General features: G+C 38.3%; 1 protein-coding gene, 1 long non-coding RNA gene and 1 pseudogene across 6 annotated transcripts; 1 reads left to right on the top strand and 2 right to left on the bottom strand.

The window, feature by feature from the left end:
- Nucleotides 1–9639: 9639 nt before the first annotated feature.
- LOC114505879 lies at nt 9640–9760 on the bottom strand (annotated as a pseudogene).
- An 8496-nt stretch (nt 9761–18256) lies between these two features.
- Nucleotides 18257–26923, bottom strand: LOC118498465. Its single transcript, XR_004900954.1, has 2 exons — nt 26810–26923; nt 18257–19134 (listed from the first exon to the last, which is right to left on the bottom strand). It is a non-coding gene; the product is annotated as an uncharacterized LOC118498465 (long non-coding RNA).
- A 75-nt stretch (nt 26924–26998) lies between these two features.
- CSTF2 (cleavage stimulation factor subunit 2) lies at nt 26999–50768 on the top strand. 5 transcript variants are annotated; one of them, XM_036017192.1, is made up of 16 exons: nt 26999–27154; nt 28216–28294; nt 29051–29220; nt 29898–30034; nt 30483–30602; nt 30712–30849; nt 33123–33246; nt 39156–39218; nt 41514–41573; nt 41747–41848; nt 42212–42353; nt 43114–43289; nt 43574–43896; nt 47490–47600; nt 48343–48470; nt 50541–50768. In XM_036017192.1, exons 1-15 carry the CDS (start codon nt 27097–27099, stop codon nt 48463–48465), a joined length of 1926 nt encoding a protein of 641 aa, XP_035873085.1. In that variant the 5' UTR covers nt 26999–27096; the 3' UTR covers nt 48466–48470; nt 50541–50768. The 5 variants fall into 5 exon arrangements, with proteins under 5 accessions (XP_035873085.1, XP_028378430.1, XP_035873086.1 ...); XM_028522629.2 differs by having other exon boundaries at nt 48343–48468; nt 50538–50764; XM_028522630.2 differs by lacking the exon at nt 41747–41848 and having other exon boundaries at nt 27000–27154; nt 48343–48468; nt 50538–50752.
- Nucleotides 50769–72089: the final 21321 nt, after the last annotated feature.

The following is a 72089-nucleotide window of genomic DNA, read 5'->3' as shown; positions in this document are numbered from 1 at the left end:
ATCTGTTTTCATTAATATGGCCTGATAGAAGTTTGATATTAGGTAGTGTGATTCCTCCAGCTTCATTCCTTCAGGATTGCTGTTGCTATGCAGGACCTATTGTGGTTGCTTATAAATTTTTGAAATTTGTTCTTATTCTGTAAAATGTGTCATTGGAATCTTCATAGGAATGGCACTGAATCTATAGATTGCTTTGGATAGCATGGACATTGTAATAATGTTAATTCTTCCTACCCATGAACATGGTATATGCTTCCACATATTTGTATTATTTTCAATTTCTTTCTTCAATGTCTTATAATTTACTGAGTACAAGTCTTTTACATCTTTGCTTATATTTATTCCTAGGTATTTTATCTTTTTTGAAGCAATTACAAATCAGATTGCTGTCTTAATTTCCCTTGCTGTTAATTCATTATTGGAATATAAAAATACACCTAATTTCTGGATATTAGTTTTGTATCCTGCTACTTTACTGAGTTCATTTCTCAGTTCTAGTAGTTCATTGGTGGAATCTTTGGGGTTCTCTGTATATTGTATCATGTCATCTGCAAATACAGTTTTACTTCTTCCTTTCCAATCTGGATGCCTTTTATTTTTTCTTCTTGCCTGATGCTATGGCTATGAATCCAGTACTGTGTTGAATAAGAGTGGTGAAAGCATACATCCCTGTCTTATTCCTGACCTGAAAGGGAATGCTTGTGGTTTTTGCCAGTTGAGTATGATGCTGGCAGTGGGTTTGTCATAAATGGCCTTTATTATGTTTAGGTATGTTCCCTCTATGCACACTTTGCTGAGAGTTTTTATCATAAATGGGTACTGGATTTTATCAAATGCTTTTTCTGCATCTATTGATTTGATCATGTGGTTTTTACCCTTCATTTTGTTTATGTGGTTAATCACATTGTTGATTTGCAAATGTAGTAACAACCCTATATTTCTAGAATAAATCCCACTTGATCACGGTGTATGATCTTTCTGATATTTCACTATATTTAGTTTGCTAATATTTTGTTGAGGATTTTAGCATCTATGATTACCACAAATATTGGCCTGTAATTTTCTTTTTTGTAGCATCTTTATCTGGTTTTGGAATTAAGATAATGCTAGCCTCATAAAATGAGCTTGGGAGGCTACCCTCCTCTTGAATTTTTTGAAATAGATTGAGGAGAGTTGTTAGTTTTTCTCAGAATGTTTGGTAAAATTCACCTGTGAAGCCATCCAGTCCAGGGCTTTTGTTTGTTGGAGGAGTTTTTCAATTATTGCTTCAGTTTCACCAGGGATAATCTGCCTATTCAGATTCTCTGATCTTTCCTGATTTAGTTTTGGAAAAGTGTAAGTTTCTAGGAGGGGGGAAGGGAGGGGGAAAGGGAGTGTGAAAGGGAGAGAAATAGTGGTTTCCTTTTCTGTGCCCTACACTGGGGACCCAGTCCACAACCTAGGCAGGTGCCCTGGCTGGGAATCAAAACAGCAACCCTTTGGGTCACAGGCCAGTGCTCAGTCCACTGAGCCACACCAGCCAGGGTGGTTCCATATAAATTTTTGAAATGTCTTAAGCTTACCAGAAATCCTGCCAGCAAAGGCAGATTTCTAGGAGCACTGAGATTTTAGCTGACCCTTCCCTAGGCCTGGTGCTGGTAAAAGCCAGCCATGGTGCACCACAAGTCAGAGAAAGACCAATACCATATGATTTCACTCATATGTGGAATCTAGTAAACAAACTGAACTAACAAGGAAAATAAAGACCCACAGATAGAAAGTAGGATGACAGCTATGAGGGGAGGTATGTCAGGTGGAAGAGGGAGGGAGCAAAAAGGAATAAGGACTCATGGACATGGACAACAATGTTTTGATTGCAGGTATAAGAGTGTTAAATAGTAACTGAAAAAAATTGAATAAGTAATTTTTTAATAAAAGAATGAAATCTGACCATTTGGTTAGAATAAGGACTCATGGACATGGACAACAATGTGTTGATTGCAGGTATAAGGGCATTAAATAATAACTGAAAATATTGAATACATATTTTTTAAATAAAAGAATGAAATCTGACCATTTGGACAACATGGATGGATTTTGATGGCATTATGGTAAGTGAAATAATTCAAAGACAAATACTGTATGATCTCACTTATATTTAGGTTCTTAAAAAAACAAACCAGATACAGAGAACAGAGAAAGGGAAGGAAGTGCCAGAGGTGGGGTAAGGAGTGGAAGAAATACATAATGGAGTCAAAAGGTACAAACTTCCAGTTATAAATAAGTCACGGGTATAACTTATATCATGGTGACTATAGTTAATTATATTGTTGTATATTTGAAAGTTGCTAAAAGAGTAAATCTTAAAAGTTCTCATCACAAGAAAAATATTTTAACTATGTATAGGGATAGATGTTAATTAGACTTATTATAGTGATCATTTCATTTTTTATGTGTATATATATATATATATTTCAAATCATTTTGTTGTATACTTGAAAGTACTATTACATGTCAATTATATCTTAGATAGATAGAGTACAATATTTGAACAAAAATATGCAAATCTTGCTGTTTGAAATAAACACAGATGGATCTTAAGGGGATTATGCTAGGAGAAACAAGTCATACAGAGAAATACAAATACTATGTGACCTCGCTTATATGTGAAATCTAAAACAAAAAATAAACTGAACTCATACAGAGAACAAACAGATTGGTGGTTGCCAGATGTCAAAGTGGAGGGTGGCAAAATGGGTGAAGGTGGTAAAAAATACAAACAACCAGTTATAAGGTAAATAAGTCCTGGGGATGTAATGTACAGTAAGGTGACTATAAATAATAATAGTGTATTATACAGTTAAAGGTAACTAAAAGAACAATCTTAAAAGTTCATATCACAAGAAAAAAATTATAACGATGTGTGATGGTAAATGTTAATTATACTTATTGTGGTGATCATTTTGCAGTATTGTACAAATATCAAATCATTATGTGGTATACCTGAAACTAATGTTATATGTCACTTATATCTCAATTTTAAAAAAATTGTAAAACATATATCAAGTAAGGGACTCTTATCCAAAATATACAAAGAAGTCTTGAACAATAAGAAAACAAACACCCCAACTGAAAAATGGTCCAAAGACTTTACCAGAAAGTTCACTAAAGATATACAGATGGCAGTAACCATATAAAAAGAAAATCCACATCATATGACATCAGGAAATTGCAAATTAAAACAACAAGGAGGTATCACTAACACACCTGTTAGTATAACCAGAATGCAGAATACAGACAACACCAATTGCTGACAACAATGTGGAGTGAAAGGAACTCTCTCATTCATTGCTAGTTGGAATACAAAGTGGTACAGCCACTTTGAAAGATAGTTTGCTGGTTTATTACAAAACAACTTATCATTACCATACAATCTAGCAGTCACACTCCTTGATATATACCTAAAGGGGAGGAAAACTTATGTCCACACAAAAACCTTCACAGAAATATTTATGGCAGCTTTATTCATAATTGCCATAACTCTGGAAGCAACCATGTTGTGCTTCAGTAGGTGAATGGACAAAGAAAGTGTAGTACATCTAGACAATGGAATAGTACTCAGTGCTACAAAGAAATTATCTATCATGTCATGAAATGATATGGAAGAATCTTAAATGCTTATTACTAAGTGAAAGCAGCCAATCTCAAAAAGCTATGAACTGTACAATTGTAATTAAATGACATTCTGGAAAAGGCAAAACTATGGCAACAGTAAAAAGATCAGTGGTATCTGGGGTTGTGGAGTAGGAGGGTAATGAGCACAAAGGGTGTTTAGGGCAGTGCTCTGTATGATACTACAATGATGGATATGTAATATTATACAACTTGTCCAAGCCCATAAAATATACATCAAGAGTGAACCTTAAGATAAACTATAAACTTTGGGTGATCATAATGTATCAACATAGGTTCATCAATTGTAACAAAAGTATCATTCTGGTGGAGAATGTTGAAAATAGGGGAGGCTGTGTAAGTGTGGAGAGAGGCAGGGAGTATATAAGAAACCTCTGTATCTTTCTCTCAAATTTACTATGAAACTACAACTACCCTAAATAATAGTCTTACCATAAAAGGAAGACAACTCACAGAATGGAAGAAAATATTTGCAAAACATATACCTGATAATGGTCTACTATCTAGAGTATTATAAAGAGCTCTTACAATTCAATGACAAAATGACAAATAGTCCAATTAAAAATAGACAAATGACTTGAACATACATTTTCCAAAGAAGTTATACAAATGACCAGTAAGTACATGAAAAGATGTTCAACAGCCTTATTAGAGAAATGTAAAATAAAACCATAAGGAGATAGCACTTTATACCCAATATGCTAGCCATAATCAAGAAAACAGAAACTAACAAGTGTTGATAAAGATGTGGAGAAACTGGAACCTTTGTACATTGATGGTAGGGCTGGAAAATGGTGCAGCTACTATGTACAGTTTGGCACGTTCTCAAAAAGTTAAACACAGAATTACTATATTACCCAGCAATTCTACTCCTAGGTATAGACCCAAAATAACTGAAAACAGGTATTCTAATATGACCTAAAACAACTCATAACTGCATGCCTCTGTGATTATACTAAATATTATTGCAAATAAATAACATTGTATTTAGTATTTATTATTCTTGTGTTGTTACTGTATTTTAGTATAAATATTATATTATTTATACTAATACAATAATATTTAGAATTTTATTTTGTTTTTAGAATTGTTCATTTCAAATGTGTGAATTGTACTGTGTATGAGTAATATCTAAATATAGGTGCTATATTATATACATACACACACATATATGAGGTGTGTCTAGAAGGCATCCAGTCATGTAATACGAAAAGTAGAGACATTTATTGAAGAAGATACAAGATACAAGAAACATTGTACATAGGACAATGACACCTTAGTCCCCTTCAAAGTAGGCACCTTGGGACCTGACACAGTTTTGCCAATTGCCTTCAGCTGCCCCATCGTATTTTCCTGAATCTCATCAATGGTCCAAAATATTTTTCATTTCAAAGGTGGTTTTAGTTTTGGGAAGAGCCAGAAGTTAGGGGGCACCAAATCTGGGCCATAGAGGGGCTGAGTCATCTGGTGATTAGATGTTTCACAAAAAAACTGCATGAGATGTAATGCATGAGCAAGTACATTGTCATGATGAAGCTGCCAATCACCAGTTGCCCATAGCTGTGTCCTTCTGAATCATCCAAATAGTTTTCATGGAGGAATGTTTAAGCTTAACACAAAATTTGATGCAGATTCATTGCTCTACTCACTCAGTCATTTTGTTTTTTGTTTTTTTTTTATTTTTTATTTTTTATTTTTTTATTTCAATCATTGTTCAAGTACAGTTTTCTCCCCCCTACTCCCGTTCCAGCCCATCCACCCAACCCTCCCCCCTTCCCCCCATTACCCCCCACCCCTAGTTTTTGTCCATGTGTCCTCCAAATTTGTTCCTGTAATCCCTACCCATTCCCCCCTGAAATTCCCTCTTCTCTCCCCTCTGGCCACTGTCAGACTATCCCCTATTTCAGTGTCTTTGGTTATATTTTGCTAGTTTTTTGTTTTATTTTGTTTTGTTGTTTAGATTCCTGTTAAAGGTGATATCATGTGGTATTTGTCTTTCACTGCCTGGCTTGTTTCACTTAGCATAATGCTTTCCAGCTCCATCCATGCTGTTGCAAAGGGTATGAGCTCCTTCTTTCTTTCTGCTGCATAGAATTCCATTGTGTAAATGTACCATAGTTTTTTGATCCATTCATTTACTGATGGGCATCTAGGTTGCTTCCAGCACCTAGCTATTGTAAATTGTGCTGCTATGAACATTGGGGTGCAAAGGTTCTTTTGTATTGGTGTTTTAGTGTTCTTAGGATAGAGTTCCAGCAATGGAATTGCTGGGTCAAAAGGCAGATCCATTTTTAGTTTTCTGAGGAAGTTCCAAACTGCTTTCCATAATGGTTGTACCAGTCTGCAGTCCCACCAACAGTGCACTAGGGACCCCCTTTCTCCACATCCTCTCCAACACTTGTTGTTTGTTGCTTTATGATGGCCATTCTGACTCACTCAGTCATTTTGAATGTGACAACCACATAGTACACATACTTACTCAATGGCATCCACTACCCCCACTGACTAGTACAGTGAAGTCGTCATTGTTTACACATGCACATTCCAGTCCACTTTCCTTTGCTGCCAGGTTACCTTGATGTCACACAAACCATTCTCATTATATTAACAATGGCTGGACTTTTTCCAGACAGACCTTATATATGAAATGAAGTACTATGAAGTACTAATATGCTACAACATAAATGAACCCTGAAAACCATGCTAAGTAAAAACAGCCAGTCACAAAAGACCCCATATTTACAAGGTCTGGCAACCTGGTAGGGTAATAATATGGGTGTAATAATTTATAGTTTTATTTGAACATTTCACCTAAAATGTCATATGGTGTACTTGAGTGTGATATTGTTATGCTATAGAATTGCATGCTTATCATTTTGTAACAAAATATTTTGCAATAAAAAAGGGGAATTATTTGTGCTGGACCCTGTATTATGATTCCATTTGTAATATATGGAATGTCCAGGATAGGCAAATATATAAGGGACAAAATATACATTAGTGGTCGCCCAGTGCTTGAGGGAATGGAGGATTAGAGTGGTTATAGCTAAATGTTATGGGTTTCTATTAAAGAAACTATTCTAAAAGTGACTTGGTGGATATTCCACAATTCTCTGTGTATACTAAAAACCATTGAATTATACACTTTAAATGTGAATTGACTCATAATAATGTGGTTTTCTCAAAAAACAATTAAAACTGTTCACTATGAGACAAAGGCAATAACTATAGAAGCTCACTCACACATGGAACCTATGTGCACCAGGATTCACCTGCTCTAGTCAACTAGAAGACAGGACAACACTTCAGATCGAGAACTATGTGATCCACATGGAAAGCAAAGGAACTTACTGACTGCATATGCATGATCTGTGTACTCCATGGTTTTCCACGCACTAGCTGATGATGAAGGGCAATGCATGTTTTTACTGACTGAGCCCACCTTTTTACCACTCTGAATTTCCCTCTAAGAAACCCTTGTAGCTTTCTATTTTCAGTGGTCATTGATAATTTCCTGAGGATAATGAAAATGCTCCTTCTTCTCTCTTTCCCTGTTTCCAAGGTGCTGAAGATTCTTCCTCAGAAAAGATTCTAGTGTCCTGAACATTTGTAACATTTGGCAGGAAATGAATCAGACCACTTCAGAGTAAAGGACCAGCCCTAGAATTACACAGTCACAGATGTGCCACAGTTTCACCTATAAGTATAAAGACATAGAAAGTACGCAAGATGGTGTAGGAGTGAATTGAAGACACACAAACCTCCTCCCAGGACCAGCTTGGAATTACAACTAAATTGTAGAGAAATCACCCAGATCAAACAATTGAACAATAGCTAGAGAGAAACCTTAAAACCTCAGGCAGACAGAAGAATCAGCTTCAGTACAACCTGTCTGGTAAGGAGTGTGGTGGAGACTCGAGAAGGCTGGCCGGGCGCCCACAGGCATCAGCGAGAGAGGGATAATTAAGTGGCTGATTGGATCCCCCTGAGAAGAATGGGGTCTAAACCCTAAGCAGGGATCCTCAGCCTAAAGCACCAGAACCCAAAGAGTACACATATAACAACCAGCAGCAAAAAGTGGCAGGGTTACACTCTGCCAGAAATGGACGGCTGGAGACACAAAGAGCCACTTACAGGGCCAATGTGCAAATTTTCTTGGCTCTTCTTGAATGTACCCTGGGGTCCGGCAAAAGTGGGTGCAGAGTGGCCTGGAGATGCCTGAGGAGAGACTGGGGACAGAAGCTTTAGGGATAGAACTAAGAGAGTAGGCTCTGTGATTCCAGTGCTGAGTCACACCCCATACAGTAGCAGCCATGCTGCTCAGGCAGACCACTCTCCTCTAAGTGGCAGCAGCCAGAGGGGAAACAATAGTCCTGACCCAGGAGGGACTCTGTCCTGGCTCTTTGGTACTTAAGCCTGACTGCTGAGTGCTGAGTGACTAGATTAACAACCAAAGGAGACAGCCACAGGAGACAACAGATCCCTGGCAGTCTCAGAGCAGGCTGCCTAAGGTCAGATGGGGTCAAGATCTGACATCGCCAGATCCAGAAAAGATCCAGAAAGAAAAAACAGTGGTAAATACTAGAGGCTGCTAAGACAAAATCCACTGCATTTTTCTCCATGATTTCTGGTATTTTCTTTCCTGAATTGCTTTTTAACATTCATTTCTTGTCCATCAAGTTTGTACATATTAAGTTACTACATTTTATACTACAGTTTATTTCAATTCACATATTTTGTCCCTCCCTTCTCTTACCCCATTTTTCACCTCAAATTTTGAATTCTTCCCTGTCTCAGCCTGTTTCTTTTTTCTTTTCTTCTCTCATCCTGCCCTTTTATTTTTCTCTATTCTCCTTCTCCTCTGTTTCTTTTTGTCTCAAATTTTAACTTTTAACGGTCTTATCCTGCTTTTTCTTCCTCACTCTTAGTATTCCCTCTCCCACTATCATATCAAAATCATTTCCCATTCCTCTAGACATCACTTGAGCTTTTCTTTCTTTCATTTTTCCCTCTTATTCCCACCCCACCTATATTAATTTTAACTCAATTGTTGTTAATAGTACTGTGGCAGATTGTTCTCTCCAACTTGGCTCCTCTATTCTTATTATTTATTTACTTTTTTCCTTCATTTTTCTTTCTCAATCTCACTTTATTTTATCTTCTGTTTAAAACTAATACCATATGCTTCTCTTCTCATACATCATTCTAGGTTCTTCATTCTTTTTTATTTATGATGTAAATTTTACTTTCTCTCTTCACATTGCTCCAATTCCCAATTCTTATTAGTGTTCCTCCCCCTACCCTCTCAAAATCCTTTTTCTTTCAGTAGATCATTTCATATTGCCTTCTTTCTTATAATACTCTTAATCTCTTTACACACTTACTAATACTAGTTCACTTGCTGTTGATAGTGGGATTGCAGGGGGAAGTTATTTTTCCAGGTGTGGGTTTATTTCCTGGGTTTTGTGGTTTTGTTCTGGCAGCACCTGCACAACAACATACAAGATGTGGTGGATGGAGTGATCCTCAGTCAACCAGCTGGAGGGAAGTCCTGACCAAAGAAGGACCCAACAACAATCAAAACTCAATTACATCCAGAGAGCCAACATAAATAGCAGAAAGGGCATCCCAAAAGAAACAAGTTCAGGAGATCAAGGAGACTGCACTACTGAATATCACAGATCTCCTACCATGGAGGTTCACAAAACAAACTCAGAGAATTAACACATATCAATTAATCCCTGACTGGTATGGCTCAGTAGATTGAGAACCTGCCTGTGGACTGGGTGGTCATGAGATCGATTGCCAGACAGGGCATATGTTTGGGTTGAAGGCCATATCTCCAGTGAGGGACACATAGGAGGCAACCACACATTGATGTTTTTCTCCTTCTTTTTCTCCCTCCCTTCTCCTCCCTCTAAAAATAAACAAATAAATAAAATATTAAAAAAGAACTTTTTTTTTCATATTGTCCTCTCTTGCCTTTAAAGTGGCCCTCCTAAACCAAGAGGGAGATTGTGGTATGTCCTGCTGGACTCCCCTGCTACAACTAAGTACATGGGAGCAGAGAGAGCATAGGCCAGGACAAGAAAAACAGAATAATTTAAGTTACAGAAGCAGACAAGAAGAGACTCACAAATACCTGGAAGACAAAGAAACAATGGGCAATCAAAAACAAAGGAAGAATTCTCAGAAAGAGTGCCAAATGGCATAGAGCAGGGGTGACAAAATCATTTTCACTGGGGGCCACATTAGCCCCACAGTTGCCTTCAAAGGGCCGAATGTAATTTCAACAGGAACCTAAATAACAAAACAAAGAAACAAGCAAAATATAACCAAAGACACTGAAATAGAGGACAGACTGACAGTGACCAGAGGGAAGAGAAGAGGGAATTTCAGGAGACAATGGGAAGGGTTTACAGGAACAAATTTAAAGGACACATGGAAAAAACTAGGGGGAGGGTGGTAATGGGAGGGAAGAGGGGAGGGTTGGGTGGGTGGGCTGGATTGGGAGTAAAAGGGAGAAAACTATACTTGAACAATGATTAAAATAAAATTTTAAAAAAGAAAATAAAAAAGAAATACATAGAGCAATGTTAAAAACAAAAACAAAAACAAAAAAACTCCTTAACAGTTAAGGAGTAGTTACATTTATATAGTCCTAAAATTATGTCAGCACTTTGAAGGCAACTGCAAGGCTGATGTGGCCCCCAGTGAAAATGAGTTTGACATCCCTGGCATATAGGCAAGTAAACTATCAGATATTGAGATCAAAACAATGGTTATAAGGGAGCTTAATGAGCTCAGTGAGAATTACCAAAAACTACATGGAAGCTACAAGAAATTTACAGCAAACTATATCATCATGAAAAAGGACATAGAAACATACAAGAAGAGCCAAGAGGAAATGAAAAATACAACTTCTGAACTGAAGAACACAGTAGAAGGAATCAAAAGTAGATTAAATGATGCACAGGATCAAATCACTGGGCTGAAGGAAAAGGTAGAAAAACCTCAAGAAAAGGAAAAAAGACTCAAAACAAACAAAGAGGGTTTAAGGGAACTGCAGGACAACATGACATGGAAAAATATCTGTATAACAGGGATACCAGAAGGAGAAGAGGAGGACTAAGGGGCAGAAAAACTGTTTGAAAAAGTAATGATGGAAAACATTCCGATTTTGACGAGAGAAAAAGCCATACGATTTCAGAAAGTTCCGTGGGTCCCAATCAAGAGGAACCCAATGAGGCCTACTCCAAGAGACTTCATAATTAACATGGCAAAATTCAAAGACAAAGACAGAATCTTAAGGGCAGCAAGGGAGAAACAGGAAGCAACATACAATGGAGCTCCAATAAGGCCAGCAGCTGAGTTCTGAAGGGAAACACTATAAGCAAGGAGAGAATGGCAGAAAATATTCCAAGTAATAAAAAGCAAAGTCCTTCAAGACTACTCTACCCAGCAAGGCTGTCATTTAAAATGGAAGGCAAAATAAGGAGTTTTCCAGACAATGGAAGGCCAGAATACACCTCCACCAAACCAGCCTTGCAAGATACGCTGAAGGGACTGATGTAAGAAGATGAAAGAAAAGAGACAGAAAGGAACACAGGTACAAAGGGGGAAAATGGCAATGAATTAGTACCTTTCAATAATAATGTTAAATGTGAATGCATTAAATGTTCCAATGAAAAGACATAGGGTAGCTGAATGGATAAGAAAACATGACCTGCACATATGCTACCTACAAGGGACCAACACCAAAACAAAAAACCTACACAGACTGAAAGTAAAGGGTTAGAAAAACACATTCCAAGCAAACAGACAAAAAAAAAAAACAGCCACTGTAGCAATACTTATATCAGAGAAAATAGACTTCAAAACAAAGGGCTTAAAAAGAGACACAAAAGGCCACTTCAAATTACTCAAGGAAAGAGTCCTTGAAAAAGACATAAATATTATAAACATATATGCACCCAACATAGGAGCACCCAAATATATAAGGAAAATCTTAGAGGGCTTCAGGAACAATATAGACAGCAACACACTTATAGTAGGATTTTTACACCCCACTGTCAACAATGGATAGGACTTTCAAAGAAAATATCAACAAGGGTATTATGGAAAAGAAAGACGTATAAGACAAAATGGACTTAACTGATAAATGTACAGAACCATTCATCTCAAACAAGCAAAATACACATTCTTTTCAAATGCACATGGAATATTTTCAAAGATAGACCACATGACAGGACACTAAACAAGCCTCAACAATTTCAAGAAAACTGAAATCTTATGAAGCATTTCCTCAGACCACAAGGGCCTGAAACTAGAAACCATCCCCTCAAAGAAAACACTAAAAATCACTCAAAGTCATGCAGATTAAATAGCATGCTATTAAACAATGAATGGGTTAATAATGATTTCAAGGAAGACATTAAAATGTTTCTGGAAACAACTGAAAAAGAATTCACAACAACCCAAAACATATGGGACACAGCGAAGGCAATCCTGAGAGGGAAGTGCATAGTGATACAGGCCTACCTAAAAAGGATAGAAACATTTCAAATAAACAACCTAACCCTACATCTATAAGAACTGGAGGAACAACAAAAAAACGAAGCCCAGAGCAAGTAGAAGGGAGGAAATAACCAAGATCATAGCCGAATTAAATAGCACAGAGACTAAAAGAAATATGCTAAGGATAAAAAAATTCAGGAGCTGGTTCTTTGAAAAGATAAACAAAATTGATAAGCCTTTAAGCAGGCTCATCAAGAAAAAAAGAGAGAGGATCCAAATAAACACAATCAGAAATGAAAGAGGAGAGATTACCTCAGATACCACAGAAATACAAAGGATTGCAAGAAATTTCTATGAAGAACTCCATGCCAAGAAATTTGAAAATCTTCCAAAACTGAATGAAGAACAAGCAGAAAGCCTGAACAGACCAGTAACAGCTGACGAAATCAAAGAAGTAATAAAAAAGCTCCCAGCATACAAAGCCCTGGGCTGGACTGTTTTACAGGAGAATTTTACAAAGCATTTAAAGAAGAGTTAACCCCTATCCTTCATAGACTATTCCAGAAAATCCAAGAAGACCAAAACCAGGCAAAGACACAACAAAGAAAACTACAGGCCAATTTTACTGATGAACATAAATGCTAAAATCCTCAACAAAATGATGGCAGACTGCATCCAGCAATACACCAAAAAGATCATACACCATGATCAAGTAGGATACATGATGGGGATTCAAGGATGGTGCAATATTCACAAATCAATTAATGTAACACATCACATAAAAAAAAAGATAAAAACACATGATTATATCAAGAGGTGCAGTAAAAGCATTTGATAAGGTAGAGCACTCATTTATGATAAAAATACTCAGCTTCCCTGGCTGGCTTGGCTCAGTGGATTGAGTGCAGGCTGGGAACCAAAGTGTCCCAGGTTCGATTCCCAGCCAGGGTACATTCCTGGGTTGCAGGCCATAACCCCCAGCAACTACACATTAATGTCTCTCTCCCTCCCCCCCCCCCCTCTCTCTCTCTCTCTCTCTCTCTCCACCCCTCTTTCTTCCCTAAAAATAAATAAAATCTTTAAAAAAATTATTTAAAAAAATACTCAGCTAAGTGGGGATAGAGGGAGCATAGCTCAACATACTAAAGGCTATATGAGAAACCTAGAGCCAACATCATATTCAATGGTTCAAAACTAAAAGTTTTCCCACTAAGACCAGGAACAAATCAAGGATGCCTGCTTTCACCACTTCTATTCAATATAGCATTGTAAGTCCTAGCCACTGTGATCAGATAAGAATAAGAAATAAAAAAACATCCAAATTGGAAAGGAGGATGTAAAATCATCATTGTTTACAGATAGCATGATAGTGTACATAGAAAACCCCACAGACTTCAGGAAAAAACTACTCGACCTAATAAGTGAATTTGGCAATGCAGTGGGATACAAAGTCAATATTCCAAAATCCAGGGCATTTTTGTACACCAGGAATGAAATGTCAGAAACAGAAATCAGAAAAAAATCCCATTTGCTATAGCAAGAAGAAAAATAAAGTACCTAGGAATAAACCTAACCAAGGATGTAGAAGACGTGTACTCAGAAAACTGCAGGACACTGAAAAAAGCCATTAAGGAAGACATAAATAAGTGGAAGCATATACCGTGTTCATGGACTGCAAGAATTACCATCATTAAAATTTCCAAAGGATTTTATAGATTCCACACAATCCCTATTAAAATACCAATGATGGCCCTCACTGGAACGGGTCAGAGGATTGAGTGGTGGACTGTGAACCAAAAGGTTGCTGGTTCAATTCCCAGTCAGGGTACATGCTCCTCCATTGTGGGCCATGTCCCCATTTGGAGGCTTTCAAGAGGCAAGCATCCTCTTGAACATCAATGTTTTTCTCCTCTCTTTGTCCCTACCTCCTTCTCTCTCTAAAAATAAGTGGAATCTTTTAAAAATTATTTTTTAAAAATTTCAATGACTTATTTTACAGATATAGAACAAAAAATTGAAAAATTTATATGGAAGCATAAAAGACCCTAAACAGCCTCAGCAATTTTGAGAAAAAAGAACAAAGTAGGAGGAATAACAATACCTGATATCAAACTATATTACAAGTCTACTGCAATCAAAACAGCCTGGTACTGGCATAAGAATAGACACATCAATGTAACAGAACAGACAGCCTAGAAATAAACCCAAGTCTCCATGGTCAATGAATATTTAACTAAGGGTGCAGAAGCATAAAATGGAGTAAAAATTGCCTCTTCAAAAAATGGCGTTGGGACATCGGGACAGCTACATGCAACGAAATGAAACTCGACCACCAACTTCCACCACATACAAAAGTAAACTCAAGATGGATAAAAGATTTAAATATAAGTCATTATACCATAAAAGTCCTAGAGGAGAACATAGGCAGGAAAATTTCAGATATCGCACATGGCCCTATGTTCACCAATATGCCCCATAGAGCAAGGAACATAGAGAAAAGAATAAACAAATGGGACTTCATCAAAATAAAATGTTTCTGCATGCCTAAGGAAAACATCAGCAAAACTAAAAGGGAATCAACTGCATGGGAAAACATATTTGCCAATGATACCTCGTACAAAGGTTTGATCTCCGAAATTAAGTACTCACATGACTCCATACCAGAAAGACAAACAGTCCAATTAATAAATGGGACCTGGCTGGAGTGGCTCAGTGGACTGAGTGCCTGCCTGTGAACCAAAGGGTCTCTAGTTCATTCCCAGTCAGGGCACATGCCTGGGTTGTGAACTAGGTTCCCTGGTGTGGGGCACCTGGGCACAGAAGATACAACCACACATTGATGTTCCTTCCCCTCCCTTCCTCCCTCCATTCCCCTCTCTCTAAAAAACAAATAAATAAAATCTTTTTTAAAAATGGGCAAAGGGCCCCAGCTGGTGTGGCTCAGTGGATTGAGTGCTGACCTACAAATCAAAGGGTCGCTGGTTTGATTTCCCGGTCTTGGGCACATACCTGGGTTACAGACCAGATTCTCAGTAGGGGGGGTGCAAGAGGCAACCACACATTGATGTTTCTCTCCCTCTCTTTATCCCTCTCTTCCCTTCTGTCTAAATAAATTAAAACATTTTTTTAAAAATGGATAAAGTTCCTGAACATACATTTCTCGAAAGAGGACATATGGAGGGCCCAGAGACATATGAAAGGATGCTCAGTATCTCTATCCATCAGAAAGATGCAAAATAAAACCACAATGAGTTACCACTTCATACTGCTCAGAATGGACATCATAAACAATCAACAAACAACAAGTGCTGACCAGGTTGTGGAGAAAAGGGAATCCTAGTACACTGTTGGTGGGAATGCAGACTGGTGCAGCCACTGTGGAAAAGAGTATGAAGTTTCCTTAAAAAACTAAAAATGGAATTGCCTTTTGACCCAGCAATTCCACTGCTAGGATTATACCATAAGAATCCTGAAACACCAACTCAAAAGAAACCATGCAGCCCAATGTTCATTGCAGCACAATTTACAATAGCCAAGTGCTGGAAGCAACCTAAGTGCCCACCAGTTAATGAGTGAATAAAAATGTATGGTACATTTACACAATGGAATACTAAGCAGCATAAAGAAAGATGGAACTCCTACCTTTCATGACAGCATGGAAGGAACTGGAGAGCATTATGTTAAGTGAAGTAAGCCAGGACGTGAAAGAAAAATACCATATGATCTCACCTATAGTGGAACCTAATCAACAAAACAAACAAGTGAGCTAAATGGGAATAAGACATAGAGACCAGAAACAGAAATAACGAACAAAGTGAGAGTGACCAGAGTGTCCCAGGCAACAGGGATAATATGGGAAAGAAGAGGAAGGATGAAGTTAAGGAACATGTATAAAGGACCAATGTACAAAGGCAAGGGGTTGGGGAGGATTGAATGTGGGAGGCGGGCATGGTTAGGGTAAAGGAGAGTAAGGCGGGTAGAAATGGGGACAAGTCTAATTGAACAAGAAAAAAAGTGTAAATAAAATGAAATGATGAACAATAGTATGAAATGGGACACAGCCATAGTACAGCAGAAGGTTAAATTATTATGCAAATTTCCCAATTCTCCTTTCCCATTGTGTATTTTCAAAGAAGAAACAAATTCTTCCCCACTTTGTTTTGTAGGAAATGAGAATGATTCATCTTTCATCAGTTTTTAGTCCAACTTAACATTTCTCCCATTATATTTTTTCTCTAATTTCTTTTAGAACAGACAACATATTTAAACTACATCAAAATTCTAAAGCCCCGCAGTTTTATTTTGGCCAGTTTATTATCATTTTGTAGTGGTTCCAGACTTTGGCTATAGGAGACCATTCTGCATGGTGTGGGCCCAGCTCCCACTCAGAAAGGCCAGTGGAAAGTGAGGTCCAATGCACAGAATCCACATCCACAGATTGGTTGTCTGTCCCATGGGGAATCAGGCCTGCCTTGTACCTAGGCCACTTTGAGACATGCTTTTGCTAAAACTCCCTCACCCCGAATTGAGGCAGCAAGTGCTTACTGTAACTTCCTAAAGTCTGAGCTAAACCTCTCCAGTATGGAGTGTAACCAGTTCAACCACTTTTCCCCTTAGTCTGCAACATCCTTCTCTTTGAAGTAATTAGCAACATACTTTCCTTTGTTTTCTGTAAAAGGTAACCACCTAAAGAGAACCTGTGTATAATAAATGCAGACCGTCCTCAATGTACTGTGCCCAGAAAAGCAATAAAAGCTTGTCAAGGCAAGAGTAGTGGTACTCTCCTCTTGAGAGTGGCCGATGCGCTCTGAGGCACTCTCCCCTTGAGAGAGTGGTAATGCCATCCCTTTTCTTCCACAGGACTCAGTAATCTGTGTGAATTTGTCTCGTGGCTCATCCACAATGCAGTGGACACTGCTTGCCGGTGTCCACATCTCTTGGCTGCTTACCTAGTCCCCTCTCCAACCCAGTTACATGCAAGTAACTTTGTACATAGTATCATGTGAATTCTGAGTAATATCATTCAATGTGAGAGTAGTACTTTGTATATTGAGGTGATAAAGGCCAGCAATACCATTGGCCATGTTTTGTTTTTAGAGAAACAGATATTTTATGAAAGTCACTGCAGGGTAATATGTGTGGAAAGTTAGTCTGAATTGTCAAAAATCATATTTCCCCTGCACTCACCTTCCTGTTATCCTCAAAGTATATTTGGCACTCACCTGCTATTCCATTTGCATCTAGATTTTTGTCTCAGAGCAGCTACAGCATGAGGATTCCTGTCACAGGTATGGATAAAGGCTGTGCCAGCAGAACTAGAAATGACAATGTTAAATAGTCAATTCCTACAGAAATATTAGACACTGTTTGAGATAATGGGCCCCAAGTGGCCAACCATAAATAAAGGTTCCAAGCTTTGAGACTCAGAAATACCAATCTCTTTGAGAGACATCTAGCATTCGATGAGTTGGGAGTTAATTCCTATCATCATAGTCAATGGATTAAGGCAAGTACAGGGAAAATGATCACCTCAGATGTAAGAAGTCCCCTTATTCAGCCAGTCAAGGGAATACCCTTATTTCAGTTTTGCATGAGGAACCTTAATGTAGCTAATTGAGGATCTCTAGTTTAATAAAAATCATGAAGAGAATTTCATGAAGACTTCCTACAAGTTTAATGCTTTAATTACTTTTAGAGAAGGAAAGGGAGAGAAAGAAAGGGAGAGAAACATCAATGTGTGGTTGCCTCTAGCATGCCCCCTACTGGGGACCTGGCCCACAACCCAGGCATGTGCCCTGAGAATCGAACCAGCAACCTTTTGGTTTACAGGCCCGCACTCAACCCACTGAGGTACACCAGGCAAGGCTTCTTACAAGTTTTAATAGGGATGTTAGCAGCTTATTTTGGTTGCAGTTTCCAATTTTTAAAAGTGTTTAGGTAATCATGTCCACTTTCCCCAAATCCTAATTATTGTAGATACATTAGCATTGAACCAATGTTTTCTCATGTCTAAATTTTTGTGTATGCATTGTTTTCAGATGTATTAATCAAACACAAAATAAAAACCTTCACAAGCCAAAAAAGTCTCTTTTTTTAAAATTTGTAGATTACTACACTCTAGTGCTATTAGAAAGTCTTTATCTTCCTCCTCATTATCAATGAGCAGATACTTAGTACTGTCTTGACTGGGGTACTTATATACATGTATTCTTTAGGGAGAATACAATATCAATACAAATATTTAGAAGATCATAACCAAATATTGAACACTTTGAGTAACACCACACACATGTCAAGGGCCAGTTCATTCTAGGGGATAACTGAATGATAGTGTTCAAGAGACAGTAGACAGAGAGGTGTTAGCACTCCTTAAATTACTACAAGTGGAATTTCAAAAGTTATTTAAATGATAAACTAGTGGAGGAAATGGTAAGAAAAAATATGTCAGGCATGGGTGTCATGGGAGAAGCTTCACAGATATAAAAAAATGTGGTGATCTAATAAGGGGAGCTGAAATTCAGGAGGGACATTTTAGACTTCATCCACAGTGAAACAGGAGGGGTCTTTGGGAGGAGAACCACATGATCAAAAAGAAGATAATTTCTTCTCAATGGAATCACTTTTAAGAGCTCCCCTGACAAGGCACCACTAAATTTACTGGCAGGGCAATAAAGAACTTTTGTTCAATTAACAAACAAAAAGAGATTTGGTGTTCAGTGTACTTTAATATGACTATATAATATTCAAACAACACAATTTTCTCCAGGAAGTGGAGCTTCATCTTCTGAACAGGAGTCTGGGAACAGGCAGCTACTTCAAGCCAATGGTCCCAAGAACTGTCACCTTAGAGCCCTCTAGAGTTTGTCCAGCACAGGGCAGTGATAACAGTTGCTTCTCACTGATGACCTCAAAGGAAAACATGCACTGAGTCAAATGAAAATTATTCTTTGGGAAAGAAATGAAACAAGAAGGAAGGAACAATATAAGCATCAGACAAAAAAAGCAAGGGCTCACAGTTCCCGACATTATACTACCTCATTCAAACAAGCATATAACTGAAACTAATAGCTAACATATGACTGCTTACTATGTGGCAGGTGCTGTGCAAAGGATGTGTTCTATATCATTTAATCACTGTTCCAACAACCTCATAAAGTTATCATACCCATATTATAAATAAGAAATTTGAAGTGCACAAACATACAGCTAGACAGTTACAGAGCTGTCATCGGAACCTTAGGTAACTGACTCAGTTTCCACTCTTAAATTGCCACCAAATGTATAATAAGCTATCATTCAGAAGACAATCAGATTATGGTCCTTCCAGCTTTCTGTTTCTTTTCCCATCAACCACTTCCTACACACACGTACCCCTCCAAATGGGTTTTCATTGGCTCTACTACAATCTACTAAATCTTTCATATTCTGGAAAACATTTTGATTTACTAAAAGGAATCAGGGTTCCTTGGAGAAATGACTGATTCTGCAATGAATGTAGCAGGGAACATGCAAAATGAACATCCAGTAGTACCAGAAAGTGCTCAAAAAAAAAAAATAAAACAATGGGGGCATGCCAAAGGGCATAGGAACCAAACTGAAATACCTTCCAAAGGGTGAAGCTCAAACAATTTAAGAAACCAAATATCTCTTCCTTACAGAAGAATGCTAAATAATTTATACATATTCTTACCCTCCAGAAAGTGGAGCTGTATCTTCGCAAACCCTTCTTGAATATGGGCTGGACTTAGTGACTTCCTTCACTAAAGGAAGGTAAGGTTTTTTAAGTTTTTACAATCTTAAAAAAATAAGATTGTAGATAGGAGGGAATATGACTTTACAGAAGAGAAATCTGGCAAAACTACCATGGCCACCAGATCAAGACCTTGAAATGATATGATGAGAATGACATTTTCACTGTGTGGTCTTCTTCCCAAACACCCATAACCCCAGTCTAATCATGAAGAAATCATCAGACAAACCCCAATGGAGGCACAGTCTACAAAATATATCAGTAGTTCTCTTTAATACTGTGTAGGACATCAAAACAAAGAAATTCTAAGAAACTGTCATGGTCAACTGGAACCTAAGGAGACATAACAACAATATGATGTGGTAATCCTGGACTGGATCCTAGAACAGAAAAAGACACTAGGGCAAAACTAGGGACATCTGAATAAAATATGGACTTTAGTTAATAATAATATATCAGTATTGGTTCATCAATTATGATAAAAGAATCATACTAATCTAACATGTTGATAAAAGGGATAACTGTGGGCAAGGCAGGGGTAGGTAGATATGGGAACTCTCTGTACTATCTTTGGAACTTTTTAGTAAATCTAAAATTATTCTATAATACAAAGTTTATTTTAAATAATCACAGAACTTGGAAAAAGAAACAGAATTAAATCCAAGCTTTGATTCCTATTAACTGTATAATCCTGTACAAGTCACTTTCTAAGCTTTGGTCTCCCTGTTTATAAAATAGAATAGTACTATTTTATGACATCTGCAACTTGGCAGACTAGGAAGCTTCAGGCTCTCCTTTCCCCACCCACATTTACATTTTAAGAAGCAACTACACACTGGCTAACTTTACAGGAGCTCTGGAAAACAGTCTACAGCAATCAAGCAAATGCTTAATGAAGAAAAAGCCACATAAATAATATCAGGAAATACCATAGCATTTTACATACCTGTACTCCATCCCTCCTTCCCCCATTGTGCCCATAGCACCATATAAGGGGAGGAGTGGCCCAGCTGCCAATTTCATCCCTCTAACTGGGGAAAGGAAGGTGGACCTTTTTTGTAATGTTCTAATCTTCCTGGGGGCTCCCTGAGGTAATGGTCTCTGATTCACGTAACTTGCAGTTCAGACAAACAGAAGTGTCATAGCATATCTTGGATCTCAGGATAGGAAATGCTGCAGGAAATGGGGGACATTGCTCAAAAAAGCTGTAGAAGTACTACAGCTTCTCAACACCTGGGGCAAGAGCATAGAGTTAGAAAACACAACAGCACATCAAAAGCCCCCAGAAAAAAAAGCAAAGATGAGACTTGTTGGGAAATTAAGACACTTAAAAAACAGATGTGTATTTAAGGGAATTGAAAAAAAGCATACAACAGGCCCAGACAAAATGTATGCCTAGAAAAGTTCTAAGAAAACTTGAAGCCTCCACATGAGGCTTATCAGAAGGCACACAGCTCTCCTTGCCAATTAGCAAAGGTAATGTCTTCCTCAGCACAGAGCCTACCTGCAAAACTGTTTTTTCAAATGCCCAGTTTTCAAAAAAAAAAAAATCATAAAGCATACAAGGAAACAAGAAAATATGCCACATTCAAAGGAAGAAAATAAAGTGGCACAATCTCTCCCTGAAGAAAACACAGGCATCAGAATTATGAGACAAAGATTAAACAACTGTCTTAAATATGCTCAGAGCCAAAGGGAAACACAAAGAACTAAAAGAATGAGGAAAATAATATATTTTAAAAATAACAATAACACCAAAGAGAAAACAATTATAAAAAGGAACCAAACAGAAATTCTGGAGTTGAAAATATAATAACTGAATTGAAATATTCACTAGCGGGGTTCAACAGTAGACAGAAACAGGAAGAAAGCATCGGTGATGTTGAAGACCTCCATCTGAAGTGATGGAGTCTAAGAAGCAAAACACAAAACACAATAGAATGAAGAAAAAAAGTGGACAAAGATTAAGAAAGTTATGGGATATCATCAAGCAATATATGCATTATGAGAGTCCCAGAAGGTTATGAGAGAAAGGAGAAAGGGGCAAAGAGATTATTTGAAGAAATAATCACTAAATGCTTTAAGTAAGATAAACCCAAAGAGGCCTACACCAAGATACATTATCATCAGACTCTCAACAACCAAAGTGAGACTCTTGAAAGAAGCAAGAACAAAACAACTCTTCACATACAAGGGGTGCTCAATAAGATTATCAACAAATTTCTCAGTGGAAGCCTCAAAGATGAGAAGGAATGAGATAATATATTTAAAATGCTGAAAGAAAAAATGTAAACCATGCATTCTCTATCTAGCAAAACAGTCCTTCAAAAATGAAGGTGGGATTAAAGACATTTTCTGATAAACAATATTTGACATCACAAAGGAGAGTTTAGCCACAGCAATTAGGTAAGAAAAATAAATAAAAGGCATTCAAATTGGAAAGGAAGGGTTAAAATTACCTCTGTATGCAGATTATATGATCTCATATTAGAATACCCTAATATTCCCTCCAAAACTCATTAGATAAAAAAATGAATTCAGCAAAATTACAGACTACAAAAATGCAACAAATCAGTTGCATTTCTGTACATGAACAATGAACAATCTATTAAGGAAATTAAGAAAACAATTCTACTTACAATAGCATCTAAAAGTATAAGCAAAGGCAACAAAGCAAAAGTAAACAAGTAGGACTACATCAAACTAAAAAACTTCTGCACAGCAAAAGAAACAATCCAGAAAATGAAAAGGCAATCTACCAAATCAGAGAAAATATTTACAAATCGCATATCTGATACAGGTTTAATATCTAAAACATATAAAGAACTCATACAACTCAATAATTAAAAAAAAACAAACAATATGATTAAAATATGAACACAGGATCTGAATACACATTTTTCCAAAGAAGACATACAGACGGCCAACAGATACACAAAAAGATGTTCAACATTACTAATCATACGAGAAATGCAAATCAAAACCAGAATGAGATACCACCTCACAACTATTAAATGGCTCTCTTATCTATTATAAAAAAGACAAGAAATAACAAACATTGGGAATGATGAGGAGAAAAGGGAACACTTCTTCACTGTTGGTGGGAATGTAAACTGGTGCAGTCTCTATGGAAAACAGATGGAGATTTCTCAAAAAACTAAAAATAGAAACTACCATATGGTCCAGCAATCCCACTTCTGGGTATTTATCCAAAGGAAACAAAAACACTGTCTTGAAAAGGTAATATGTACCCCTATGTTCACTGCAGCATCATTTACAATAGCCAAGAATATAGAAACAACCTTAGTGCCCATGGGTGAGTGAATGAATAAATAAAATGTGGTATACCTATACAATGGAAAATTATTCAGCCATAAAATAAAAAAAGAATGAAATCTTGCCACTTATAACAACATAGATGGACCCTGAGACATTATACTAACTAAAATAAGTCAGATAAAGACTAATACCTTATTATCTCACTTATATGTGGAGTCTGAAAAAACAAAACAACGAATTCATAGATACAGAGAACAAATTGGTGGTTGCCAGAGCCAGGGTTTGGGGAGTGAATAAAATGAGTGAAGGTGATCAAAGGTACAAACTCCCAGTTATAAAATAAGTAAGTCTTGGGAATGTAAAGCATAGCATGGTGACTATAGTTAATAATACTGTATAGTATATTTGAAAAACTGCTAAGGGAGTTGATCTTAAAAGTTCTCATCACAAGAAAAAAGCTGTAATTATGTGTGGTGATGGATGTTATACTAGACTCATTGTGGTGCTCATTTGCAATATATACAAATACCCAATCATTACTTTGCACACCTGAAACTAGTATATGTCAATTACTTATCTGTCTATCTGACAAAGAATAAAATATTCAGAAATAAACTTAACTGAGGAGGTGAAAGGTTTCACATTGAAAACTACAAGTTTGCTGAAAGAAACTAAAGAATACACAAATAAATGGAAAGATATCCTGTGTTCATGAGTTGGAAGATTCAATATTGTTATATCAACACCACCCAAAGTGATCTAAAAATTCAAAACAATCCCTATTAAAATCCTAATGACATTTTTGCAGAAGTATAAAAGTCCATCCCAAAATTCATATGAAATATCAAGTGATTGTGAATACCTACACAATCTTGAAAAACAACAAAGCTGGTGATCTCACATTTTCTGATTTCAAACCTATTACAAAGCTATGATAAACAAAACAGTGTGGTATAGATCATATAGGTCAGTGGAACAGAATAGAAAGCCCAGAAATAAACCCTCACACTTATAGTCAAATGATTTTTTACAAGCATGCCAAAATTACTCAGGGCTAGAAAGGACAGTCTTTTCACCAAATGGTGCTGGGAAAACTGGATATCCACATGCAAAGGGAAGAAGTTGGACCCTTTTCTTAAAGCATATACAAAAATGAGCTTATACTCAATCAAAGACCTACATGTAAGAGCTAAACCTATAAAGCTCTTAGAAGAAAATATAGGAGAAAAGTTTCATGCCACAGGATTTGGCTGGATATAACACCAGATGTACATGCAACAAATTAAAAAAAATAAGTAAGTTGGACTCTAACAAAATTAAAAACTTTTATTCATCAAAGAACACTATCAACAGAGTAAAAAGGCAAGTCTCAGTATAGAAAACATATATCCAAGTTATTGATAAGGGATTGGTACCCAGAATCTATTAAAAAAAAAAAAACAACTCAACAACAAAAAACAAACAACCTGACTTAAACATGGGAAAATGACTTAAACAGACATTTCTCCAAAGAAGATATACAAATAGGCAGTAAGACATAAAAAGATGTTCAACCTCACTAATCATTAGGTAAGATAACAGAAATATGTATTTTGGTCTCTGTCCCCAGTTCCTGGCACTAAGCTCTAAAACCCTTGTAATTTCCTTAGTGATAAGATCAGTAGGAGCAATTCTTGTTCTACTATTTGATCTTTGACTCCATCCCTGATACAGGGCTTCTAAAACTCTTGTTAAGTTCTTAAGTGATAAGAACATTAGGGGCATCTTTTGCTCCAATGAGGCAACTCAGGGTGGGCTTCTGGATGGGGGCTAATCACAAAAATGACCAAGCCATGATTAGAAGCTTGGAATTTTCAGCCCAAACACCCTAGTCCTCCAGAGAGAGAGAGGAGCTAGAAATGGAGTTAATAATTAATTATGCCTACATGATAAAACCTCCATAAATGTCCCAAAAGAGTTCAGAGAACTTTCAGGTGGGTGAACACATCTATCAGGAGGGTCTGCAACTCCACAAGGATAGAAGCACCTGCAGTCACCATGCTCCTAGACCTTGCCCTATGTATCTCTGCATTTGGCTGTTCATCTGTATCCTTTATCACATATTGTACTTTAGTGAACTGGTAAATGTAAGTAACTATTTTCCTCGATTCTGTGAGCCACTCTAGCAAATTAATTGAACCCAAGGAGGGGGTCATTGGAAACCGATTCATAGCTAGTTGGTCAGAAGCACAGGCGACAACCTAGATTTGAAATTGGCATCTGAAGAGGAATGGGGCTGTCTTGTAGGACTGAGCCCTTAACCTATGGGTTCTGACAGTATCAAAATTGAGTTAAGTTATAGGATACCTATTTGGTGTTGCAGAGAAATGCTTGTTGTGGGGGGAAACACCCACATTTGGTTACCAGAATTATCAGACATGAAGGGTTCTACATGAAAGTAAAGGAGACACATAGGAGAGGAAAGCGTTAAGTTCTTCCAATATAGTAGGGAACTTAGAGTCAAATCCCAATGAAATACCACTTCACACCCACTTAGGGTAGCTGTTATTTTTTAAAAAAAAACACAGCAAATAATAACTGTTGGTAAGGGTGAAATGAAAAACCTGCCCTGGCTGGCGTAGCTCAGTGGATTGAGCGCGGGCTGGGAACCAAAGTGTCCCAAGTTCGATTCTCAGCCAGGGTACATTCCTGGGTTGCAGGCCATAACCCCCAGCAACTACACATTGATGTCTGTCTGTCTGTCTGTCTGTCTCTCTCTCTCTCTCTCTCCCTCTCTCCCCCCTTCCCTCCCTAGAAATAAATAAATAAAATCTTACAAAAAAAAACAACAAAAAAAAACCTATTAAAAAAAAAGAAATGAAAAACCTTAGCATCGCTGATAGGGATGAAAAATGATGCTGTAGCTGTGGCAAATGGTATGGTGGTTTCTCAAAAAAGTAAACAGAACTACCATATAATCTAGCAATTCTACTTCTCGGGATTTACCCAAAAGAATTGAAATCAGGGACTCAGATATTCTTACAGCCATGTTCATAGCAGCGTTATTCACAACAGCCAAAATGCACTAACCCAAGTGTCTGTCCATCAATGGATGAATAAACAAAATGTGGTATTCAGCCTTAAAAAGGAAGGAAATTCGGACACATGCCATAACATGGATGAACCTTGAAGACATTGTGCTAAGTGAAATAAGCCAGTCACAAAAGGAAAAATAGCTAATGTCCTGTTCTAATGCCCTGTGCTGTCCAGCGCCATCACCACCGCCAAGCACATGGAGCCCAGGGGTATACAAGAGCAGACATAGGTCTGTTCTCCTTCTACCTTCCCATCTCCTCAGCTATGTGTTAACGCTCTGACGTTGAGTGCTCCTCATTCGTTCATTCTTCTAGGCTCCCGCGCCTCTCTTTCCCCACCTCCGTACACTCTCAGCTTCCACGAAATAATAATTTGCACGCCGCTGGGCGGGGCCAACCACTTCCCTCCCCTAACAGGACGTAATTAAAATCAAAGTGACAATTGTTAGCAAATGACTTCCCTGTTACCATGGTAAAGCTACTGCTGCCATCTTTGATGTGGTCAAGGATTACTTACATTAGTCTAAGAAAAAAAAAAAAAACGATTAATAAAAGATGCTATTCGCCCGGGGAAGCCTGAATCCACCTCACAAGGAAGTTATTGCCGGAGCCCGGCCAGTAAAGGGTACTACTCTCGTAAACGTAAGGCACGCTTCCTGTGATACAATGACGTCAGGGGAGGGGCCCTGCGTCCGCCCTGCCCGGGCGTTTCCGGTTCAGGAGCAGTACGACACCGTGTGGGTCCCTGGTCTCTCGCACAGTACGGAAGTGTGCCTCGGCAAACCGGAAGCCGCAAAAAGAACGATGGCGGGTTTGAATGTTAGAGATCCTGCGGTAGATCGTTCACTACGTTCGGTGTTCGGTAAGAGGAATTTATTGTTGCCAACCACCGGGGAAGGACGGACAGAGTCCGTGAGCGGCGCGGAAAGTCTCCTGCACCTCTTGAATAGCCTTGGGAGCCTTTGCTCCGTCAGGCGTGCAGCTCTACCTGTCTCACTTGTGGGGCGCCCAAACTGGTGAGCTCGTGGGCAAAGTGATGTTCCCCTTCTCCCAGGGGTTGGCATCCTTTCCACGACGTGGCCGAGGAAGTGAAACTAGCGTTCAGTTTCTGTGCATTTCTCTCTTCATTCATTTTCTAGCTTCAATTATTTTCTAGAAGCGAGGTCGCTTGGCAGGTGTCCCATACTACTTTTCACCCCCTATTTCAGAATACAGTTTATGCGGTGAGGATATAGATACTTGTGTCCACTTCCCGCCCTCTTACCAGAACTTTCATTCTGTGCTTAGAAGCCCGTTACATTTTACCGAATAGTTCATTGATAGTGGTAGCAGCTACCTGGCGTTTCAAGGTGGATTGTAAGTAAATGAATGAACGGTTAAGACATCGCGAAAGACATTTTAAAAGGATCAGACCTCTTCTAAGTAATCTTTTCAGCCGAAATAAGTTATTTCTTTTTAAGTATGTGTTATTATTTTAAAGCACCGTTTTAAAGGGGTATGACAAAACAATTTTTAAACATCGTCCACTACGTGCATGGTCATTCTCCTTTGAGACTGTGTGTATGTAAATGTGGACATATGTGCTGGTTACAATGTTGATATTTTTAGTGTCGTTAAGACTTGCAGACATTTAGGTACTAACAATGCCTAAGTGTTTTCACCAAAGTTAAGGAAAATGTAACTCTAGTTAGATCAGTCTGAGAACTGATATTTACAATGGTACACTTTTTGTATTTAGACTCTGGTTTGTTTTTCTTGAAGTTAAAGTCAGCATCTAAGAGTATCATGTAACTGGGATTGGAGGAGCACTGTATTTCAATCCTGTTATTACATTTTCCTTGATAACTTTGAAACTGTTTACTTTCTTACTAAAGATCTAGGTTACAAACTCAGAATTTTAATGTTACTTATTTTCTTCTTTAGTGGGGAACATTCCATATGAGGCTACTGAAGAGCAATTAAAGGACATCTTTTCTGAGGTTGGACCTGTTGTTAGTTTCAGGTGCGATTCTCTTTTGCTACTTGGTGGGAGTTTCTTTAAAAATCACCAAAAAATTTGGCGTTGGTAATAATGGCAAGATTTTTACTGGTGACTTTTCATGTGCATTCTTCTTCTTTTTTTTTTTTTTGTAACAACTTTATTGAGATATAATTCACATACCATACAGTTTACATTAATTTTTACTAAAAGATTAATTTTTTTGATGCAGGCAGCATTCAAAGTTCATGCCATTTTTAAGTATGCCTAGGGTTTTACTCTCCTGGGCCTTTTGTGTGTTCTATGCACATGTGTCCAACTTCAGGGTCAGCAGGTATGTGTGTAACTGGTTTGAGTTTTCTCCAGAATGTGCTGCACATGCACACAGTCAAGCAAAAAAATGTGCGTTCTCCAACAATGACTACAACCTCAAGCCAGTGGAGCTATGAGCATTCTCTGCTCAACCACCCCTTGTTGTTGTCACTTCTACCAATAACACTGTAGAGTATGGGCTCTTCCCACTACACGGAATTGAGCAGGATCCTTCACTAGTCAGAGAAGCTGTTGATCCTTATTAGCATCCCACTCATATCAGCTGAGGCAGGGGAAGAACTGTAATTAAAAAGTAAAGTTTTTTGAATATTTAAAAAATGTTTCAGTGAGGCAGTCAGAGTGATAAAATTATTTGCCTTACAGTTCACCAAATTAGAATGTGGCAGTGCTTGCAAGAACCCTGTGTGTATGTAACATTTGTGCCTGATACTTTATTCTGCTCTTCAGGTTGGTATATGATAGGGAGACAGGAAAGCCAAAGGGTTATGGCTTCTGTGAATACCAAGACCAAGAGACAGCACTTAGTGCCATGAGAAACCTGAATGGGCGTGAATTCAGTGGGAGAGCACTTCGAGTGGACAATGCTGCTAGTGAAAAGAACAAAGAAGAGCTGAAGAGTGAGTATAAACCCCAGTTGTATGCAGCATAAGGTAGTAAAGATTTAACAATGAAGATTTTCCATTTATGGTATGTTTTAGCATCTGCTTAAATGGTTACCCACACAACTTCTTTACTTGACCCATCTGAGGTGCCTACATCAGGGAAGTGTGTATCTCTGAGAAACAAGGTAAAGATGACTTTAGAAATCCTTCAGTTGCTGAGGAGTTAATTCCAGTTGAAGATGAATTCAGGCTTACCAAGTGATTAGTAGCACTAATTATGTTATTGGTGTTTGCCATTCCTATAACTATGTTGCCAGATCTGTAACTGGTGGGGATACTAAGGCATTCTTAAGGTTTTTTTGAGGTTATAGATTCAGGAATCCATTTAGAAAGTAGCATCTTTTTCTATTTAAACCTTTTGCTTCAGAAAGTGCTTGTCAAAGGAAATTGATATGTCCAATCCCTAATTTAGGTCCACCTGTGTTATTGTGGCCAAGCTTTATTCTAAAAGCAGAAAATACACTCTGTCACTTCTTCCACAGAAATAAGAGACTTGCAAATCACCTATTTCTGAGCTCCAGAGAATTTAAGTTATCAACAGGTCCTTATAGCAGCTCTGGAAAATAGACACTTAAAATGATTTAGCTCTTTATTTTGCCTCTTTAACATTTTTGTACTTTCTTCCCAATCAGGCCTTGGCACTGGTGCCCCTGTTATTGAGTCACCTTATGGAGAGACCATCAGTCCTGAGGATGCCCCTGAGTCCATTAGCAAAGCAGTTGCTAGCCTTCCACCAGAGCAGATGTTTGAGCTGATGAAACAGATGAAGGTGGGAGGAAGCATTAAGTTATGAATAAATCCAATCACATCAAATTTTCAAGAGTTAATTGATCAAGTTAATGGAAATGATTCCCTGTGCTCAAGTAGAAGGTGTACCTGTTGAACACCATATCTTTCTCTTTCGCTATTCCATGTGTCCATGGTATATTTTACATTTTGTGCAGAGTTTCCATTAGTACACAAACATACCAACACAACCTGGCTGGGTTTTTGTAGCCTGTAGATATCAGATATAGATATTAAAATGTGGATTTTTTCCCTAAATGATGGTATTATGGTATTTGAAATGCCTCTTCCTTCTCTTGCCTGCCAAGATTTTGTGTGCTGTGCAAAAACCACGACATTATTACATTTTTCAGATGGGGATGCCTCTAAATCACTATTGATTTTTAAGTAATAAGTATTGAACTTGACAATTTTTCTGTTTATTTCCTCAGCTGTGTGTCCAGAATAGTCCCCAGGAAGCACGGAACATGTTGCTCCAAAATCCTCAACTGGCGTATGCTTTGTTACAAGCTCAGGTAGTGATGAGAATTGTGGATCCAGAAATTGCTCTGGTGAGTGCCTCTGGTTCTTTTATGCTGGGGTAAACCTTGAGTGAGGGTAGGAACTACCTGATTGCTTTGTTAATAAGACAGCTCATAGATTTGTCTTTTTACCTTTTAGAAAATTCTGCATCGCCAGACAAATATCCCAACACTGATTGCAGGCAACCCTCAGCCAGTCCACAGTGCTGGGCCTGCCTCAGGATCCAATGTGTCAATGAACCAGCAGAATCCTCAGGCCCCTGGGGCCCAGTCTTTGGTAGGGTTTTACCCCTTAACATTTGCTGTCTTAGAATGTCATTTTCATTTTAGGAGGGTATATTGAAAGAAGAATGGTCAGGAGCCAGTTGGTAATTTCAGTTTCTAGGCATAGAAGCAGTTTCTAGTTTGCAGAGTATATGGCATCTGAATGAATATAGATTCAGTGCCTAGTTTGTGGGGAAAAAAAGAGGCCCTTCCTGGTAGCCCTTTTTGATAAGCTAATTTTGTGTGTCTGTGCATATGTAGCACTGGGGTTAGCACTTTGTTATTTTATACACATTGTTTCATTTCATACAGCGATTTTTTTATCTCCATTCTTTCCAATGAAAAAAGTAAAAACCTAGCTTTCTAAGTGTGACACAAAACTGAAACCATAAAAACTCAATACATGTAAAAACTAAAAAATTTCTATATGGAGAAAAAGAAATAAACACCAAAGACAGATGACACTTGGGAAAAAACTTGTATTTGCCATACACTTGAACAACAGGCTTATTAAGAGCCCTTACTCATGTTTAAGAATGTTTGTTGCCACCTTATAATAGTGAAAAATTAGAAACATCCTAAATATACATCAGCAGAATGGAATTTTAAATAAACTGCATATGTCACCATGACTGACTTTTAAAAACATAGTTCCATATAGCAATTAAGTTGAACTAGGATTCATGGTATTAACACAGATAACTTAAAAACATATCATACAGAAGTGAAAATAAGTGAATGTGGAAGCATTCCCAAAATATGGAATGTATGTGTCTGCATATACCCCAAAAACATGTTGAGTGAATTGGAAAGAATATCTTTAGTATATAATGATTTACATAAAATTTCAAAACATCTGTAAGAATTCTTAAGTGGTTGTCTAAGAAGGGGATACAGGGTGCAATTGGAGAAGACCACGTGGGAGATTTCAGTTGTGTATATTATTTATTTCCTAAGCTGCATGGTTAATTTTATTTTCTATACATTTTATATATCTGGAATTGTTCGTAAGTAGCTGAAAAGACCTGTAAATTAGTAGGAAAATTACCAATAGCACAGTAGAAAAGTTTGCAGTGGACATAAACAGTTCTCAAAAGTGGAAATACAAATATACATTAAATAAATGAAAAATTGTTCAACCTCAAAAAGATAAATATAAACAAAGTACAAAAAGCTACCATTTTTTACCTATCAGATTGGCAGAGGCAAACAACTTGGATGGATCATATAAATGTTTAGGGTGGGAGTTGGCAAACATCTTCTGTAAATGGCCCAGTAGTAAGTATTTTTTGGCTTGGCAGGCTGTGGAATTGGTCCTGACTACTCAATTCTGTCTTTGGAGGTATAAAATCAACCACAGACAATATATAAATAAATGTGTGTGGTTGTGTTCCAGTAAAACTTTATGAAATGAGGCAGTAAGCCAGATTTTCCCCATGGGCCATAGTTTGCTAACCCCTGCTCTAACTCAATAAATATTTTTTCAGAAATAGAATGAAATGAATTAAGGCCCAGAGAGGTTAACCGATCCAAAAACAGCATAATTGTAAGTGGAACATCCAGGATCTAAACCTGGTTTTATGTGACCTCTTAGCCTGTTTTCTCTTAACCACCTCACTGTACAACTTTCTGTTTTAGAATTTCTTTGTGTTTTCTGAAAGTATATGTGGTTTTTTTATAACAGCTATTATTCTTTCTTTATTGAGCTTTTTCTATTCCAAAGAACTACTTAATTCTCTGGGGAATACACAGGTGAAAACATAACAGTTGGTTTCCCTCCAGGAGCCTTCATGTAGCATTAAATTAACATTCCCCCTAATCCAAAATTATATCTCAGGACCAGGATGAGAAAAGATTGGGCAAATTTTTTTTTTAAATCTTAAAAAAGGAAGACTGCCTTCAGTTTCTTTATAAAAATGTCTCAGTCTCCTCTTTTTCTCCTTGGGTTCAAGGCACTTATTTTTTTTTTTACTCTTATTTCCAGGCCCCAGTCATGAAGTCAACAATAGGTGCTACATGTAGCCTCTGCATACAAATAAGAACTTCTCCATCTCAGCTTTCAGAATGTGGTCCACCTTAACTGTGTTACAAGCAGGCTCTTCATGTGTATTGCATCTTCTCTTCAAATTTTGTTATAAACCTAAATCTGCCTCTGACATGCTATAGAAAAAGGATATTTGGTAGCATATTTGGGGGTATCAATTTGAAGTGTTCTTTAAGGTCATAAACTTTGTATGTTGCATGTTCACAGAAATATCTACATACTCTGGTTTTTCTCTTGCTCAGGGTGGCATGCATGTCAATGGTGCACCTCCTTTGATGCAAGCTTCTATGCAGGCTGGAGTTCCGGCACCAGGGCAAATACCAACAGCTGTAACAGGACCTGGCCCTGGTTCCTTAGCTCCTGGAGGTATGTTTCATTTAGAGCCTTCACCATCTTGGTATTTTGCTAAAGTTTTTTTATTGCAAATGGGATAGATCTTGATATAAAATTAATATACAACTAGGAAATATATATCCTAGGAGGAGGAAATAGTTGATTTCCTATATACAAATCCTATATGTGTGATTATGACAACAGGGAAAAGGACAATAAAGTGGAAAGGTACAGTAACACTTCCAAATTAGTGAAGGGAAAATTAGAATGAATGGAAACTAGACCAAGGCAACAAAGACAGAGAAAAGAAAATGATATTGTGAAGTAAGTAAAATAAAAGTAGAGTAAGGGGGAAGGAATAAAATCTTGTATAGTCATTATTCTACTAAGTGTGAAAGACTGAATTCTTCCATTAAAAGCCAGAGACAAATTAGGGTAAAAGCACATGGAAAAAAAAAAAACAGATACAGAATACATGGACACATTTCTTCATATTTAACAGCTATAACATTACATTTCATTAAGCCAGACCAGAAAACAGGAAGAAAACAGAATTTTGAAAATTGCATGTGTTCATTGAAAGTATACATAGGAATTAATAGAGCATTGCTATTACACTGTTAGCTTTTTGTCATTGAACAGTTGTAACTGAAATTATGCATGAAGTGGTGATTCCCCATATGAAACACCTGTATGAATACACAATGTATATCAGTATTAAAAGTTTTTATACAGCAAACTTGCTTCTTGTTCATTTATCTAATCTGGGTTAGATTGACTGCAACGCTACTCATGGGGGAATTCGAATCTAAATTGTTCTGTTTTGTACAGAGACAAGTTAACAAGTAATGGAAGAAGGGATTTTTACAGAAATTTCAGCAACTCACAGTTTTCATTTATCCTATAGTGTTGTAGTTAAATTATCTTTCAGTGAAAGAAATAGATTCTGTATTTTATACATTTATGAAATATAGGTGCATAATTTACCTTAAAATAGTTGTAATGTTGTTCCACTGTACATGACAAGTATGCAAGCCATGACATATACAGCTGATTACATGAGTTGAAAAATATCCAAATACCCTGTTCAGTGAGTCTAGTGCACCGACCATGCACTTGGATGTCACAGCAATGTCAAATAGCTATAAAGGTTTCTAAGTGACTGCTCTCCATTTCTGGACTTACATTGTCATGAACTGTTAATGGCAGTTCACAGAGTGAACAAGAGTTCACTGAGTGTGGGTCGGCATTGTCTGGGGACCACACTTTGAGTAGCATTGTATTAGTGCACAAAAAATAAATAAGGACATTAAGGAATAAAATAATGGAATCAGTAAGCTTGATTTAGTATATAGAAGGCACCTTACATCTTTTGACTGGAGGAGTCACCCCCATGCCCCCAAGTGACCATGGCACAGTAAAACAAACAAATAAACAAAAACTTGACCATGTACTTAGCCATAAAATAAAAACAAATTTTAAAACATTAAGGTTGTATAGGCTGCATTCTCTGATTATGAGCCAATAAAATTAGAAATAAATAAAAGGTACCTAGTAAAACCTTTACTGGAAAAATACCCTAGGTAATTTTTGAATTAAAAGTAGAAATTTTAAAATTATCTAAAAGACAACAAAAAGTATTAACACTTCATATAAAAAAGTACGGGAAATAGTGAAAGCAGTAAAGGAAAATGAATATCATTAAGTGCCTATAGTATTTTTTTAAGATTTTTTAAAATATATTTTATTGATTATGCTATTACAATTGTCCCATTTCCCCCCTTCACTCCCCTCCACCCTGTACACCCTCTCCCACCCATGTTCCCCCCTTTAGTCATGTCCATGTGTCATACTTATAAGTTCTTTAGCTTCTATATTTCCCATACTATTCTTACCCTCCCCCTATCTATTTTCAACCTACCATCTATGCTACTTATTCTCTGTACCTTTTCCCCCTCTCTCCTCCTCCCATTCCCCTGTTGCTAACCCTCCATGTGATCTCCATTTCTATGGATCTGTTCCTGTTCTAGTTGTTTGCTTAGTTTCTTTTGGTTTTGCTTTAGGTGTGGTTGTTAATAATTGTGAGTTTGCTGTCCTTTTACTATACATGTTTTTTCTTTATCTTCTTTTCTTAGATAAGTCCCTCTAACATTTCATAAAATAAGGGCTTGGTGATGATGAGCTCCTTGAACTTGACCTTATCTGAGAAGCACTTTATCTGCCCTTCCATTCTAAATGAAAGCTTAGCTGGATAGAGTAATCTGGGATATAGGTCCTTGTCTTTCATGACTTGGAATATTTCTTTCCAGCCCCTTCTTGCCTGTAAGGTCTCTTTTGAGAAATCAGCTGACAGTCTGATGGGAACTCCTTTGTAGGTTACTGTCCCCTTATCTTCTGCTGCTCCTAGCATTCTCTTCTTCATTTTTACCTTGGATAATGTAATTATGATGTGCCTTGGTGTGTTTCTTCTTGGGTCCAACTTCTTTGGGGCTCTCTGAGCTTCCTGGATCTCCTAGCAGTCTATTTCCTTTGCCAGACTGGGGAAGTTCTCTATTATTTGTTCAAATATGTGCTTGATCTGTTGCTTTTCCTCTTCCCCTCCTGGTACCCATGTATTTCGGATGTTGGAATGTTTAAAGATGTCCTGGAGGTTCCTAAGCTTCTCCTCATTTTTTTGAATTCTTATTTCTTCATTCTTTCCTGTTTGTTTTTTTCTTCCTTTTGGTCCACTCTATTGTTTTGAGTCCCAGTTTCCTTCCTATCCCTATTGGTTCTCCATACATCTCCCTTCATCTCTTTTATGGTAACCTGCAGTTTTTCATGTAATTTGCGCCCAAAATCAACCAATTCTGTGAGCTTCCTGATCACCAGTGTTTTGAACTGTGCATCTGATAGATTGGCAATCTCTTGGTCGCTCAAAAGGATGAGCCCTGGGGCATTGATCTGTTTTTCTGTTTGAGACATGTTGCTCCTGTTACGGTGAGGGGCGGAGCCTTAGGTGTTCACCAGTGCTGGGCACCCCAGTCGCTAGATAGTGACGTTGTGTGTGGGGGCGGGGCAGGAGGGAACAATGGCAGTAGCTCCATTCTCCTGGGATCTCAGTCCCTTCCCTGAGATCCTGGGTTGTGCGCTCTGCCCTGGTTCACAATTGCAGCCTCACTGGGTCCACCAGTTGCCGCTTGTGTACTCAGGGTCCACCGCTGCGATCTTGTGTGCCCTGGATGCCTCACGCGCTCCTGGTTGCCTATGCACCCAGTTCTCCCTATTCTCTGCGCTCGAGACCAAGGCCCGGCTGCTGCTCGTCTCCGCCCCTCCTACCAGTCTGGATGAACGGGTCTACTTCAACTTCTTGGCTGTCCAACTTCCATTCAGATAAATTATCTGTCAGTTCTGGGTGTTATTCTACCTGTAAATTGTTGTTGTTCTTATCTTGGTTGTATGTGGAGGTATGGTGCGTCCACCTATGCCTCCATCTTGCCGGAAGTAGATTTTTTTATTATTATTTATTTTTAGAGAGGGAAGGGAGGAAGAAAGAGAGAGAGAGAGAAACATCAATGTGAGGTTGCTGGGGGTCATGGCCTGCAACCCAGGCATGTACCCTGACTGGGAATTGAACCTGCGGTACTTTGGTTCTCAGCCCCCGCTCAATCCACTGAGCTACGCCAGCCAGGGCTAAGTGCCTATAATATTAAAGAATAAAGGAACTCTAAATTCTAGTTTTAAAGAATTGCAAAAATAATTTTAAAAAACCAGATCAAGAAGAGGGAATTATAAGTATATAAAAGTTGTTGTTAAGTGTAAATAAATTTTTAAGTGATATTTTTTGTGAGCTTGTAGCATTCATACTTCTGAAATTATTACAACTTCAAACTTCACTAAGAGTTTTGAGATACCCTGGACAAAGCTGTTTGACAGTTGATGAGAAGCAAGAATAACCTACTAGGAAAGTAGGCAAAGAAAGTGAGTAGGCACTTTCCAAATGGCAACAAGAACAAATTCATTTATAGTCAAGATTGTAAGTTAAATAGCAAAATTTTGTTTTACTTAAACCCATCCAACTAGCAAAAGTTTCAAAGAGAGATGACACTATTGATGGGAAATGTGGTATCATTAACAACATTGCTGGTGGAAATGTGAAGTTTTTCAGCCATTTGAGAAAGTATCCTCACAGTAAAGATTCATAAACATTTTGACCTACCAATTTCATTTCTGGGAAGCTAGTGCATACAATAAAAGTGCCATTATGTGATAGTTTATAATATGAGAAATCATGCCCATAATTCCTTCTGCCACCACATTCTTCAGATCCTAAATCTTTATATTGTTTTGGTGAGCAGTGTGAACAAATCAAAATGTTATGGCTAGAAGAGAGCTTTGAAATCAATTAGACCTGCAGTTATCAAACATTAGTGTGCATTAGAATCACCAACAGAGCTTATTAAAAAACAAATTGCTGGTCCCCACTCCCAGATTCTCTTAATTCAGCAGGTCTGAGGTAGGGCCCTGCAAATTTGCAGTTATAACAAGTCCTTTATGATGCTGAATCCACTGGTCTGAGGTCCATATTCTAAGCAGTGGTTTAGGCCAGTTCCTTCGTATTACATATCAGAATGCCTGGAAATAAGGTAATTTTATCAAATTACTTGTTTGAAATCACATTTAGTAGCAGGACTTAGGCCAGCACAGGTTCAGGTTTTTTACCCAGGGCTCTTTGATACCTGGCATGTTAAATGGAATAAGAGAATGTGAAGTGTACTTGGTCATGTAGGTAAGTATTAATGACTGCAAACAGTTGAGCTTGTCTCTTTTCCCCACTCGTAGCATATACTGTTCCTTTGAGGAAAAGAGAAGTATTTCTATGTGCAAAGGACAAGACAGGGACTTAGGGTACATGACTATTCTTCATATAGCAGTCATCACACCCTAACTGGTTAGAATAGACCAGTAGTTCTCCATTTTATTAGACCCAGTGCTCCTTTTTCATAACAGATACTTTGCAGTGACTCTTTACTATCCTGAAATGAAATACACACATGATGATATAACCTACTTAACATGATTTCAAAAAAGATAATCAGCACAACTCCCTAGCTATACTATAAAGGATAAATTAAAAGAAATTAATTTATAACAAAAAGTAATTTTTAATATGCAAGTATTCAGGCAAAACTATACTAGAAAACAAAAGGTAGCAGTCAGATGCTTGCACATATACCATGAATGTAAAGGTTACAAATGTAGACAGATACAGGTATTTTTTTTTTTGCAAGACAGATACCACAAGGACTGTTGACGTTGGTGATGTAATTTTCTGAAATGGTGAAAACTCATGGTAAAGTTCATAACAGAACAGAATATAGTACCCATAATTTACTCAGTCACTGCAAAAGACCATTTTGTTTACAAATGAAACAGACCTAGGTTTTAAGTTTGTATGACTATAAACAGATTTTCATTTGTGTGAATGTTCAATGAGACATTTGAAAGTTTTGCAAAACAAGGTAATTCTTGATTTTGTGGAACTATCTCATACATTGCAGTATCCCTGTTAGCTTCTCATTAAATGCCAGCGATGCCCCCACAAATCTTTATTATAACTAAAACAGTATACCCATACATTTACAAAATACCCCAGAAACAGTACAGTCTCCTATGAGAGGAGTTACATAGTTGAATGCCATTGTTCTGCATTACAGAACTGCCTGCCAAGGTACTGGTAACCAGTGAGATTAAATATTCTTATTTAATTCACTTTTATGTTACTGAAGCTTAAAATATAATAACAAATTTCCTTCTTCTATGTAGCTGCATTGTTTGGTGGTAGTTATCTTTGTAGGTTTCTGCTTGTGGGTCAGAAAGAGGAAATTTGTTAACTCAGCCACTGTGTTAATTTTTTCCCACTGTTCTAATGTGTATTGTCTTTCTTGCCCTTTATATTCTAGGAGGAATGCAGGCGCAGGTTGGAATGCCAGGAAGTGGACCAGTGTCCATGGAGAGAGCACAAGGTAGATAAATAGTAATACCTGATTAATGTGAACTGGACTTGGAAATGTTCTCTATCTGTACTGTCTAAGATGGCAGTATGGAAGTCACTAACCACATATAGATATTTGCATGTTGAAATAATTAATTAAATTTAAATTAGGTAAAATCTAAAATCCAATTCCACATTACAACTGCTCAATGGCCACAGTAGGCTCATGGATACCCTGCTGGATATTACAGATATAGAACATTTCTGTCATTGTAGGAAATTCAGCTGGACACCTCTGGTCTACACTTTCCATCTAGTGATTCAGAGCCTAGCTCTACAAGAATTGATGATGAAGCAAATGAATCCTTTGGTGCCATTTAGTTTATTTTACCTTTTCCTGATAGTCGAATGATTCTGCTGACATGTTTTCTCTCTCTGTGTAAACATTTGTTGATTTAATAAGAAATTTTAATAATGAGTTTGTAATATGTGGCTGGATATGTAGAATACTAAATTGAAATCCCAGAGGAAACAGGGAGGGACCAAAGGCTTATGAAGCTTACTTGATAAGTGTATATTGTGCTGTGGCAGTAACACTGGATACCATAACAGTAGACACTCCAAAATCTCCATGTTATTTCTCTATGTTACCTGAATTTAAAGAAAAGGAAGTACAGTGGTGCAGTTGAAAACAACATTAGGAAGAGAGACAGTGAGAAAACAGAAAGAACTAACCAGTAAAACTGAATGCATATTGTAGCACAGGTCATTTAATTTTTATAAACAACCTATGAGTTAGGGGCAGCACCTCAGTTTCCAGGTAAAGGTGTGGAAGCTGAAAGTACTGAGTTATTTACTGAAGGGGGTGTGGTAAGTAAATGCCAATATCTGAGTAACTTGGACTGGACTTAGTACACTAATCTTCTCTTCCAGCTAGTAAGTGACAGAGCTAAGATTCTGAAGTCTCTAATTCTAGAATCTAGCCTCTTGTTCAGTCCACACCACCTCTATTAACTTCCAAATATATTTTCTTTGGATAGTCATAGAGAAGCTTGTTACTTCTTAGCATATGGCTTATAAGTGAAACCTATTTTTAAGCAAAATATTAAGATATAGGACTGTATACTTACTCCTTGTCTGTGTACACTGGGGTTGGTTACTGAAGTGACAGAACTAATAATCTTGTCAGACAGTTGGTAGTAGGACAAGCCGTTAACTAAATACCTCATCTGAGCATCCCATGTTTTTGTGTAGTTGTGCCCAACCCCCACTGGCTGATCAATACATTGTGTATGTATCCCAAAGTATGTAGTCATGAGAAGGAATTGGAGTTTCAGTCATACTTTTACCTTTACCCCAAGCCATTATTCAAGCTAGAGCTTTTTAATGTGTACTTCCATAAGGCATCTTCCTTCCTGCTATAGTTATCTTCATATTTTTCTGGTCAAAAGTTAACAAAGAGAAATGGCTCAAGTTTTGAAGATATATCAGGGCTGCTTTCATGAAGAGACAGAGTGAGATAAGTTTCCTTTTATAGTTTTCCTTCAATACCAGCAGAGAAAGCAAGAATCTTTGCATTTGTACCTAGTTTGTCTTTCTTTTCTTCGAATCTGTTTCTTTTGCACATTTGTAATGGTGAAAGGAGACAGTGAGATGTTTAAGAAGATACTTCCTCTTGCCTTCTGCAGCCTTTGTTTAGTGTTAGTGCCCTTGTCATCTCATTAGTCCTCGTTTGCTCTTATCATAATGTCTGTTTATTATCAAAGACTTGCAGTGGCATAGTATTTCTTGAAGAGTGATATTCTCTTTCCTTGTCTAAAGTTCATTCACTGCCCTTTCTCCATTTGGTACTTCTGCTATAGGAGTCTCCAGAATAAATCTTGCCTTCTACATTCAGTATAATGTCTTTCGTTTTTACTTATGAAATATATTTATGTTCTTTACCTAAGTTAGAGATTCAGAACCACCCAAAGAAAAAGAACCACTTTTTATATTTTGTTTCTTTTTTTAAATGGAATCATAAAGTGATTTAGGAGACTCGTAGTAGCAGAGGTGAAAATTGAAAGTGGCTGGTTATTCCTGCCCAAATAAAATCAGTGGCCCAGAGGTGTCAGCTTCAGAAGCAAGCTGATCAAAGCAGAACAGTTTCAGATTCCAAAGACACTAAAATAGTTTAGGAAGATTTTGTAGCCTGGAGCAAACTAATGAAATCTGTTTAACTTAACGTGTGTAAATCTCCAGTGTCTGTATGTGTATGTTTCTGCATGGGTATGCAAGCTCTTTTAAGTGTCTGCTCTTTCTCCTTTTGAACTGAATGCTCACCTAGGAACCCTACAGCACTCGCCCGTGGGACCTGCCGGGCCTGCATCAATTGAGCGAGTTCAAGGTACCCATTGTATCTGTGGGTTTCCTTTTGCTTGTGGTGTTCAGGGTGGGACGTTGAGAGGACAAGGGCTGCTTGGCAGTCATCCTCATGTTCAGAACCCAAAAGGGTAGTGTTATGGGTTTTTAATTTACTCCTGTTGGGGCCACAAGCCTAAGATTGACCTCTTCACACAGGGCAGAGAACATGGATGATATGGGCATCTGTCCGAGGCTGTACTCCCTCCCTACTGGTGTCAGGAGGCTTGGATGGAATAGCAGTCTGCAAGGAGACAGCAGGTTCTTGCAGAGCCATGGCAGTGTTCACATATGCCAAGACCCTACCTCTCTTTTGTGACTCTGGTCCTTGACCTAAGATTGATTATAAGGAAAACCAGGAGCATAAGTGTCTTCAGGTTGCAGTGCTAGTCCTTGGCAGGTTGCTCCCCAGTTTGCTCTTTATATAATTCCATCCATACCTCTGACATGGTACAGATTCTGCCTACACCCTGCTTCTGTTCTTGAGCTGCAAGAGGAGTCTGCTGTGGTGAGGTTTCACCCACTCTAAGGTGTCTGAATTATGTTGTCAGTGGTATATAGAGTCATTTCTTGTTTCCTTGTGTGTCCTTCACAGCAGTAACTCCCCGTTTGTTTCCCTGTCAGTGCCGATGCAAGACCCCAGAGCAGCTATGCAACGCGGGCCCTTGCCTGCCAACATCCCAACTCCTCGAGGTCTGTTAGGAGATGCTCCAAATGATCCACGTGGGGGCACTTTACTTTCTGTAACTGGAGAGGTAGAGCCTAGGTAAGCAATGACACAGCAGTAAAATTGTAGACAAATCAGAATTTTCCCTTACTTTGAGAACAAAGTCTTTCCATACAGTTATACCTGTTGGTTGCTGTCCAAGACAAAGTACTTCCCCTTGGGCAGAGGTGTGTAGTTGGGTATGTCATTTGGAACTAACCATGACTACTCCCATCTTCAGAAATTAGAAATTCTAGTGCACATACCTGAATAGGAAAAATTTATACTGCTTCTTGGTAGTAGTAACTTTAATAATGGCAATAATAATAATAAAAATAATAATTGATATTGGGATTATGCCCCTGGCTCTGCTCTGAGTACTATTAGATCATCTCATTAAATCCACACAAACCTATGAGATTGATACCAATATCAGTCCCATTTTACAAATGAAGAAACTGAGTCAGAGAAGCTAAATAAATGTGCCTGAGATTACACAACTAACAAGTGGTGGAGCTTAGATTTTAACTCATATGGTAACAATGTTCTTCAGCACTATACTGCCTACTCACTATGCATAATGGATATGCATTAACTTCTCCTTAATTATGAGTGCCCTGACCAAATATGAATTTCTGGAGTATGTTGATTTGTATCTGCATAGCTTTTCTTCAGCATGTTTGGTGTTACTCTCTTAGCACTCATATACTGATATTTGCAACAGTTCTTGTCTGATTTTTACTCAGTTATCTTCTGGTTGACAATTTTGTCTTAGTTTTTTGGCTCTGTTTTAAAATATAACATTTTTTTTCATCTGTAGAGGTTACCTGGGACCACCTCATCAGGGTCCACCCATGCACCATGTCCCTGGCCATGACAGCCGTGGCCCGCCCCCACATGAGATGAGGGGAGGGCCATTAGCTGAGCCCAGACCTCTAATGGCAGAGCCCAGAGGACCCATGCTAGATCAGAGGGGTCCACCCTTGGATGGCAGAGGTAAGGGCAGACCATGGCACAGCACTGCCTGGCAGTTGTAGGTTGGTGATAAACCCAGCTGTCTTAGGCTCTAATCTGGAATAAAGAATGTTGGAGTGGTAGGGTTGGCAAGCATTTTTAAGATTTAGCTGCAAATCTGAGAAATTGAGGAGGAGAAAGCAGTCTCCTATAGTTGGAGGTAAATGTGACTAAAGGAATTGGTTTCTGTCTCTCTTGGATTGTTCATTCTTCTTGTAATAAAGGGGAGTAACTACACAGTGGTTTTCTCGCACCTTGCTTCATAGGTGGAAGGGATCCCCGAGGCATAGATACACGAGGGATGGAGGCACGAGCCATGGAGGCAAGAGGATTAGATGCCAGAGGATTGGAGGCCCGTGCGATGGAAGCACGTGCGATGGAGGCCCGTGCGATGGAGGCCCGTGCGATGGAGGCCCGTGCGATGGAGGCCCGTGCGATGGAGGCCCGTGTGATGGAAGTCAGAGGGATGGAGGCTAGAAGCATGGATACGAGGGGCCCAGTCCCTGGCCCTAGAGGACCTATACCTAGTGGAATCCAGGGTCCCAATCCAATTAACTTGGGGGCAGTTGGCCCCCAGGGATCCAGACAGGTATGTATGGCATTCACTTCTGGCTTCTATGTGAAATCTTGATCTATTCAGGAACTACTTCTTGAGCCTGATTATTACTACTTTCTGATTTGGGCTATTTGTCAGCTTATTGGAAAGGGAAGATTAGAATCTCCCTTCCTTTAGTTTCTCTGTCCCTTAGGGTGGTGATTTTTTGATTACCAAGATAATAGTCCAAAAGGGCAACCTTGTGCAACAATTTCAGAAGCTTTTCCATTCAGAGCAGAGACCCTGAAAATCTAGAGATAAAGAGTATATCTGTAGAATCTAGGCATGGGTCACTTGTAAAACCTCCCAAATGATTCTAACGTACAACCATAAAAGCCACTGCATTAGAGCATGTAAAGAGCATGTAAAGATAATCTTAGGTGTACAGAAACCTGTTTTAATTGCCTTCATTGCATAGCCTAAATAGTGGAGTGTGAAAGGCAGTTTTACTAATGCTCACCTTAAGCCCATGTAACTGAATTCTGATCTTTGCTTTCTTTATATTTATGTCTCTCCAGCAGTGAGACTATATGGTTGTCTGTGATTGTCTATGTCGTCATCTCCTCCCTCTTCATCCCCAATTGGTTATGGGGAGGTGTGTATCTTCCCTGAGTTTTTATATGTCAGAACCTTCATCTCCCTCCCAGGAGTGTCCAACCTTTTGGCATCTCTGTGCCACACTGAAAGAAAAAGAGTTGTCTTAGGCCACACATTAAATACACAAATACTAGTGGAAATTTTAAAATCTCATAATACTTTAAGTAAATTTACAATTTTGTGTTTGGCTGCATTTATAGCCATCCTGGGCTACGAGTTGGACACCCCTGCATCTGGTCCTTCCACTTTCCTTTTTCATATATATGTTTTCCTCCTTCCTCTGCATAGTTCTGTCTCTCTTTCCTCTTTCATATGCTTCTGTGCCTTCCTCCTTTTGTGTGGGGGGGGGAGGGGGAAGAGAGAGGAGAGAATGTCAGAGCTGAAGTAGAACATGTCAATCATCCACTTCTCTCATTTTGTAGGTTTGGAAACTGAGACCCAAGAATTCAGGTGACTTGTCTCAATTAACACAAGTAAAAAGTGACAGAGCAAGGAATAGCACCCACTCTTTTTTCCAGTGTACCACTCTTTCCTATTACCTGCACACTGCATATGGGTATATGTGTGCCTACATCCCCCTCTTTAAAATGAAACATCATTATCTTGTTTCTCATATATGTAGAAGAAAACTCTTTATTGTTTTTCAAGTTGTGCTTTTAAAAAATGTATTCATGGACCCCTGTGTTTATTGTGTGTGCACTCTCTAGTCAGTAGCCTCATAATAAAAATGGTCTCTAGGTGTTCACTCAGTCATTGAACAAATGTTTATGTAGCAGCTACTATGTACCAAACAGAGCTATAGGTAGTAGGGATATAGCAGTGTGAACCAAAAAAGTCCCTGTCCCTATGGGCTTACATTCTAGTTGGGGAGAAAAAAAAAACAAATAACTACTTGATGTGCTTATATAATTCTGTCGATAATTCTGTGGAGAAAGACATTTAAAATAGTGGTTGGAAGACTATTTCTGGATGTCTTGCTCCTTTGTCTCTGCTAGTTTTTGAAGTAATTACCCTGTAATATTAGGCTTATATAGTTCTCATTAGTCGGTTCTATAAAGCTAATTAGGTCTGAGGTAGAGAAAGAAATTTACATTCAAACCATTTAAAAATGGTTTAAGTCAATATGTACACTTATAAATAAATATGTAAAATATATTCATCCATATATAATAGATACACAATAAGAACCTCACTTCTGCCCCTGTACCTGTCTCCCCTGTAACCCCATCTCCTACAGATAATTGCTTTTATTAGATTGTTTTATGTTTCTTTCTAACAAATAAGAATATATACTCATACTTTTTCAAATGTGAATATACATATATTTTTACATTTCACTCCCTTCACTATTCTGTGCCTTGTTTTTCACTTAACAGTATATTCTTAATTGATAATTTCAAATCAGATTTTAAAATTAACTCCAGTACACATAAGTTGGAAACTCATCAGTAAAAGGATTATTGTTACTAGGGTGATTGTGTAACTTACCGAACAGGGACACATTTGAGAATGAGTGAGAGGTCTGTTAGTATTGACTGTTTTAGGCAAACCTAGATGTGTTATCATACATATCATTATTTATCTGCCTAGAATAGGCACTCTAGAAATTTTAAATGGCAGTTAGTGAATGGTTACATCATATTATGTTACTTCAAGTTAGTATTGACCGAAGGTTCAGGAAGGTTATTCTCAGAGATGTTTCAGATCTGTAACAGATCAGGTCTGTCTCTGGATTGAGTATCGATAAAGAACAGAAAGTAATAGTTTAGCAGGCTGTATGAAGCCATACTAATACTTCATCTCTTTAGTGTCTTTAGGAAATGAGTCCATGCATGTAAGTGAATGTTTTGGATAATAAAACTATTCTATCAAATTTATTAAACTACTTAGATGAGAAATAACTTGTGAAGTGCATTATGCTTTCTTCCCTTCTTAAACAGGATACAAAAAATGATTTTAATCATTTTGATTATACAAAGTCATCATTAAATGTATCCATTATTATATATGCTATAATAGAGGAGTTATTTCCTGTTTGGTTCCTAGTTTCTGTCACTGTCAGGCTGTCACCTGGCTCCTCACATTGCTGTCATGGTATCTGCTCCTAACAGTCTATCCACATTTCTTTTATGCTTTGCTTCTTCTAATCTGGGGAAGCAGGTAACAAGTTTGTTAATGATGTGTGTTTAGTAAGAGTACCTAAGGTCTGGTTGAATGCCTGAATGTGAATATAACTACAGCATAGGGACATTTTCACAGATTCTAGGGGCTCTGAGGCCTTTCCTTGGGTTATGGTAGTCTTCTCAAAGATTGAACTCACCAAAGATCTGAAATACTAGTAAGTATGATATAACTGTACTTTGTTCTTTTAATTCGGGTCAGTCATATTTCTTGGTCTATATTTAGCATCTGCTGCATATTCTCTCTGGAAAGTTACCAAAAGGAAATGTTGGGCTAATAGCAATCTTTTCCCCAGAGGCCTTCCCATCTCCTTTCTGCCTCTGCCATTAGGAGTATCTCTGCCTTACTTGTGGGATAGGACCCTTTGGGATGAACAACTTATATCTGATTGAACTAGAGATAGGCGGTATCCCTGTGAATGTAGCTTCCCAGTGGGCCAGCGTACATTATCTCTATAACCTGTCAGCTTTCATTTCTGTTTCCACTGACCACTAGTTTCCAGGATGCTCTGTGTTCTCTGTGCTTATGTGGCTGAATTTTGCTTGATTTAATGGTATCCAGTTGTGCTGTGTGATATTTGTTGATGATGCTGGAGCTGTTATAAGCAAACGTGTCTAACTTGCTAGTTGATCTCTGCCTAAACCCTGCCTTCTGCCATTGCTAGCAATAGGAAATGATCTTCAGAATCATTAATTTGCTTTTCTTACTCATACCCATAATCAGATCATATTTTTAACATTGCTGTTGCTGAATTCTGGCTACCTGTATGAGAAGTTCCAAAAATCTCTCATTTCTCTTTGTGCACACAGGTTCCAGTCATGCAGGGAGCAGGCATGCAGGGAGCAAATATCCAGGGTGGGGGCCAGCCTGGTGGCTTTAGTCCTGGCCAGAACCAAGTCACTCCACAGGACCATGAGAAGGTAAGCAACACAGAAGGTAAGCAATGCTGCCTGACTGCCTCCATGTGCACAAATCCTTTGGAATCCTCTTTTTAGTAGTTACTATGTGCCAGTGCTAGGTTTTCAGAGTCCCTTTGGCAGTGATGTGTACTCTTAGAACTCTGTGATCTTGTTAACCTGAAAATTTGTGAGCCATTCCTGAAATCCTTAAATGAATGTATGTAAACGGCAGCTAATCTTACATTTTTAGGTTTATCTGCCAATACCAGTTATTTTGTGCAGGCCAAATTGACCTGAAAATCTAAATCCTTTTTTTCATCCCCTTCCAAGCTTATCCCTAAAAACAGTAGCAGATTCCCCACAAGTGTCTTTCTGTTTCTGTATTTGACCATTATGAGGAGCTCATGTCTGATGTAAAGGCCTAAAACTTGTGAAAAGGAGAGACATTCAAAAGGATTGAAAACCAATAACTTCCCAGAGCTCACAGATATCAGTTTACTCTGCAAGACCTTTGGGTTCATAAAGGTGTCTGTTTTGAATCTTCTAATCTTAGATGATGTTGTACTTTTGCTTTTCATTATGCCTTTTCTCACCAGCTGGTTTTGGTTTCTTGTTTGCTTTGGGTTGATTTTCCGGGAGGCTGTTGTCAACGTGTGAAATATCCTTCCTTTTGGACACAACTGGTATTGTTTTTGTTTTTGTTTTTAGCTGCCATCATTAATGCTCACTCATTAACACTCACTATTCTTTTTTCTCTTTGCAGGCTGCTTTGATCATGCAGGTTCTTCAGCTGACTGCAGATCAGATTGCCATGCTGCCTCCTGAACAGAGGCAGAGTATCCTGATCTTAAAGGAGCAAATACAGAAATCCACTGGAGCACCTTGAAAGGTGAGTGAACTTATCTGGCCTGAATCAGACATGCTCCTTGTGCATTTGGGGTATATACTTCCAACCTTAACTAACAAGACTCTCCTGCTCTCAAGACTCCCTGAGGCCTGCACTCCTCTTGGCTAGACTCTTCAACCTTCAGTAGGTCAGCCCCTATTAGAATAACAGAAGGCTACAGAGCATTTGTTCAGCTCTTGAATTAGTTGCAATGTTTTTAAACCTTTTTACCCCAATAGCAAAAGTAATATATAATCAAATATAACAAAATTAATCAGATACAGAAATGTAAAAATTTTGGGGTAATAAAGCTCTGCTTCCTCAATTCCAATCCCCAGACATAACCTCTAAATATAGTTTGATGTATATCCTTCCACAGTCAATTATGTTATTTTATAGCAGGCTGTCCTATCAAAATGGCAAGAATACAGAGCATTTCAATAAAATGTATAAATGTTTTAGTTTCCAGTATTTATTTTATATTGAATATTTTGAGGTTAAACTGTACTACAGCACATAATTAAGCTAGTGAATGTCTACCATCACCATCAGTCCCTATACATTTGAGAGGTTGCTGTATGCTGCTGCCCTTATTTTTCTTGCTCATCATTAAATAAAAAGAATCTTAACCATGTGACCTAACTTGATTACATGTATTGGTGTTTCCTTTAAAAAAATTTCCCCCTACAGCTTATATTTCATAAACAATTCTGTTTTGTAAAAACAGTTTAAAATTTACATTATCCTAATATCACCTCAAATATCACATTTTGAAGTTCTACTTTTTATCCCATTCATATTATAATTTCCATCCGTATATCATCATATAATAGTGAACTCATTTACAGTAATTAAATGAGTACAGTATTTACTAAATACATTGTATTTTAATCCACATTTATAATATCATTAAAACATCCAGACTGGAAATAAACATCATATCTGTCATAGATGAATGCTTAGCTAGACTTTCGGTATGACTAGTACTTTAATTTTTCAGTTCACATACCATGGGCATTCTATTTTCTTTCAGTAAAAGTATAGAGTACCTATTATATTCAGAGGAACAGATAAAAGACACTTCCTCGTTTTTACTTTTTCTAATTAATTTATGCCAGAGAAGGCATTACCTACAATGTGAGGAAATGGTTTTGGGGTAGTGGAGGTAGAAATGTTTCTAAAACTTCTTTCATTATGTATTGTTGCTTATGAGATAACTCATTTCAAAGCCTTGCACATAAATCACATGGCAAGCGTTTTTGTTTATTTTACCTTTTATTTTGAAATAATTGTAAATTCACAGGAAGTTGGAAAAATAGTACCCCATGTACCCTTCTTACACCTTCCCCCAGTGATAACATCTTGAGAAGCTGTCATACAATACCACTTTGGCCTGTAATACAAAACCAAGAAGTCGACATTGACGCGTTACTGCTGACTAGACTACAGACCTCACTCAGTTTTTACCACTTTTTTAAGCCTACATTAGTTTGTGTGTATGTATGCGTGGTGTGCATGTAGTTCTGTGCAATTCAAATAGGCGAGGTTTTAATGTTTAATTGCTGTTATCTGCATACGGTAGCCAAAATATTGGCTCTCCCTCCATCATATACCTCGCTTGCTGTCATCCATCTCTGCTATCACTGGCAGGTTTATATACCATTACCATTAGGATACCGGTTGTCAACCAGAGGCAGCTTTGCCCACTACAGGACATTTGGAAATGTCTGGAGACATTTTTGGTTTTCACAGCTTTAGGGGGATGGTGCGCCGCTGGCATTCAGTGGTAGAGATCAAAGACGCCTCTAAATATTCTATAATGTACAAGATACACTCCCCCATAAAAAAGAGTTATCTGGCCTCAAATGTCAGTAGTGCTGAGGTTGAGAAACCCTGCTGTAAAGGATGATTCCTTTTGAGAGGCAGGAGGCAGACACATTAGGAATCTGCCCCTGGTGTTTTACTCTTCTGCATGGCCTCCCTCCCCTACCTTTTAAATGTTTTTTCCTGGTGTTTGGGGAAGAGAACATTGTCTCAACTTCTAATGGCTTTCTCCCAACTTTTCCTTACAGGTTTTCAAAACTACCTGGCAACAAATCCATAAATTAATTCTATAACTTTGTTGAAATGTTACAAAAAATGACTTCTACATCCTAACCCTTGAATGATTCAAATCGGTGCCAGGTGGAGGACTCCCGTCATATTCTCTCAGAACAAAACCAGACCATTCTGCTGTCTTAGTTTGTATATTTTCTGTGACTTGAAATAAACTTTAAACACAATTTTACTATACTGCAAATTGATATGCATGACCTTTCTGTTTTGAAAAAGTGGAATACCATGGGTGAAACCTTACCTGTATTTTCTTCCCTTACTGCAATTGTACTTTAATGTTATGTTGCCATACCTGTTTTTCCTTTCAGTTAACCATTTATTCTTCTTCATGATATTTGAGAATTTGTCAGAAACACTGTTTTCTGAAACTTAGTTTTTACTGAGTTTGCTTCCACTGGGAATAATAAGATTTACCATTTGAGAACTTGTTAGAAGTTCTGAGTTTATTAGAAGACAATAGCACATGCTTAGAGCTATAAAATGGTTCAAAGACCAACAATGCAAAGAGTCAGGCAGAGCAGTATAGTTAGTTTAGAAAAATCCAATATCAAAATGTATTTTTTGTTAATAGCAGGTCTATTCACATACATAGTTCAGAGTTAAAGATGTATTAGCCACTGGTTCTAGTCAACAACACAAGAGACTATTGACATTTACTTCTCTGTTCTAAAACTCTTTTTCTTTTAATAAAAATAATTTTATTTTTTGGTTCTTTTAAAAAAAAGTTTACTGATTATACTATTACAGTAGTCCCACTTACCCCCTCCTCCCTGCACCCCCCTCCCAACTGCATCCCCCCCCATGCTTACTTCCTGTCCATGGGTCATACATATAAGTTCTTTGGCTTCTACATTTCCTATACTATTCTTAACCACTTCCCCCTGTCTTTTTTGTAGCTACCATTTATGCTTCTTATTCCCTGTACCTTTTCCCCATCTCCCCACTCTCACTCCCCACTGATACTCCTCTCTTGATCTCCATTTCTGTGATTCTGTTCCTGTTCTAGTTGCTTGCTTAGTTTGTTTTAGTTTTAGGGTTTTTTTTTTTTTTGGTTCAGTTGTTGATGGTTGTGAGTTTGTTGTCATTTTACTGTTCATAGTTTTTATCATCTTTTTCTTAGATAAGTCCCTTTAACATTTCATATAATACAGGCTTGGTGATGATGAACTCCTTTAACTTGACCTTATCTGGGAAGCACTTTATCTGCCCCTCCATTCTAAATGATAGCTTTGCTGGATAGATCAATCTTGGATGAAGTTCCTTGCCTTTCATGACTTTGAATACTTCTTTCCAGCCCCTTCTTGCCTTCAGGATTTCTTTTGAGAAATCAGCTGATAGCCTTATGGGAACTCCTTTGCAGGTAACTGTCTCCTTTTGTCTTCCTGCTTCGAAGATTCTCTCTCTGTTTAATCTTGGGTAATGTAATTGTGATGTGCCTTGGTGTATTCTTCCTTGGGTCCAACTCTTTGGGACTCTGAGCTTCCTGGGCTTCCTGGAAGTCTATTTCCTCTGCCAGATTGGGAGAATTCTCCTTCATTATGTTTTCAAATACATTTTCAATTTCTTCCTCTTCCTCATCCTCTTGTCTTGGCACCCCTATGATTCAGATGTTGGAATGTTTAAAGTTGTTCCACTGGTTCCTAAGTTTCTCCTCATTCTTTTGAATTATTGTTTCTTCATTCTGTTCTGGTTGGATGTTTATTTCTTCCTTCTGCTCCAAATCATTGATTTGAGTCCCAGTTTCCTTCCCGTCACTACTGGTTCCCTGTGCGTTTTCCTGTATTTCATTTCATAGCCTGCACTTTTTCCCTCTATTTTGAGACCATACTCAACCCATTCTGTGAACACCCTGATTACCAATGTTTTCAACTGGGCATCTGATAGGTTGGCTTTCTCTTCACCGCTTGGTTGTATATTTTTCTGGAGCTTTGATCTGTTCTTTCATTTAGACCATTTTTTTTTTTTGTTTCAGTGTGCCTCTTACATAGTATGGGGCGGAGCCTTAGGTATTCACCAGGGTGGAACAACCCACATCCCTGTTTCACACTGTATGTGGGGGAGGGGTCTGAGGGAACAGTGCCACTTGCTGGGTTCTTGGCTGGCTTTCAGCCACCTTCCCTGCTACCCACAAGTGAATTGGGCTCTTCTGGTGCTGATTCCTGGGTGGGTGGTTTTCAGTACATTCTAGGACCCCGTGATTTTCCCCAAGGAACTCTCCTGTAAGGATAGGAGTTTCTCCTGCTGCTTTAACACCCACAGGTTTTTTCATTCAGAAGTTTTGAGGCTTTATTTCCTCACACTGGAACCCTGGGTTGTGGTGGGCCATCTTATTCCCCAGTTGTTCCTCCTGGTTTATCCATACACAAATGTGGGACCAGGTGTCTGCCATCCACCACCTGGCCGCCAGTCCTCTCCATCCCCACTGACTATCTCAGCCCCACCTACCAGTCTGAATGAATCTTTTAACTCCTTGGTTGTCGGACTTCCATAAAGTTCAATTTTCTGACAGTTCTGGTTATTTTTTTGTTTTTAAAAAAACAAAAACATTTGTTGCTGTCCATCTTTTGGTTGTGCATGGGGGCAAAGTGTATCTACCTATGTCTCCATCTTGGCCAGAAGTCACCGATCCATTGTGCATTTTTCTAAGACCTTATTAAGTTTAGACAGCTAAAATCCAGGAAATTGGCAACAGTAGGGGTGCTGCAATCTATTCCTACAGAAACATCCACTAGTACTTTTCATTGATGTTCAATTAATAAATGAAACAAATTACCATGAGTTCATGACTTTATTTTCTTCAGACTAGTGACTGAAAAAAAAGTCAATCTTACTAATGCTCCAAGTAATATAGATTGCTAGATAATTAGAAACAATCATTTATTGATTTTGGTCATTTAATGGTAGAGAAAGAAATATGTGCTATAATGCTAATTCAGCAGAAGCATTCCTATAAATCTGATGGATTGAATTGTCTTTGGGCACAATGAAGGGTGAGGGTTTTTCCCCCCTCTTTGGAGGGACCTGGTCTTCTACTGATTCATTGTGACGACTAACATTCCATAGCCAGGTTGATGGGAGAAATCAAAAGCATTTTCATAGAAAGAAAAGGCATTTTGCTTATGTCTTTATTTGAATGGTTTGCTCATGAATAAGGTAGGACCAAAAAAAAAATTATCAGGATTCTAAATTATCTTTTTTTTTTTCTTTAACTAGAGATTAGCCCTGGCTGGTGTGCCTCAGTGGATTGAGCTCTGGCCTGTGTACCAAAGGGTTGCTGGTTCAATTTCCAATCAGGGCACATACCTGGGTTGTGTAGGCCAGGTCTCCAGTAGGGGGCATGTGTGAGGCAGCCACACGTTGATGTTTCTCTCCCTCTCTCCATCCCTTCTCCTCTGTCTAAAAATAAATAAAATCTTTCTTAAAAAACTAGAGATTAATAAACCCCCTTAGTAAAAATGGTGATAGAGAGTCCCAATGACTAAAATTGTCCTAGGATCGAGTTCAAGCTTTCACAATTATTTCCAACAGATCAGTGCAAGCTAATGACACCATAGCCTACTCGCAATTACACAATTTCAGTTATGACTGGGATACGTTCAACATTTTCTTTCCCAAATGGAGAGCCTAGCTAAAGTAAAAAAAAAAAAAAAAAAAAAGTCATGAAGCAAAGAAAAAAATCCTTCATTTTTTTGGCAAGGAAAAATAATGAAAGCATATATAGCTGTTCATACTGGATAAGACCATGTTTAAAGATAACAGAGGAAGGGAAGGCAGTGAGATAGGTGGTAGCGGAGTCCACATCCCCCAGCACACAGGTGAAACACTTAGTCTATATACTGAGGAATAAAGCGAACAGCCAACAGTATCCCAGCATATATGAAGATTGGAGACCGAAACTTATAGAGGACATTGAGAATTCAGATAGTAAGGAGATTGCTTCAGGACAATAAGGTCCCTGGGACCAGTGTGAGAACCAGGGAGGCTGCAGCCCCAAGTCCAGCACCTGCCGGGTCTGCCACAGGGTTCTTGGGAGAGAGCTGAGTCAATGGCTCCCTCCCCAGCCAAACAAGGTTTGAGCAGCACCAGGAGATACCTGGTTGCTTGAAGTTGCAGGCAGGGGAATAAGATTGAAGTGGCAAACACACCGGGACTGTGAGCACCCATGGAGTCCGTGGATGCCAACTGGGAAGAGTTGAAAATTGGGCCATGACAGCCCTTGACCCTGATAGTCCCCGGTCTAGTTGGAGAGGTGGGCTGTGTGAGAGGACAGGCCCTTGTACAGAGCATCAGCTTGAATAGGAGGAATTTCTCAGAAAGAAAAAGCGAAGAGACACTTGGTGGCTTCTTTGGGAATTCTCCTGCAGCAGCAGCTCTGGTCTCCTCCCCACCCAGCTGTGCAGCACTCCCACGGTGGTGTGGAAGGCCCTGCACTCACCATGGAAGCCCCAGGGGAGAGTGTGTACCAAGGAATGCCCCACACTCACACCCATACCAGCACAGAGAGTACGCGCACCTGAATCTGGGGAGAGTGTGCACCCGAACCTGCAGGACCAGAGACTGTTGGGGAACTGGGCTGAAGGCTGGCTGAGTGATCACGAAAGGAGAAAAGTGAAACAAATAACCCCTTCAGTCTGCTGCAGCCAGGAAGACCAGCAGAACTGCCTTGGTCAAATTGAAGCCAGCAGGAGGACTTTTTTAAAAAGTAATTATTTATTTTAATTTTATTTTCTTTTAACTCCTTCATTTCTTTCCTACTTTCTTTTTTACACTTTCTTCCTTTCTTTTCCTTTTTATCTCTTCTTCCTTTTTTTTAAATTCCCACAAGTGAGACAATAAAACCTGTAACTATGAAAACACCAGAGTTGGACCCAAAGAGGGACATCCCAACAGCTGAGACAGTGAGACAAATTTCACTTTGCTCCTCCAGAGAACTTGCAAGTTATTGTATATTTCTATTATTATTTTTATTATTCTTTGATCTTTCATTTTATTAGTATTTTTGTATTTACCTTCTTTCTGTTTAGACTTCTTCACTTGACTGGTTAAATTTCATTGTTTGATTGGTTTCCCATCTCTCTTTCATAGCGTATTGTTAATTTACTATATTTCACTTCACTTGTGTCCCATTAGCACACTAGTCTAGGTTCTGTAGGTCCTATTCTTGTTATCCAGATCACATACATTCTGCCATATGATTGTTGCTCCATTATTATTGTAAATAATAGCTATTCCATACAATTGTAAATACTAATAAGCACCCTTCCCAGATCTTACCTCAAGTCACTGTTTCCTGAAATTTGTTACTGTTGTGGTTACTCTATTCTCTCACACACTACACCTATTTTCTATCCTTTACTCTCATTTTACCTCATAATCTGACCTCCCACAAGCTCACTGCTTTCTAGACCCAACTCACAATCCTTCCCTCCCCAACAAGAGTCTTATCTTCTTTCCCCACTTTCTAAAAAGTCGCTAGGTGGGTGAAATAGCATGGTTAACACTACACATATCCAAAGGATCTCCTATCTCTTCTCTACAGGCTGGTACTGTAATATCATAGACTACACTCCTGCTGTCTTAAAACATTTCACCTTCCCATTCCAACTCATTCCAAAAAAGGGTAGGGAGAAGCTGTAAATACCAGGATACCTGCTGGAAGAGGAAATCCACCAACAAAGGGACCACCAACAGTTAACCACAGAAGAAGGTGAAGGAAGGAGTAGAAGCCACACTAACTCAACCCAGGACCTATCTGGAAATACAACTAAATGGTGCAGCAATTACTCAGAACAAACAACTGAACAAGAGCAGAAGAGAATCCTCAAAACCTTGTACACATGGAATAACCAGCTTCAACACAACCTGCCCACACCTGCACAATAAAATACAACAGGTGGTGGATACAGTGACCCTCAGTTAACCACTTGGTGGGAAGGACCCACCAAAAGAAGACCCAACAACAATCAAAATTCAAAGACATACAGAGAGCCAACATAAACATCAGCCCAAAGCCAACAAGCTCAGGAGATCAAGGAGACTGCACCACTGAATCCAACAGGTATTCTACCATAGAAGTTCACACCATAAACCCAGGGAGTCAGAACAGAACAATTTAAGAAACACAGGATAACAAGAAGAGTCTCACAGATAATACAAAGACAAAGAAACAATCCCCAAATGAAAGGAAAAGAGGAAGCCTCAGAAAGAATGTTAAATGAAATAGAGGCAAGACAACTATCAGATATTCAGTTCAAAGCAATGGTTATCAGGAAACTTAATGGGCTCACAAAGAATTACCAAAAACTACAGGGAAACTACAATGAACTCACTGCAAATTATATCAACATGAAAAAGGAAATAGAAACTATCAACAAGGGTCAAGAGGAAATGAAGAATACAATTTCTTTTTAAAATTTTTTTAAATATTTTATTTATTTGTTTTTAGAGAGGGAATGGAGGGAGAAAGAGAGAGAGAGAAACATCAATGTGCGGTTGCTGGGGGTCATGGCCTGCAACCCAGGCATGTACCCTGACCTGACTGGGAATTGAACCTGCAACACTTTAGTTTGAAGCCCATGCTCAATCCACTGAGCTACGCCAGCCAGGGCTAAGAATACAATTTCTGAGTCAAAGAACACAGTAGAAGGAATCAAAAGCAAGCTTGATGAAGCAGAGCATCCAATCAGCAAGCTGGAGGACAGGGTAGAAAAAAAACACCCAGAATGATCAACAAAAGGAAAAGAGTCTCAGAAAGAATAAAGAGGGGTTAAGGGAAATGCAGGACAATATGAAATGTAATAATATCAGTATAATAGGGATATCAGAAAGAGAAGAGCAAGGGATAGAAAACCTGTTTGAAAAACCAATGATGGAAAACTTTCCTAATTTGATTAGAGAAAAAGTCATACAAATCCAGGGAACACAGAGACTCCCAATCAAGAGGAACCCAAATAGGTCCACTTCAAAACACATCATAATTAAAATGGAAAAATTCCAAGATAAAGAGAGAGTCTTAAAGGCAACAAGGGAAAAACAGGAAGTAAAATATAAGGGAGCCCAGATAGGACTAGCAGCTGTTTTCTTAATGGAAATGCTCCGAGGCAGATGGGAATAGCTAGAAATATTCCAAATAATGAAAAGTAGAGGCCTGCAACCAAGACTACTATATCCAGCAAGGCTCTCAATTACAACGGAAGGCCAAATAAGGAGTTTCCCAGCCAAAAAGATCTCAGAGAATACACCTCCTCCAGACCAGCTCGACAAGAGATGCTAAAGTGTTTGCTTTAAAAACGGGAAGAAAAACAGTGAAAGAGAGAGGAACATAGGTACAAAAAAATGGCAATAAATACCTAACAATAATAACCTTAAATGTAAATGCATTAAATGCCCAATCAAAAGAAACAGAATAGCAGAATGGATAAGAAAACATGACCCACATATATGATGCCTACAGGAGACCCACCTCAGGACAAAAGACCTACATGGACTGAAAGTGAAGATTTGGAAACAAATATTCCAAGCAAATGGACAGGGAAAATAAGCTGAAGTAGCAATACTCATATCAGACAAAATAGACTTCAAAAAACAGCCATAGAAAGAGACCCAGAAGGTTACTTCATAATGCTCAAGGGAAGAATCCATCAAGAAGACATAAACGTTGTAAATATATATGCACCCAACATAGGAGCACCTAAATACATAAAGAAAATCTTAGAGGACTTCAAGAAAGATATTGACAGCAACATAATTATAGTGAGGGATTTTAACACCCCACTGTCAATAATGGACAGATCTTCCAAATAAAATATCAACAAAGATATTGTGGCATTGAACAATGCCCTAGATGAAATGGACTTAAGTGATACACATATAGACAGAGACTTTCATCCCAAAGAAGGAAAATACACATTCTTTGCAAATGTACATGGAACATTTTTAAAGATAGACCAAATGATAGGACACAAAACAAGCCTCAACAAATTCAAGAAAATTGAAATCATAACAAGCATATTCTCTGAATGTGATGGACTCAAACTAGAAATCAACCTCAAGGAAAAAACCCAAATCCTCAAACTCATGGAGAATGAATAGCATGCTATCAAACAATGAATGAGTAAAGAATGAGTTTAGAGGAGAAATCAAAAAGTTTCTGGAAACAAATGAAAATGAACTCACAACAATCCCAAGCTTATGGGACACAGTAAAGGCAGTCCTGAGAGGCATGTTCATAGAGATACAGGCCTACCTGAAAAAGATAGAAACATTTCAAATAAACAACCTAATCCTATGCCTACAAGAACTCAAGGAACATCAACAAATCCAGCCCAGAGCAAGTAGAAGGAAGGAAATAACCAACATCAGAGCAGAATTAAATGACACAGAGATGAAAAGCACAATTTTAAGGATCAGTGAATCCAGGATCTGATTCTTTGAAAAGATAAACCAAATCGACAAGCCTTTAAGCAGGCTCATCAAGAAAAAAAAGAGAGAGCACCCAAATAAACACAATCAGAAATGAAAGAGATATTACAACTGATACCACAGAAATACAAAGCATTTGCAAGAAAGGTTTGTAAAAAATTACTAAGAAGAACTATATACCAAGAAATTTGAAAACCTAGGTGAAATGGACAAACTTCTAGAAAAATATAATCTTCCAAAACTCGCTGAAGAAGCACAAAGCCTGAGCAGATCAACAACAGCTGATGAAATTGAAACAGTAATCAAAAAGCTTCCAACACACAAAGCCACTGGACCACATGGCTTCACAAGAGAATTTTACAAAGCATTTAAGGGAGAACTAACCTCCATCCTCCACAGATTATTTCAAAAAATCAAAGAAGGTGCAACTCCCAAACTCTTTTTATGAAGCCAGCATCATCCTAACCCCAAAACCAGATAAAAGCATAACAAAGAAAGAAAGGTTTAGGCCAATATCTCTGATGAAAATAGTTGCTAAATTCCTCAACAAAATATTGGCAAACCACATCTAGCAGGATGTTAAAAAGATTATACAGCATGATCAATTGGGATTCACCCCAGGGATGCAAGGATGGTACAATATTCGCAAATCAAGAAACATAATACACCACATAAACAAAATGAAAGACAAAAACCACATGATCATGTCAATAGAGGCAGAAAAAGCATTGGATAAGGTACAGCACCCATTTATGATAAAAACCTTCAGCAAAGTGGGGAATAGAGGGAGCATTCTTCAACATAATAAGGGCCATATATGAGAGACCTACAGCTAACATCATACTCAATAGGAAAAGACTTACAGCTTTCCCACCAAGATCAGGAACAAGACAAGGATGCCTGCTTTCACCACTCCTATTCAACATAGTATTGGAAGTCCTAGCCACAGAAATCAGACAAGAAAAATAAATAAAAGGCGTCCAAATTGGAAAGGAGGAAACAAAACTGTCATTGTTTGCAGATGACATGATAGTGTACATAGAAAATCCTATAGACTCTATCAAAAACATACTCAACCTAATAAATGAATTTGGCAAAACAGCTGCAAACAAAGTCAGTACTCAGAATTCAAAAGCATTTTTGTACACCAACAATGGAACATCAGAAACAGAAATCAAGAAAAAAATCCCATTTGATATAGCAACAGGAACAAAAAGTATCTAGTAATAAACCTAACTAAGGAGATAAAAGACCTGTACTCAGAAAACTAAACACTGGAAAAAGAAATTAAGGAAGACACAAATAAATGGAAGCATGTACCATGCTCATGGATTAGAAAAATTAACAACATCATAATGGCCATACTACCCAAAGCAATTTATAGATTCAATGCATTCCCTATTAAAGTACCCATGTCATATTTCACATATATAGAACAAACATTTCAGAAATTTATATGGAACCATAAATGACCTCGAATAGCTGCTGCAATTTTGAGAAAGAAGAGCAAAGTAGGAGGGATCACAATACCTGATACCAAACTGTATTACAAGGCAATTGTAATCAAAACAGCTTGGTACTGGCTTTAAAACAGGCACATGGACACGTGGAACAGAACAGAGAGCCCAGAAACAAATCCAAGTCTCTATGTTCAATTAATATTTGACAAAGGGGGCAGCAGCACAAAATTGAGTAAAAATAGCCTCTTCAACAAATGGTGTTGGGAGAACTGGACAGTTATGTGCAAAAAAATGAAACTCAAGCACCAACTTACACCATACACAAAAATAAATTCAAGGTGGATAAAAGATTTAAACATAAGCCATGACACCATTAAAGTCCTAGAGGAGAACATAGGCAGGAAAATATCAGATATTTCACACAGCAACATCTTCACAGATATGTCTCCTAAAGCAAGGGTCATAAAGGAAAGAATAAAGAAATGGAATCTAAAGTGTCCCAGGTTCAATTCCCAGCCAAGGTACATTCCTGGGTTGCAGGCCATAACCCCCAGCAACCGCACATTGATGTTTCTTTCTCTCTCTCTCTCTATCTCCCTCTCTTCCCTCTCTAAAAATAAATAAATAAAATCTTTTAAAAAATGTAAAGGTTTAAAAAAAAGAAATGGAATCTCATCAAAATAAAAAGCTTCTGCACAGCTAAAGAAAACAGTATTAAAATGAAGAGAGAATCAACTATATGGGAAAACATATTTGCCAATGATACCTCAGACAAGGGTTTGATCTCCAAAATATATAAAGAACTCATATGATTCCACTCCAGGAAGACAAAAAACTCAATTAAATAATGGGCAAAAGACTTGAACATACACTTCTCCAAGGAGGACATAGAGGATCTAGAGACACATGAAAAGATGCTCAGTATCGCTAGCTATCAGAGAGATGCAAATTAAAACCACTATGAGGTACCACTTCACACCAGTCAGAATGGCCATCATGAACAAAGCAACAAACAACAAGTGTTGGAGAGGTTGTGGACAAAAGGGAACCCTAGTGCACCACTGTTGGTAGGATTGCAGACTGGTACAACCACTATGGAAAACAGCATGGAATTTTCTAAGAAAACTAAAAATGGTTCTGCCTTTTGACCCAGGAATTCCACTGCTGGGATTATGTCCTAAGAATCAAGAAACATCAATTCCAAAGGACCTATGCACCTCAATGTACATAGCAGCACAATTTACAATAGCCAAGTGTTGGAAGCAACCTAGGTGCCCATCAGTAAATGAATGGATCAAAAAACGATGGTATATTAACACAATGGAATTCTATGCAGCAGAAAGAAAGAAGGACCTCCTACCCTTTGTGACAGCATGGATTGAACTGGAAAGTATTATGCTAACAAAATAAGCCAGGCAGTGAAAGACAAATACCATATGATCTCACCTTTAACAGGAACCTAAACAACAAAACAAAGAAAGAAGCAAAATATAACCAAAGACACTGAAATAGAGAACAGGCTGACAGGGGAGAGGGGAGGGAATTTGAGGGGAAAAGGGGAAGGGTTTACAGGAAGAAGTATAAAGGACACATGGACAAATACTTGGCAGGGGTGGAAATGGAAGGGAGTAGGGGAGGACTGGCAGGTGGACTGGGATGGGAGTAAAAGACAGAAAACTGTACTGGAACAACAATTTAAATAAATAAATAAATATGAAAAAAATATCATGTACCATGATCAAGTGGAATTTATCCCAGGGATGCAAGGATGGTACAATATTTGCAAATCAATAAACATAATTAATTACATAAATAAATGAATAATAAAAATCACATGATCATATCAATAGAGGCAGAAAAAGCATTTGATATAGTACAGCACCCATTTATGGTAAAAGCACTCAGAAAAGTGGGAACAGAGAGAGCATTCTTCAACATAATAAAGGCCATATACAAGAGATCTAGAGCCAACATCATACTTAATGGACAAAAACTTAGAGCTTTCCCACTGAGATCAGGAACAAGACAAGGATGCCTGCTTTCACCACTGCTATTCAACATAATACTGGAATTCCTAGCCACAGCAATCAGACAAGAAAAAGAAATAAAGGCCATCCAAAAGGAAAGGAGGAAGGAAAACTGTCATTGTTTGCAGATGACATGATATTGTACATAGAAAACCCTATAGACTCCACCAAAAATTCACTCGGCCTAATAAATGAATTTGGCAATACAGTGGAATACAAAGTCAATACTTAGAAATCAAAAGCATTTTTGTATACCAACAATGAAACATCAGAAACAGAAATCAGGGGAAAAAACCCATTTCTTATACCGATAAGAAAAATAAAGTATCTAGTAATAACCCTAACCAAGGAGGTAAAAGACCTGTATGCAGAAAACTACACAACACTGAAGAAAGAAATCAAGGAAGACACAAACAAATGGAAGCATATACCATGCTCATGGGTTGGAAGAATTAACATCATCACAATGGACATACTATCCAAATCCATTTATAGATTCAACACAATCCCTATTAAAGTACCAATGACATATTTCACAGATATAGAGCAGACATTTCAGAAATTTATATGGAACCACAAATGACCCCGAATAGCTGCTGCCATTTTGAGAAAGAAGAGCAAAGTAGGAAGGGTCACAATACCTGATACCAAACTATTACAAGGCCACTGTAATAAAAACAGCCTGGAACTGGCATAAAGACAGGCACATGGACCAGTGGAACAGAACAGAGAGCCCAGAAATAAGCCTAAGTTTCTTTCGTCAATTAATATTTAACAAAGGGGGAAGAAGCATCAAATGGAGCAAAAAGAGCTTCTTCAAGAAATGGTGTTGGGAGATCTGGACAGCTACATGCAAAAAAATGAAACTCAATCACCAACTTACACCATACACAAAAATAAATTCAAGGAGGATAACACACTTCAGTATAAGTCATGACACCATGAAAGTCCTAGAGGAAAACATTGACAGGAAAATCTTAGACATTCCACCCAGCAACATCTTCACTGATATGTCCCCTAAGGCAAGGCACATAAGGAAAAATTAAACAAATGGGACCACATCAAATTAAATTTCTTCTGCATGGCTAAAGAAAATAAGCATTAAAATCAGGAGAACCAACTATATGGGAAAACATATTTGCCAATGATACCTCAGACAAGGGTTTGATCTCCAAAATATGTTAAAGAACTCATATGACTCCACTCCAGGAAGACAAAAAACTCAATTAAAAAATGGTCAAAAGACTTGAATAGACACTTCTCCAAGGAGGACATACAGAGGGCCCAGAGACATATGAAAAGATGCTCAGCATCACTAGCCATGGGAGAGGGGCAAATTAAAACCACAATGAGATACCACCTCACACAAAGTAAGAATGGCAATCATAAACAAATCAACAAATGAGTGTTGGAGAGATTAGGGAGAAAAGGGAACCCTAGTGCACTGTTGGTAGGTATGCAGACTGGTGCAGCCACTGTGGAAAACAATATGGTATTTCCTCAGAAAACTGAAATTGGAACTGCCTTTTGACTCAGCAATTCCACTGCTGGGATTATATCCTAAGAGCCCTGAAACACTAATCCAAAAGAACCTATGTACCCCAATGTACATAGCAGCAAAATTTACAATAGCCAATGCTGGAAGCAACCTAAATGCCCACCAGTAAATGAATGTATTAAAAAACTGTGGTATATTTACATGATGGGATACTATACATCAGAAAAAAGAAGGGACTCCTACCCTTTGAGATAGCACTGATGGAACTGGAGAGCATTATGCTAAGCAAAATAAGCCAGGCAGTGAAAGACAAATACCATATGATCTCACCTTTAACTGGAACCCAACCAACCAAAAAAAGCAAACAAAATATAACCAGAGACATTGAACTTAAGAAGAATCTAACAATAGCCACAGGGGAGGGGACAGGGGACAATGGAGAGAAGGGTTTTCAGGAACTACTATAAAGGACACATGGACAAAACCAAGGGGGAGGGGGGAAGCAAAGGAGAGAGGTAGATTTGGCTGGGGTGTGGGGAGAAAGTGCAGACAACTTTAACTGAACAACAATAATTTAGAAAAATAAAATAAAACGACCAATTTGTACTTAAAAATATAATATATATTGCATTTTTCCATTACCATTTAGTCCCCTTATACACCCCAACCCCCAGCAATCACCACACTGTTATCCATGTCCATGAGTCCTTTTTTGTTTTAGCTTGATCCCTCAACCTCGTCACTTCCCCCCTTACTAGTTTTCATCGTGCTCTCCATCTATGAGTCTGTCAATCCATTCACCTTTTTCACCCAGCCCCTCAACCCTACTCCCTTCTGGCAACCATCAGTATGAATCTGCTTCTGTTTTGTTTGTTTATTTTGTTTATTAGATTCCACATATAAGTAAAACCATATGGTATTTGTTTCTCTTTGAGTTATTTCACTAAGCATAATACCCTCTAGGTCCATCCAAACTGTCTCAAATGTTACCATTTCATTCATTTCTATGGCCCAGTAATATTCTATTGTCTACAAGGGGTGTCCAACGTTTTGACATCTCTAGGCCACACATTAAATACATTGCAACACATAATCACAAAAAAAATCTCATAATGTTTTAAGTAAATTTATGATTTCGTGTTGGGCACATTCATAGACATCCTGAGCCACATGCATCCTGTGGGCCTCAGGCTGGATACCCCTAGTCCATGTACAATCTTTATCCCTTAATCTTTTGAAAAATATTTTATTTAATTTTAGAAAGAGGGAGAAAGAGAGGGAGAGAAACATTAATGTGAGACAGAAATATCTATCAGTCACCTCTCATATGTACCCTGACCGGGGACCAAACCCACAACTCAGGCATGTGCCCTGACTGGGATTTGCACTGGCAAGCTTTCACTTTGTGAGGCAACATCCAACCAACTGAGTCATACTGGCCAGGCCTCTCCCTTCATCTTTTGACTGGAGCATTTAAACCATTTACATTTAAAATGGTTATTGATAAATATGTAGTTGTTGCAATTTTATTGTTTTCTGCTTTTTAAAATAGTTTTTCTCTGTTCCTTATTCTCTTGCTTTCTTCTCTTGTAGGTTTGTTGATGACTTTCTATAGTCTTGTGTTTGGATTCCTTTTTCTTTATTTCTTGTAACTCTCTTGTAGATTTTGGTTTGTGGTTATCATGTGCTTTTTACATACCAAGAAAGGTATGTTTGTAGCAGTCTGTTTTAAGTTGACAATTGCTCAAGTTTGAACACATTTTAAAATCACTACCATTTTTATTCACCCTCTCCATGTTTATGTTTTTATCATTATTTTTTACTTCTTTTGTGTGCATTTATGTGTACCCCTTAATTTACTGTTGAAGTCACACACAGTCTTCCTACTTTTTCCTTTTAACATTTGTACTGGATTTATACTTGGTTGATTTACTGCTTTTATGTGTTTGACTTTGTAAGTGAGAATTTTTCTTTGCAATATTTTCTTATTTTTAAATTATTTTTCTTCATCTTAAAAATCTTTTAAACATTTCTTGTAATACTGATGGTGGTGAAATACTTCAGTTCATTCCTTTCTGGGAAACTCTTTATCTATCTTTCTATTCTTTCTCTCTTTTTTTTAACTTATTTGTAGGTCTTATGCACAGTATTCAGAAACATGACATTGCAAATCTCCCTGTGTCTTGTCCCTCTGTCAGTCACTGGTTCTGGAAACTTCAACTGTTTCTATTGATTATTTCCATTTTCCATGCAGTGGAGGAAGCACAGGTACAGTCTCTTTCATATCACAGCTGATGTGAGTTCTTCCATGGCTCTTTGACAGCAATTCTGCAGTATCTCCACCTCTAGGGCTCCACCTGGTTGACAAGTCTGAAAGTTCAGGGCAGGCCAACAGTCTCTCTCCTTCAATTCTAAATGATAGCTTTGCTAACTAGAGTAGTCTTGATTGTAGGTCCTTGCTTTTCATTACTTTGAATATTTCATGCCAATCTCGTCTAGCTTGCAAAGTCTCTATTGAAAAATCAGCTAATAGTCTTATGGGAGCTCCCTTGTAAGTAACTGCTTTTTTCTTGCTGTTTTTTAACATTCTCTCTTTTTTCTTTAACCTTTGGCATTTTAATTACACTGTGTCTTGCTGTGGGCATTTTGGGTTCATCTTATTTGGAACTCTATGCACTTCCTGGACTTGTATGTCTAACCTTCACAGGTTAGAGAAATTTTCAGTCATTATTTCTTTAAATAAGTTTTCAATTTCTTGTTCTCTCTCTCTCTTCTCCTTCTGGTACTACTATGATGTGAGTTTTATCAGGCTGAATGTTTCCTAAGGTGCCTTAAACTATCCTCATTTATCTTTTAGTTCTTTTTTTTTTCTCTTTTGCTGTTCTGATTGGTGTTTTTCACTACCCTGTCTTCCAAGTCGATAATTCAATACTCTCCTTCATCTAATCTAATGTTGATTCCATTTTAGGTATTCTTCATTTCAGTTATTGTATTAGATTTCTGACTGCTTCATTTTTATGATTCCTATATCTTTTTCATGTGTTTTATCTCTTTGTTGAAGTTCTCACTGAGATCTTCTATTCTTCCTCTAAGTTCATTAAGTATACTTATAAGCAGTGTTTTGAACTCTGCATCTAGTATGTTGCTTGCCTCCATTTGTTCAATTATTTTTCTGGAATTTTTATGTGTTTTCCCATTTGGGACATGTTTATTTGTCTTCTTATTTTGGCTGCCTCCCCGTGTTTTTGTCTATATATTAGGTAGATCTGCTACATTTCTCTCAGCCTGTGGCTTTATGTCTCAGGTGTCTTGTGGGGTCCAGCAGTGCAATCTCCCTTGTCACCTGAGCTGGGTGCTCCAGGGATATCCCTCGTGTAGGTTGTGTGTGCCTTTCTATTATGACTGAGCACATCGGTTATGAGAATTACCCTCAGGCTGTGATGCTGTCTGTGAAAAATGGCCACAACTACAGTGGACAAACTGTTGTGCAGGAGCTGACCCCATGGAGCAGGATTCACTTTAACAGTGCTCTGGTGTCTTCTCAGTCCACCTTTGGGGTGTGTCATTTGTGGTACAAATTGAATCCTGCTCTGGTGTGGTCTGAAGCTGGCACCAGATGTGTAAGTTCTGGAGACTTTTTGGAGGGGCTCCAGTGTAGGCTCAGGTCAGCTGCTGTCTGTGCCCAGCCCAGGACCACCTAGTAGGGGCTATACAGTGATCTGAGATTTGTAACTCCCTGTGCTGGGCTTGGAGGTGCTTTAAGTTGTTAATGCTGTGTGCCAAGGCTGGCTGCCACCAGTTCTTTTCTTGGGGTTGCTTAGCAAGAGGTCCAGGACACACCAAGGCCAATGACTGCTTGATTGGGGTTTGTGGACTTTTGAGAGATTCTAGGAAATTTGGCAGTATGGGCCCAGGCCAGTGGCTTGTAGGGATTACCCTCTGTCACTGTGATTTACTATTTCAATTCATCTTGTCGTTTTCCCCAAATAAGTTATTACTATTGTTCTTTCATACAGTCAGTGTTTGTTTCTATGTATATTTACTTTTTTAAATATTTATTGAATTTTTAACTTATTTCAGTGACATTGGTTAATAAAATTATATAGGTTTCAAGTGTACACTTTTATACTACATCATCTGTATACTGTATTGTGTGTTCACCACCCAAAGTCAAGTCTCCTTTGGTTACCATTTATCCCCCCTTTACCCTCTTCTACTTCTAACCACACCTCTTTCCCTTTGATGATCACTATATTGTTGTCTGTGTGTGAGGTTTTTTTGTTTGTTTAATCCCTTAATCTTTTTCACCTGGCCCCCCAAACCCCTTCCTCTCTGACAGTTGTCAGTTTGTTCTTTATGTATGAGTCTGTTTCTATTCTGTTTATTTTGTTCATTGGATTTCACAAATAAGTGAAATCATATGGCATTTGTCTTTCTCTGACTGATTTATTTCAATTACATATATTTACTTTCTGATTACAAATATCATGTAACATTATACAAAAATCAACTATTGAAAACTACTTAACACAGAATATATCCCAAATAACCTCCCCCTGTGGGGGGATTATTCTCCACCAACCACATTTGGTAGTCTGCTCCAAGAACTAGAAGTCAGCTTCTCAGTGAGAGTAAGGGCAGTGATGCCATGAAGAAGCATAAAAGAATGGGCTTCAGCACAGCCCTGCTCTGATTGGTTGTTTCTGGAGGAAGAATTCATACAAACCTGAGTGGAAATTGCTCCCTCTGGTTTTGTTCCCACAACAAGGGTCTGGAAGATGTGTTCATAAGAACATACATGAGGTAAAATCCTGAAACTAGAAAGGAAATGGGACCCTTTACCATTTTTCCTAACCTCATCCCCCTCCCAGTTCCCACCTACAAGTACATGTGAACACACACTCAGTTTTCATCCTAAACCTTTTAGGACTTGACTCCTCTCTCTAGAGTGAATTGAGTGGTGTCCCTTGATAAGAAGTGTTTCTGAGAAAGAATGTTTGATATGGATCCAGCCATAGCCCAGAAAATATTCCCCAAATCACTAACATTTAAATAATCTCACAAAGGACCTAAGAGGATTTAAAAGCTTGTATCATGATTAAGAGTGTACAACAATAAAGAAAAAAGAGTGTAAGCTCTGGAGCCTTAATGCCTAAGACTGAATCTTGGCTCTGACATTAGTTATGAACTTCAACAGTTCACTTCATTTTTCTACATCTTTGAATCTTCATTTGCAAAATGTGGGATAGTATCAGTACCTACCTCATAAGGGTTGCTCTGAGGATTGAATGAAATAATGCATATAAAGCACAATGTGAGACATATAGTAAGTGGTCACTAATATTAGTTATTATATAATTGTCTCACAGTACCTCACAGTCTTTATGTGTGTCCATAGTCTTTAAAGCATTTGTGGGACAAATGAAATTGAAAACAATTCATTTGCATCATCAATTTCAACCTTCTTCATTTCATGGCATATATAAACTAATTAATAAAATTCTGCAGCTGTTGGGAATTGTCCTGCCTGGTTTCAGGAGCTGTAACCCCAACATGGCTAAGGCTGAGTGAGCGGCCTTCAGACCATAAGCCTCTAAAGAGACAAAGCTTATCTCCCTAGCAGGAGTGCCACTTCTGCTCCTTTACTTTATCCATAACTGGCCCCCAATGCTTGATCAGTTAGCCAATGACGGGTAAGATTCCCCAAGGGGGGGAATGACCTAAGACAGGCATGATCACATGGAAGGCCCCCAAGAAAGGACTTGGGGGGACTACAGCAAAAGGGGGTGATGGGCCCTTGCCCCTTGGCTTTGACAAAGCCTGAGTTCTCATTCTGCCTTGAGAAGTCTTCTAATCTCTTGGCTGTCTTGCTCCCTCTGCCTAACTTAATCCTGAAACAATGACAGAGGGTGGTGCAGCCCTGTGCTAGAAAGGGCAGGTTCCCTGGGTGATCAGGCCTGAGAAAGAATACATAACTCCTGTGAAACCTGCTTCACTAAGAATGCTCTTAATTAAATGATAAAGGTCTGGGCAGGAAATGAGTTTGCTTCCCAGAGTTTTGTGGCCCATTAGCTAACAGATCCTGACTCAGAATAGGCTCTCAGAGTTCTTTGTATGTTATCTGTTGTTTGATCCTTACTGTCTGACAATGATTAATGAACTTTACCTGTATTCCTGGGCAAATTAAAAGCCAATAAAAACCCTGTGAAGGAAGGATCGGGCACTCTCCTTTGAGAGAGTGGCCAGGCTTCTCCAAAGCACCCTCCCCTTAAGAGGGTAGCTGGGTCATCCTTTTTCCTCCACAGGACTCAGTAGTCCATGTGAATTTATCTCATATCTCATCCATGATGCCTCGGACACTGTGGGCTGGTGTCTGCATCATGCGGCACCACAAATACATACATTTTTTGCTAACCTGTCAAAAATAGATATAATTTTGATTCATTCATACTGGACGGCTATTGCTGTGTGCGCTGTTGTCATTTTTTTATTTGACAGCCTAAGAGAAAAGAGGTCAAGGCCCCTGACTAAATAGTCAGGTATTGCATGTTTTAAAAATTCTTGTGGAGGTACACCACTTGAAAATCACTGGTTTATATGATACATTTATTTACCATGTCCACTTGCCCATACTTAGCCAACCAAATTTCCAATATGAGAAAAGTTGTTGTTATAGGTGCTTATATCCTTTACTCCAACCTGTGGACCTGCCTTCCTCTTCCAAAACCAATTTACAGGCCCAATTTCTGCCTTCTCTTCCACTCAGTCAGACTTGCTCCTACATGAGTACTCTGCATTGCTTTTAAGATGTCAGAGGGTAAAAAGAGAGTAGTCAATTAAAAAGTGTTTGCAGGTGAAAAGGAGGCACTTCCCCTGCTGTAGCACCATATTCCACAATTCTGTCTTCTGTGTAGCTGGAAGACTACTGTACAACAGAAAGGCCACTGCCTATAGGAGAGTCCGATGATTCATCTGTACAATATATCATTAGAGTCTCTTCAAATACTTGGGTAAGGGCAGCAGGTTTTTCAGGTCAGAAGCTACTCCACACCCTTCACCCTAAACTTCCTGCATTCCCAGAATATTAAGTCACTGAGGCTGGGGAGGATGAGGATACATTGGGAAAATATACCTGGTTCAGTACCAGGACATGCTTTTCCACCCTGTGGATCTCCATTCTAGCTCTAATTAACCTGCCTAGCTCAGTGTGTCTCTAAGTTTCCAGAGCACCTACTCCTTAAGTAGCTGGTTCACATGGCTTTTATGGGCCAAATTATAGTTCTACACTGATTCTGCTTTTAATGGAGGGCATATTAACCACTTGGGAGAAATTCTTGTATGAATTCCAAAGAAGTGTATTCTTCTGGAGGTCTGATAGATTATTTCTTTTAAATTCACCTCGAATCAGAAGGCAGCAGTATGAGCTTTTCATAATCATAATCACCTAAATCTTTTTCATCATGAAAGGTGGAATGAGGGAGTTGGGTTGACAAAGGAAATCCCCATTGCTCCAAAATAAGTCTCTTCAGTCTCCCCCAAATTAAGTACTATCCAATCCTTTTAGCCCCCAACAATGGTTGAAGATGGCAAAAACCATACTAGATATGCCAGAAAATAACAACCCTGCTGCCTACATAGAAGGGGGAGTTCCTGTTACATGTCCTGACACTGAATAAGAGGAAGGGAAATGGCTGAAGATAAATTCTTAGCATGATTCCAAGAGTAAAATTGGATGGGAATGAGATCTTAGTTTGGACTATTCACAATTCCTACAGCAATTGTGGTACTAAATAGTCAGATATTGCATGTTTTAAAACACGCTACTAATGGCCCTGGCTGATGTAGCACAGTGGATTGAGCTTGTGACTGTGAACCAAAGGCTGCTGGTTCTATTCCTAGTCATAGCACATGTTTGGGTTGCAGGCCAGGTCCCTGGTAGGGGGTGCTTAAGAAGCAACCACATATTGATGTTTCTCTCCCTCTTTTTATCTTTAAAAATTAAAAAAAAAATACATGCTGCTAATGAATTCTTCTCACCTACCTAATCTGTGAGGGGCAAGCATAAGTTAGGTAAATGCCAGGATTCTTGATGCCAGTAGGCAG

This window comes from Phyllostomus discolor, chromosome X, assembly GCF_004126475.2.
Source record: "Phyllostomus discolor isolate MPI-MPIP mPhyDis1 chromosome X, mPhyDis1.pri.v3, whole genome shotgun sequence".
Taxonomy (NCBI): domain Eukaryota; kingdom Metazoa; phylum Chordata; class Mammalia; order Chiroptera; family Phyllostomidae; genus Phyllostomus; species Phyllostomus discolor.
This window is presented reverse-complemented; position numbering and strand designations above follow the sequence as displayed.

Excerpts from the sequence above, each read along its gene's own strand:
- CSTF2 (XM_036017192.1), top strand. The coding sequence starts at position 27,097 with ATGGCGGGTTTGAATGTTAGAGATCCTGCGGTAGATCGTTCACTACGT. Across the intron at positions 33,247-39,155 it reads TGGTTCCTTAGCTCCTGGAG|GAGGAATGCAGGCGCAGGTT; the intron begins GTATGTTTCATT and ends TTTATATTCTAG. Across the intron at positions 41,574-41,746 it reads ATCAATTGAGCGAGTTCAAG|GGCAGAGAACATGGATGATA; the intron begins GTACCCATTGTA and ends CTCTTCACACAG.